General features: G+C 39.7%; 2 protein-coding genes across 2 annotated transcripts; one reads left to right on the forward strand and one right to left on the reverse strand.

Moving 5' to 3' along the window:
• Positions 1–28,989: 28,989 nt before the first annotated feature.
• Positions 28,990–41,153, reverse strand: LOC134617374 (toll-like receptor 2). Its single transcript, XM_063462597.1, has 12 exons — positions 41,126–41,153; positions 37,333–37,613; positions 36,281–36,437; positions 36,029–36,178; positions 35,288–35,494; positions 35,071–35,193; positions 34,796–34,946; positions 31,179–31,343; positions 30,891–31,070; positions 30,675–30,815; positions 30,090–30,598; positions 28,990–29,479 (listed from the first exon to the last, which is right to left on the reverse strand). Exons 2-12 carry the CDS (start codon positions 37,610–37,612, stop codon positions 29,077–29,079), a joined length of 2,466 nt encoding a protein of 821 aa, XP_063318667.1. The 5' UTR covers position 37,613; positions 41,126–41,153; the 3' UTR covers positions 28,990–29,076.
• A 13,257-nt stretch (positions 41,154–54,410) lies between these two features.
• On the forward strand, positions 54,411–56,221 carry LOC134623811 (putative nuclease HARBI1). Its single transcript, XM_063468827.1, has 3 exons — positions 54,411–54,563; positions 54,989–55,688; positions 55,860–56,221. The coding sequence occupies exons 1-3, from the start codon at positions 54,411–54,413 to the stop codon at positions 56,219–56,221; spliced, it is 1,215 nt and encodes a 404-aa protein (XP_063324897.1).
• The last annotated feature ends 15,868 nt before the right edge of the window (positions 56,222–72,089 follow it).

Here is a 72,089-nt window from a genome sequence, read left to right on the forward strand (position 1 = left end):
AAACATTTAGAAAGGCATGACCAAAAAACAGTTAAATAGTCCACCACAACAACCTGAAAGTCAGTCAAGGAGCATCAACTGAGGGTACCTTGTCCTATCTGATCTCCTTGTGTGAAGCTGAGGTAAGATGCTCATGTTTTTTCTTTATTAGGGAATAATCTGATGGAGGAGAATCTACATGTCTTCAAAAATGTTATCTAAAAACAGAACAAAAAAAGTTTGCTCCAACAAAAATAAACACTCCAGCAATACATTTTTCGAGATACTTTCTCTTTAAAAATGTTGTCAGCATTTTTCTTTTCATTTAAAACAAACAGTGATTTGTTATTTTGTATTACTGTGGGCCGAGTTGAACCTTATTCTCCACTGTTCCATATCTGTCTATGTCAGGAAGGCAAGTGAGCAGGCATTGTTATAATACTCAAAATTATTTGCTGTTAATAAAACTTTGTGTACTGTGCTCCTAACAGCTCTTCTATGCATCAAGTTAGATTTTCTTCCATACTGTACTGTAGTGGTGTGTTTAGCAATGAGAAGCCATTAAAATCAGAATGACTAATAAAAAGAGTTTGATGTGTTCCACAGTCTCGTAAACAGTGTACTTGTTACTAAAAGGGCTGAAATTTGGCTAGAAAGGAGCTGATTAAGTGTAAGTATTTCTTTTTTTTACCATGACTCATAACTCCTCATGTATGTTTTGCAGTTTAAAATGTGTTAGTACTTGAGACTATCCGCAGCTGTCCTCCTAACACGATCATTTCCTTTCAGAATAAATCTGAAAACACGGACGCATTAAGATGGCGGTAAGTGGCTGTATTTGCGAAATCATGTATTAGTAGCTTTTTATGGGCTGTGCTGAAATGTTTTGAAGTAAGTAAATAAATTTTTATGTATGTGATACTTTTCAAAACAAAGATTACAAAGTGGTAGCCTCCCTCCAAAAAGACAAAATGCTTATACTTTTTTGTAACAAGAAACACATACTACACACATGCAACATGAAAAAAAACATACTCAAACAAACATACTAACATACTTAGTAATCCTGTAATGCTTTGTCTTTGTGCTATGAAAGATGCTAAGAGAAAAAACTTTGCTGCTATTATTTAGGCAAATAGCTGTAAGCCTCATGCTTTATTTAAAACTGTTCAGATCTGGTGTCTAAAACTAAAATAAGCTCTTGGCCACTGCTGACATGGTCATCTCATTGGAGGACCAATTTAGTTTTCAAGTAGTACAAAAAACAACTACAAAAAGACCAACAAATATTCATAAAACTGGACTGTTTTTTTTTTTTTCTTTTCAGGTATTGTATAACAAGGCAAAACTGCAAATCTTTTTTGTTTTGTTTTTTTTTTTATCTTAACTAATTGAAGCCTTCCATTGAACTACCAAATGAACAAATTTGTGCTTTCTTCCTGGATAAACGCGTGGCACCACTTCTGCTATAATTTTGTTTGTATTTAAAAAAAAAAAATGCAGATATATGTGTACACATTCGTGTTTAACTGTGAAAATTGTTTTCTTTGCAAAAACTCACATTGAACTAACACAGCCAATCCCTCAACATGTTTGTACTCTCTGCTCATTTTGCCATCATATTAAATAAATATTTTGCTTTTAAAAGAACGTATTTTAACAAAAAACAATTCCTACCTAACAAAAAAAAGTAACGTGAAGGGCCAAATTGTATTATATTTCTTCACGTCAGTATACAGGCCACAAGTAGAGGTGATGTGGGCCGGAAATGGCCCCTGAGCCGTGAGTCTGAGAGCCCTGATTTAGATGGTCCTTTATGCTCCACAGACTGATGGTGTCAAGTCCTCTCAGGATGTTTGTGAAAACTTTCTACACTTTTTCATTGATAAAGTATCATCTATGATAGTTTTTGTAAACTCTGCGACCGCTTGTGGATAATGGAGAAGAAGAGAGCAGAGAGATGGGACAAAAGACAAACTATACCTGATCTTAATAAAGAATTTATATTGAAGAATATGGAAGATAGGAAAAAGTAAATTGTTTTTCATATGTATTCCTATATAATAAGTAGTTGCTGGTATTCTAGTCTTCTGCAATCCACCAGGGGGTGCTGCAGCAACCCTTTCTCTCTACAGCATTGCAGGTCACATATGGTGTGTGTTTTGTGTGTCATAGTGCAATTCATAATCATCCGTTTGAATGTTATATTAATGATGCTGCTGTTTATTGTTTATAAGAGCGGAGAAGACAGAGCTCCCACTATCGTTAGCAACAACACTGACCAGGCCCTGGAGGAAGGTTCAAGCCAAGAACAACTAGCTTCACAGGAACAGGTCAGTGTAAGCAAAATTGTTTCCATGTAGCACCTTTAATACAGCAATAACAAAGTGCTATGCTCCCCCCAGCAGTATTTAGAAAAGTGTTTACTGAAAGTCTAAAAAGATGAGTTTTTAGTTGTTTCTTAAAAGAGTGGACCACTGAACCATCATTAGAAGGCATGGCATACTTTTTACTGCTATGCAGATGACAAATTAAAGACCCCAAACTTTAATTTTTGCTAAAGCATATAGTTAGGCCTGGGTCATGTGACCATGAATCCTCCTTTAGTTATGCTGCAGTAGGTGTAGGCTACTTAGGGATTCCCATGATCCAGAGAGTGTTTCTTCTTCTGTCACCTTTTTACTCACTATGTGTTTATACACCTCTCTGTTTTTCCTTCCCTTGGTGACAGTGTAATTTTTTATTCAAATTAGTTTGAATCGGTTAATCATCTTTCAGTTGTCCTGTTTGTCACAACTTTAAACAGTAAATGTAAATCTTTTTCTCACTTTCTCACAACCTAGATAATAGAAAATTCCACATCTCTTTTCCACAGGAACCAAGAACAACAAGACCAGGCAGTGTTGACACAAACATGTATTTAGCACTGAATCTCAGAAAGGAAAACTTTGCAAAGATCCAAGAGTCGTTCAGTGAAGTTCCCAGAGTCAGGAAGCTGCTAGAACTGGGGAAGTCAGTTTGCAAAGTCATTGTTAATGATCGTTTTATGGGAACAGGCTTCGTGCTGTTTGGTAATGAGAATAGGAAAGAGAATACTTCCCCCAATCAGAACACTGGGAGAAATGATTTGAAAGTGCCCTATTTGATCCTGACTAGAGCGCATTTGTTTGATGGTTACGTTGAAGGAAAGGAGCTGAAGGATGTAGAAGTGCGTGTTGAGTTTGACCATAAGAATCCTGATTCAGAAACAAAATTCTACTACTTCATAGCAGAGAATACATTATTTGACTTTGATGTTGATCTAGATTATGCCGTTCTGAATCTCAAAGAACAAGCCTATAAACCAGACAACCAAATAGGAGCACATAAAATAAAGGTACCATCAGGGCTGCTCAGCAGGTTTGGGCCACTGCCTGCAAATGGTGAAGCCTGCATCATTGGACACCCAGCAGGGCGAGTGAAAAAAATGGATCCTACGTTTATCATTGAGATAGCGCAGAGAGGGCAGGCTGCCGATGAAAAATTAAGGGGCTTGTTCATCATAAAATCAATCAGTGATTATATGAGAAAGAAAGGCACTGAAAACTTATTGGAGCATAAAAAAGCAGGAAACACTTTCATGTATCACAGTGCCTCTGGCTCTCCAGTGTTTGATGATGATGGCAGAGTTTTTGGTTTGCACACTGGAGACTTTACTCGTGGTTATACAAAAGAAGTCGAGAGTATAATTGAGTATGGTTTTTCTCTGACTATGATATTGAAAAAGTTTGTGAATAACCTGAAGGAAAGAAGAAATATGGAACCGTGGAAAAAAGTTAAGGAGATGGCAGAGAAAAACGAGTTCCTTAAAGAGGAGCTCAAGACAGAGTTGGAGACTCCTGAGGAGCAAACAGAATCAGGGTTAGAAAATCCTTCAGCATAAAGAAAAAATATTTGGTGTGCTCTTATTTCTGGTTGATACAATTGTTATATCTTAATCAGGATTTCTGAAACTGAAACTAACATGTTTGTGATGTACTCAACTGTCAGTTTAACAGTTTTTGATTTTTGTTCATGTTTTTGAAAATCGAATTTAAATTAGATTTTAGGCTCTTGAACCTGTGCAATTTTAAACTTCAATCATGTTGTATTAAAAGTGTCTTGAGTTTCACTCAAGTTACCACATTTTTGAGCATACTGTAGTTGAAAAAGATGGGAATTTTTCCACTCTTTCATACAAACTGTGTCATGGTCCTGGATAACACACTGTTCCATGACAGACTGCATGCATTTAGTTTAATTTGCATTTATTTTTTTACTTTTTGCTATTGTATTTAGATATATATTCTTTTTTTGTTTCTTATTTTGATGTTGGGAAATACTGATTTCTTAAAAAAAAAAAAAAAAAAAAAAAAACTGATCAGAAAGTTATGTTCAAAAACGTTGAATTTTCTGGCAATTATTTCATGGTTCAGCTTTAACTGTAAAGCCGTAACTTTGTCTTGTCTCAATGTTGGCTGTATATCTATTACTATAATTACTATTGTTTACATTTACAGTGAACTACAGGAGGTTTGGGCTGGGGGGTGCTGCTTTATTGAGTTTGTCTTTTTGTGGAACCTGGTTGCATTTTGAGACAAAAGTGTGTCCATTTCAGTAATTCAGTGGGCACTAGTTAGCATTAGTCTTTTGTTATTGTGGGAAAAATAAAAATAAATCTTTCACTGACATATTTACGCTCCAGTTTCTGACCCTGTATATGTTATGTCGCTGTCCCCTGTAGAAGCAAAAACAAGCTCTCATAATTCAGAAACAGCACAGACTCTTTTAAACCTAGGTGTCATTTTGATTAATAAAGTAATCAGAGAGTTACCACTTTGCCCTTGGCTGCACATTTAGTCTTCACTTAAGTGCAGATATCTGTCTTGTAAAACAAATAAAAATGTATTTAACACACATGCATTTAATCTTCTCTAAAGGAACTTCTTAAAAACATGTGGTTATCCTAATTGGGCTTTCATCAAGTCAGCAAAAAGGCACAAAAAAAAAAAAGATAAGATACCAACTAGGGAGGATCAGAAAAACAAACGAAACTACATTGTCATCCCCTGTGTTGCCGGTTTATCAATTCAATTCAATTTTATTTTATTTATATAGTGCCAAATCACAACCACAGTCGCCTCAAGGCACTTTCAGACAAGAGTCTTCTCCAAGCACAACATCCCTGTATACTTCAGACCCAGCAACACACTCAGACAAAAACTGGTTCATCTCAAAGACAAAACTCCAAAACACAAACTTAACAATGTGGTGTATGCTGTACAGTGTAGCGAGGAATGCCCAGACCTCTACATTGGAGAGACCAAACAACCACTTCATAAACACATGGCACAACATAGAAGAGCCACCTCCACGGGACAAGACTCAGCAGTCCATCTGCATCTAAAGGACAAAGGTCACTCTTTCAAGGATGCCAACGTTCACATTTTGGACAGAGAGGACAGATGGTTTGAAAGAGGAGTGAAAGAAGCCATCTATGTCCACTGTGAACAACAATCTTTGAACAGAGGCGGTGGCTTAAAACACCAACTGTCTGCCATCTATAATCCTGTTTTGAGATCCCTTCCCAGACGCCTTAATGCCCACTCACATCCTGGGCCATCTGACCTCAGGAAATCAAATGATAGTGTTAGGTGTAGGCTGTGTGCGGGCAGGAGTGGTGGTAAGGAGGACCCAATGTGCAGACGCTCGGAGGCAAAAGTGTATTTCAAAAAACTCAGCTTTAATGCTGGATGGCAAAAAGTAACAAAAACCCCGAAAATACAAAAGAAACTTACATGAAACAGGCAGACGGAACACACAGCAAAATAAACAGTAGATCGCGACAATGACAAACTGAAACACAAGGCTTAAATACATAGAGGGAGCAATCAGGGAATGAGTAATAGGAGGGAAACACAGCTGGGGCAAATCAGAACTGACGAGACAAGGAAGCGTAAACTGAACACACTGAGATAAGACAGAGACCTTCAAAGTAAAACAGGAAGCACATAACACAGACCGAACAAAAGACACAGACTCACATGCAGGCACTACACCAGAGGGAACAGAGACGTGGGACCAGGGCAGACAGACACTGACTGGACGTGGGGAGACAGCAACTAAGGATCACACCGAGACATAAACCAAAAGGCAGAACTCAAGGAAAACCCAGAAATGATAAATAATATAATAAACTCAAAAGCCCTGGGTCAAATGACCCAGGCATCCTAACAGTACCCCCCCCCCCCAAAGGGCTGGCTCCCAGACAGCCCAAACCGAAACACCAAAACAAAAAACAACCCAACCAGGGTGGGCGGCGGGGGAACAGGACGGAGGGACAGAAACAAAAACACAAGGAGCCAAAAACCAAAACACAGGGAACAAAGTCCAAAACAGAACAAAACAACAGCACTGAGGCCCAGGAACAGTCCAAAAGAAAACAAACAAAAGGGCCCACGAAAGGCGCAGAGGCCCAGGCAACAGTCTCGAAAAGGTTCAGGGGGCCGGCCCGGAGTCCAGTAAACAGTTCAGGAGGCCGGCCGGGCGGGAGGCACCGGCGGCGACGGAGCAGGTCAGGAGGCCGGCCGTGCGGGAGGCAGCGGCGGCGAGGGAGCAGGTCAGGAAGCTGGCCGTGCGGGACGCAGCGGCGGCGACGGAGCAGGTCAGGAGGCCGGCCGTGCGGGAGGCAGCGGCGGCGACGTAGGTCAGGGGGCCATCCACGACGTCCAATCAGAGGCCCAGAAGGAGGCCGGACAGGACGAGCAGGCCGGGCAGGACGAGCAGGCCGGGCAGGACGGGCAGGACGAGCAGGACGAGCAGGATGGGCAGGACGAGCAGGCCGGGCAGGACGAGCAATCAAAGGCCTGGAAGGAGGCCGGCACTGTAGAGGCGCAGGATGTGGTCCAGGCCAAGGCGAAGACTCGGAGGCCGGACCGGGCGAAGGCGAAGACTCGGAGGCCGGACCGGGCGAAGGCGTTGGAGCCGGCGAAGGCGTGGGAGCCGGCGAAGGCGTGGGAGCCGGCGAAGGCGGCGCTGCAGGCGACGGCGTGGGAGCCGGAGATGGTGGCGCTGCAGGCGACGCTGAAGCTGATGAGGAGGCTGCTGCAGGTGGTGTGGATGAAGCTGCCGCAGGCGGGGATGCTGCAAGTGACGATGTGGGCGCAGCAGACGCCAATGTAGGTGGTGGCTGAACGGTCTCCCCGGAACCGTCAGTAGAGATGAGGATGTGTTGGCTGGGTCCTCCAAGACCCCCAGCTGACGAGGCAGGAGGCTGGACGGGCTCCTTGGGCCCTCCAGCGGAGACAGAAGGCCGGACGGGCCCCTCGGGCCCTCCAGCGGAGACAGATGGCCGGACGGGCCCCTCGGACCCTCCAGCGAAGACAGGTGGCTGTGGCTGGACGGGCCCCTCGGACCCTCCAGCGGAGACAGGTGGCTGTGGCTGGACGGGTCCCTCGGACCCTCCAGCGGAGGCAGGTGGCTGTGGCTGGACGGGCCCCTCTGACCCTCCAGCGGAGACGAACAAGGGCTGGCGCGGTTCTCCAGAACCCCCAGCGGGAACAGAAGGCTGGACGGGCCCCTCGGACCCTCCAGCGGGGACGGAAGGCTGGTGCGGTTCTCCAGAACCCCCAGCGGGAACAGAAGGCTGGACGGGCCCCTCGGACCCTCCAGCGGGGACGGAAGGCTGGTGCGGTTCTCCAGAACCCCCAGCGGGAACAGAAGGCTGGACAGGCACCTGGGACCCTCCAAGGACCCAATGTGCAGACGAGGAGGTGCTGAAGAGGTTGCATAGTTGTGTTGGGTGATGTGTTGGGCTTCCGTGGCAAAAGGAGTCGGTAGCTGGCCAGAGCATCATGATGGTTGCTAGTAGTGGGTTGGGTGGCAGATTGCAGAGTGGAGACTGTTTAGAAAAATGATTAAAAAATAAAAAATGTTCCTTTTCCCACACACAGATACATTATATACACACACACTAAACATTACATCATTACCTGGTACTTTCACTCAAGCAACAGCAATTTCAATAATATTTTTTCTTAGTATTTAACAAAATAAAAATGCAGACATAAGTGTACACATTGTTTTTTGACTGTTAGTGAAAATCGTTCTCTTTCCAAATAACTCTCTCACTGAACTAACACAGATGATCCCTCCACGTGTTTAAACTCTCCTGTTACTTCGGCCAGGACCGCAGCTCCGAACCGTGGTAAATAGACTTCTGGCTAATACGTTGGGGACCGTGTCTGACTAGTAACTAGCTTTACTGTCTGGGTCAACTTTGCTAGCGAGAGACAGAGAAAGGCACTGAAAGGCTGCTCCAACGCAATAAACAAAGGGACTGAAATATAAAATCATCATCATGATCATCATCAGGCTTGTAGACTCCTGGTGAAGCATAGGGCCACAACAACACCACTGTTCTGGGCCGTTCTCTTCAGCTGGGTCCACGTCATTCTGGCAGCCTTTACTTCACCCTCAACAGATCTTCTCTACGTCTGTTGGGTTTCCCCACTTTCCTTTTTCCATGTGGGTTCCAGTCCATTGCTTGCCTTGTGACGTTGTCGAATGGTTTTCGAAGTGTGTGGCCTGTTTTCTGTTCTCTGAAAAGTTTCATCATGGATTATTACATTTTGTTCAATATGACATTGCTCATTGCATTATGTGTTCATGTTATAAACAGTAGCTGCTGTCTGAGCATCGCTCACTTGTTAACCTATAGCTTACCCATAGCTGTCACAGGTAGGAGTCACCTTTTGTGGAGATTGCCTGTGGATTGTTATTTTCTCAGAAGTTTTCCCTCCTTAGATTACTGATATGTCATTTACTCTTTTGGGACTTTTGAGATTTCAACATCATCAGTTTGACCCTACCCCCAAAACCCCCCACAAAATAAGTTGCACAATATAATAATAAGCACTAAAATAATAGAATTAATATCCAAAGTTATTATTTGATGTCTTAAAAAAAAGAATTAATCAGAAGATTAAATAAACACTCCATTTTCAAAACCTTTGAGTGGGCACTTTTGTTATTGTGGTAAAAATAAAAATGAATCTCTCACAGACACATCCTTGCTTCAGTTTCTGACCCTGTACATGTTGTGCTGCTGTCCCCTGTGAAATCAAAAACAAACTGATAATTTAGAAACAGCACAGACTCTTTTAAAACTAGGTATTATTAAATAATAATAAAGTAATCATAGAGTTAAAACTTTGCACTTGGCCACACATGCAGTCTTCACTTAAGTGAAGTGCAGATATTTATGTTGAAAATTACATTAGTACAACAAACAATGATGTATTTAACGCATATGCACACTGAAGTTTTCTATGCTTCAATGAATTTAATAAGAGTAATTGCTCATTAAAAAGACATTAACCATAACCTGGACACTCATAACCAGCATAAAACTGATTAACCAAGCAAAAAAAAAAAGCATGTTAAAATAAAAACTTGATTTATGAAGAAAGAAAAGATAATAAAATAAGAGAGACAATAAAAACAGGGGGTGAGCCTTCTTCTGAAGTTGTTCCTTAAATCAGTGAATTGTCAGGTTGTGGTGTCAAAAATACAACACTAGCTCCATGAGGCTGAGGTGTGCAATGTTACACAAGAACTGGACTTAAAATTAGTGTTTACAGGTCTGATGGAGTGAATACTTAAACTCATCAGTAAAACATGGTGGAGGCTCTGTCATGGTTTGGAGCTGTATTTCATCCAGTGGTTTTGGAGATCTTATCAAAATTGATGGATTATGAACACAGAAACATGCCAGACCAGATTTTAATCCACCATGCAAAAACCATCTGATAAATGTCTGATCGGCAAGAGCTTCATTCTTTAGTATGAAAAACACACTGCCAATGCAGTAAAAGAAAATAAAAAGACCCACAGTGGAACACTAGCATAGCCAACATTGTTGAAGGAGTGTGGGATCTTCCTAACAGGGAACAGTAGAAAAAGCAGAACCATCTAAAGAAGGGCCCCCAAAAAGTTGATTCTGTTCATACGTAGTGTCCCTTCGATGAGTAACAAAACATTTCTCTCACTGAAAAAGCTATGTCCAGATGATAAGCATAAACTTTTTGGGATTTCCTTACCCAGCATGCACCGAGACATCCGAAGAAGAGTTTTGAATGTCCTTTAAGAAGCTCAGAGAAGTATTCCTGAAAATTACTTAAAGAAATTAAAAGAAAGCCGCATCACTATCCAAATATTGACTGTTAAACTTGTGAGAACTGTACAACCTTGGTTTGTGTGTTATATACTGCATTTGCATGTATGTTTGCACATGTTTTAGTAAATTACTGCATCTATTTCCCATTTTTCTACAAAATATAAATAATTGTGGACTTGAACAGTCTTTGGTTATAACTAAATGTGCAGATAGCAGAGCAACAGTATCTTGATTGTCTTTGTGAAGTTATTAAAAAAGTAAAGGTTTGAACACTATATTTAGCAAGAAACTCCACTCCAGCCAAAAAGGTGTTGCTGTAACTCTGCTTTACATGGTTTCAAAAGTTAAAATCTTCTTTTTTGTCTGCAGTTTTTATGGTCTTCAGTGAACCATGACTATCAGACCACATTTAAAGCTGGAGAAGCCTTGATTTTCAGTATTTCTGAACATAATATTTCAAACGTAACATCTACATACAAGATGCTTGCTTGGATTTAGTTTGAAACAGAAGCATGGACGTAACAAAGCATGGCAATACAGAGGAACAAACTAATATTTTAGGCATTTTTCAGTTATCATGCTATTTAAATAAAGACATTTTGCCCAGTTGTTAATTCAGCGCTTCCCTGGATGTGAATCACAGCGAGTCTTCATTTACCATATTCACCATATTTGGGCTTTAGCTTAAAATAGAAATTTGGCCTCTAAATAAGGAAAAGGATAAAATAAGAAAGTGATTCAGACTATAAAAACAGCAGTGACACTTTTGTGTTTTCTTCTTAGGTTGTTGCTGGAATGAACGCCTCCTCTGGCTGTAAATAATACACCACTGGCTCCCCCTAGTGACCATTTCTTCACACTACAAGCAACAACCCTCATAACAAAACAATAAAATCTGATCTTTTTGGGGTTCATTGCCATCAAAACTTAAACCCCAGATCTAAGCAGTGCCTACTGACCAATCTGTTCTCTTTTCTTTGATCTTGGATCATCTGTGGTTAATGAAAGGACTTAATGCTTTTGGATACTCACTAAAAAAAATTTTTCTCATTGTAACCAATCAAAAGCTATTTCGCTGCCCTCTGTGCCTTTATATTGTTACATAATACTAAAAGGGAAAGCACTAAAACATTGTACATTTATTTTTTAATATATATTTAGGTTTCACTTGAACCTATATCCATTAAACATCACCAAAGTGCTGAAGGAATGACACTAAAAGCGGGCTTAGTAAGTCTCCTTTTAAAATTTGCTGTCTCACTGATGAAATAGAAGAATTAGACAAAGAAAAAGTGACAGTGCAAACTTTCCTATGTTTACTACTTTTTCAACTATTTCAACACCTTCCTCTATACTATTTGAGAACTCCAAGTGTTGAGAGCGGTGAGACAAAGAGATTAAAGCCCCTTGGCTTCCTCCTGACATCACATCTGATGATCTTAACATCCATCCTTATGTGGTAAAAGTGCTAAAACAGAAATTTTCCTGTTAGTTGTAAATCATCTTTATTTTTAATCAAAGAAAAGTCAAACTATAAGTTTGGTGAATATGGGAAATAAGAAATCAGTTAGAGTAATGAAAACCACTGTTCTAATGTCTGAATTTGCATCTGTAGGAATGTGATGAAGATGAGAAATGTGTCACCAACCCATCATTATACATTATTTTAAATGAAAGAGTGATTAAACACAGAATCACACAAAACACAAAATCTGGAGCCATAAAACATAAAATCATCATATGTGATTTTGCCGATTGTTAATTATACTTAATGCTGATTAGAATAGAATGAGATATACTGATATACTTGTCTGACTTCTAAAACATTTGATATAGTAAAAATAATTTGTATTGGGCAAACGTTTCGTCAGACGTCCAAGTGACTTCAGTCTCATCTGGACCTGCAGGTTGGTGAAACCTGCAGGTCCAGATGAGACTGAAGTCACTTGGACATAGATTCCACAATATGTTTGTGAAGGTTCTCAGTCATCCAGCTCATCGTAGTCTAAGGAGCTTGGAAAGAAAAGCGTCTGGACTTCTTTAAGTTGCTTAAAGACGTTTCGCCTCTCATTCGAGAAGCTTCTTCAGTTCTAGGATCAAATAGTGGAAAGTCCCAGATTTAAGGCCTATGGGAGTATCATCCCAAGAGGGACAAAGGATCCCTTAATGATCCTATGTCATGGTCTCCGTGCCTGCCCGGCCAGCCCCACAAGGCTACATTTGCTGTTTTGGTTCTCTCTCTCTCTCTCTTTCTCTCTCTGCCTGGGCGGAGCTCATTGTGGGCTCCCGCCCTTGGCCCACACACCTGGCAACAATTACCTGTCATCACCGGGAGCACTATTTGAGGCTGGAACACAGATCCTCTCGTCGCTGGATGATTGTACTACTGACGTTAGTGTTTCTCCCAGCTCCTGTGAACCTGTGCTTTGTGAATTCGTGATTAGTGAGTGACTTCCCTTTCTTCTGCTACAGACTTTCCTCCCCGGACCTGTGACCTCCCTGCCGTGTGAACGTGTGTAAGTGTGGGCAAGAAGACGTGAGCGAGTGTGAGAGAGCTACCCCGTGATTCCCTGGAGTTTTGGATCCCCTTCACTGTATATACTGTGCACTGGTGTTGTAAATAAACTGTTCTTTGGAGACATCTACCGCTCTGCGCTTGAGTCCCTACAACCTGCTCGTGACATCCTAATCGCACGAGCCAAGGTGTGAAAACGGGTGTAGTTCACAATCAGCCAAGGTTTCAGGTAAACTCTCGAGATTTGAAAGTCTGCAATATTTTCCCTTGACAATTCTTAGCTTTTCTTTATGTGGTGGGTCAGTTAGTTCCCCCTTCAAACACTTTCTTAGCAAGGTGGACATCAATCATTGCCTTGATGTTACATTATAAGCTTTCCAAAAAGAACTGGACTCCCTTTCCCAGAATTAACCCCACTGAGGGCTGCAAAACAAAATATCACTTTTTTGTTTGTTTGTTTTTTGGTTTTTACAATAAATGTACCTGCAAAAAAAGCAGAGTCTCAGGACAGATGATAAGAAAGTGTCAAACAAAAGAAGAATGATACTTTATTGGAAATTTTTCTTCTGTTGCTTATCTGTAGTTATGATAGTTGTTATATTATTCTTTGTCTATTTATTCGTGCTCTGTCTGCTCTACTGCTCTAATAATGTGAATTTCCCAACTTTGGGACTAATAAAGGCCATCTTATTTTATCTTACAACTAAAATACATTTTTAAGGGACTGGTCTTTAAATATTTTGTAAGTATTCAACACGCATTTAAATAAGGATGTGGTTCATTTCTTTGCTGTGAGTGTAGCTGTGAAACCTGCTACACTGGAGCTGCTTTACTTTAGGTCAGGTTCATGTAATGTTATTTATTTATACCTTGTCACATGTTAAAACAAATGTAGGTTGTTGTTGCCCAAGGTGCTAATTAGAAGAGGCGTAAAGGAATCTTGCACTTCAACATCAACATGAGGTGTGAATGGAATATTCAAGTGATTTTCTGCCAATAGTAAACTTGAGACTAAAGAGAGTATCAACATATAACATGCATTAAAAGAGTCCTTTTGACCTTCAGTATTTGTCAAATGTAAATTAAAGCAGAACACTATAAACCAGATTATTTATAAATCATCATCATCATGTTGCTTAGCAATCTGCCTGCTAAACTGACCAATTTTTTGGACAATTTTATTTCTGTATGTCTTATATATTATGACATCATCGTGTTGCTTAGCAATAAACTGGAGGCCAAACAATACTGTAGCATGGGCATGTACTGATTGCCACCATAGGCAATTTTTCAGTTCAGTTCTTCCTTTGTGTGACTGTAATGCACATTCAGTTTCATTTTTAAGCATTTGGTCACTATAACTATTGTTGGCATGCTGAAAAACTTGTTGAAGTTGTGTGCAACGAAATATTCTTGGGTAAGTACAAAAGAACCTGCAAAACAAGTCAGGGCCACGCCATCAGCCGATAAACGGTAAAATAATCCACCACCACTACCTGAAAGTCAGTTAAGCGGTGTCAGCTGAGGTTGCCTTGTCCTGTCTGATCTCTTCAAGTAAAGCTGTGGTAAGACGCTCATGTTCTTTCTTTTTTAATGAATAATTGGATGGTGTAGAATCTAAATGTCTTCAAAAATGTGATCTAAAAATAGAACAAAAATGTTTGCTCCAGCGCAGTAAAAAGCCCTCCAGCTATATTTTTCTTGGACTTACTTTCGCTTTAAAAATGTTGTCAGCCTTCTTTTTTCATTTAACAAAAAGTATGACTTGTTTTTTGTGTTACTGTGTGCCGAGTTGAACCTCATTCTCTATTATTCCACATGTATCTATGTCAGGAAGGTAAAGTGAGCTAACATTAAATCGAAATGACTAATAACATAAGTGGGGTGGGTTCCACAGTCTATCTGTTAATAAAAGGGCTGACATTTGATCAGAAACGAGCTAATTGAGTCTGAAGAGGAGGATTTTTTTGTACTATAACATAAGTCCTCCTGTATATTTTATACTTGTGTTGTGTTAGTACATGAGAGTATCTACAGCTGTCCTCCTAACATGATTTTTCTCTTTCAGAATACATCTCAAAAGAGGAAAGCATCAAGATGGCGGTAAGTGGCTGTATATGCTAAATCATGTATTAGTAGCTTCTTATGGTTTTTGCTGAGTGTTTGATATTATTCCTCCTTCAGAAGAGGAATAATAGCAATTGTTTTAGCAAAATAGATACTGAGGATTATTACAGCAGTATTCAGCTCCTTCTAACCAAAAAGCTGTGATTAAACAGCATAATACTGCCAGATAGACTTTAGACAGGTGTTGAGGTTTGCGTAGCAGCAACAGGTAGTTCATTACATTACTATAAATCAAGTTTTAGGTGGTTTTCAATCAAGTGCCTGACCACATTTGCTGAAAAAAGACATTTTGAATTTCTCAATGAATCAATTACAATTATAATATAAACAATAAATAAGTTTTATGATCTCATATTTTCATGAAGAAACATCTAAATTCTATTTTTTTATGTGGCACCAATCCAGTCACCTGAAGGTGGTTTTTATTGTAAGGTAAAGTACGGACAATATTAGAAAGAAAACCTAACAATCTCTCAATCACATATGAATCAGCACTTAATCACAGAACCTATTAAAACCTCTTCCATCCTTTCTAATGGAAAAACAAAAGTAGGCTAAAGGAGGGGCAGGCATCAGTGCAACCAGTGGGGGACGAGGGAAGGGGAGAAAGCAGAGAGACAGGACAAAAGGCAAACCATGCCTGACCTAAAAAAAATAATTTATATAGCAGAATAAGATAAGAAAACTAAATTGCTTTTCCATATTTAGTCTTTATAGTAAGTAGTTATGGCTATGCTAATCCTCTGCAACCCAACAGGGGGTGCTGCAGCAACCCTTACTTACTACAGCCTTGTGGCACACACACATACTGTGTGTGTCATCCTGTACATAATTAGTAATTATCAATCTGCATGTTATATTAATGATGCTGTTGTATATTGTTTATAAGAGCGGTGAAGACACAGCTGCCCCTCCATTTAATGGCAATGCTGATCAGACCGATGAGGAAGACTCAAATGAAGAAGAAACAGAGGAACAAACTGTAGAAGCTTTACAAGAACAGCTTCGTGAAAAAGATAGAGATCCAGGTGTTGAGAGAGATCCTCTCAATGTCACACATAGGTCAAAACCATGACCCCTCACAACCAGAAGAGAGGGCCCAGAATGACATCGTCATCCTCATTGACTCCAATGGAAAATTTATACGTGAGAAGAAACTTTTCCCCAGGGACAAAGTGGCTAAATTTGATTGTCCAAACACTCAAAAAGCCATTGAGCTCTTGTCAGAGGAGCATCTGGGAACTCCAACTCACATCATCATCCACACGGGCTCCAGTCAGCTGAGGCAAGAGCAGGACAGACTGTCAGAATCTCTCACAGGAGTCATAGAGAAAGCTTCCAACACTTTCCCCGAGAGCAGAGTGGTCATGTCAGCCCTACTTCCAATGAAAAACATGCACTGTGACACCATCAACAAGATCAACAGCAGAGTAGAAAAAGAGTGTGAGAAGCTGCCCAATGTTCACTTCGCCAAACACCCTACCATAAACATAAATTGTCTCTATGATAAAGTCCATCTGTTAAAAGACAAAGTCCGCATTTTTGCCCGGACACTAAAAGATGTCACTCTCGACAGATATCCATCCACATACTAAACAACTGTACCAGGAAGCAGCTCAACATATATTCAAAAACAATAAACATGTAATTTTAATTGTAATTGTTCCCAAAACAAAGGTTGCTATAACAACCTTGGTACAGGTACAGAGTTATTCAAACCAACTTTGTCATCACAAGAAATTTTAATAGTGAACTTCTCAGTTTGTGAGTCTGTGTCTGTGGAGAAATAAATTGTATTTTTGTTCCATATTTAAGTTTATCTGCTTAAAATCTTGTTGTTGTTGTTTTTGTCTTACCATAGCTGTTTAATATGTGCTCAAAAATGGTGTTAATCTGATTGTGATGAGACTAAATATTGTACAGATTGTGAACTGACAGCATCCACACACCAGCCATAGGAGACAGACTTCTGTAAAAATCCACCAATAACAAAGTCCAGGGAAAAAAAGGAGATTCCTCCAGGAAGTTTAAAAAGGGGCACATGACAGATGCCACAACAACAACAACAACAGGTACATACTAAGGCTGTAAACACAACAACACGTGAGAGATGAGATTCAGACTAATTATCAGCAGCTGGAAACAATCAGGTGAATGACAGACATGAAGTAAAGTAACACAAGATGTCATAGAAAACTAACCTACATAGTAAAACAGGAAACAACCTGAGAAGAACACAAACCGGAATACTTGACACTTGATAATAAACCAAATTACAAGACTCAAAGAAAAGATTAAACATTATACAAAGCACATCTCAGAGGTTAAAAGTAACAGAAGCAAACACAAGAAACCAAATCCAATTAACAAACAACTAACTGGACTCCCAAAGAAAGAAGAATAAAGAAACACGACTGATGACTAAAAGCAATAAATAAATAAATAAATGCATTAAATAAAAAAAGAATCTTAGAAGCTCATAAACCCTGGCTCCAAGATCCAGGACCATGAAAACATGACTCATTTTAGTTCTTGTTGTTTTTAATATGACATTTTAGGCTCAGTTCTTGTTTCATTTTGGACTTTAGGTTTGAACACTGAGCTGTCCCACTTCCTTTAAAATATGTTTTTAATGTGACTTTTCCTCTTTTTCATAAAGGAAGGTTGCTTTCATTTGGTGTTAGAGCGAAATTTCCTAAAGTATATTTTGATTGATGTTCTGTTTTTAAATTATTGTACAGATGATGAAGGAACATGACGAATAAAAAGTCACTTGTACTTGTATTTTAAAAACAACACCAAGATAATGAAAATAGATGTATGTTTTTATAGGTTTCATTTTATTGTAATTTTTCATTATTCCAAATAATTTATTGTGATGTTTGGCAAAGCATCATGGTTAACACACCTATAGTTAAAAGCTTTACAGCTCCAAAAGGTTTAACTTTAAGTTTTTCTGGATGAAATATTTCAATATTACACATCTACAATCCAAGCATTTTATGTAGTTTGAAATTTAAGCACTGAATGAACAAAAAAAAACCTCTGCTTTTGACTCATTAGAATTTGTTGTTGATTAAAGTATTACAGAGGCACACGTTCATTCAGTGTTTAATGTTAAGTTGACAGCATCAGACTTTAATAGAAAATTGACTCAAGGATGCTTTAAGTTTTAAAATGAGGAAGAAAATGTGTTTTGCGGGAAGCAATTGCTAAGTAATAAGTAAGTAAGTAATTCCTAAGTAAATTCCATTCTTCACGAGCAAATATGTGCACTTTGAACTTCTTTTCAGAATAAAAATGATTGAAAACAATACTTAAATACATATGAAAAAGGTAGAAGAAGAAAGTATTGGTTTGGTAAAAAAAAAAAAAAAAAATAGGGCCTTTGTCACGGTCTGCGTCGGCAGACCATTGGGAGGTGGGGAAACAGGACCCAAACGCCGGACTCTTCAATGCAACAGTGTTTATTTACAGGGTGGTGAAGTAAGCAACAATAAATCAACCAGTGTCCCAGACTTCCGTGTTGTGTCTTCTTCCCAAAAAGTCCCAGTGTAGTGCTCTCTGCTCCAGTGTCTCTGCACTCCCCGTGCTCACTGCTCTCTCTCGTTCCACATTCCTCCTGAGGGAAAACAATAGAGGCAGCCGTTAACACACTTTATCTCAGCAGGCATACACTCACACTTTCTGACTATGCTAGAAGACTGACGTGAAGTCACACGCAATAATCCAGCGTCGGTGGAAGATCCATTGCTCTTCTAAATAGCTCCCCCGACGAGCCCAGATGAGGAGCAGGTGTGTGGCAAGGACTTCAGGTGTGGCTAGTCCTCAAGCCAGGCCATGCCCCCAGGGCTGAAGGTGCCTGTAACTTGGCCACAGAAAACAGCAACACACACACATACCTGCCTACATAAGGATGCAGACAGAGATAAGAGGCAGTGCAGACGACTCATCAAATGATAATAATAATGATAATAATAATGATAATAACAACAGTCATAGTCCCCACTGCCCACGGACCCCGAATCCCCCCAGAGCCAGGTCCGTGACAGCTTTCAAAAATGTACTGTATAAAAATAATAACAGATTACTTCACTGTAAAATGTAATTCTAGCTGTTTGTTATTTCAACATATTATTCTATATCAGTTTGACGATAGATGACTGAAGTTGTTGTTATAACATAGAATTACAAGTTAAAAACGTCCCAATTACACCAAAAAAAGCTAACTTGAAAACTCATGTCCAGCTAAATCAGAAACTTATGTGAACTTGACAATGCGGGTAAGTTGAGCACAGCAGGATTCAAAACTGCCTCACGTGACTGCTACCGAGGAGCATCATGGGGAATTGGCGGTTAACGACATGCTCACTTTACTTGGACGTTTTCTAATCGTCTTCTTTGGAATATGCTTTCAAGGTGAGTAACATTGGTTATAACTATAAGGAAAGAGAGCTACAAAAGTTGGAACATGTTTTGAATTTATGGCATGACGTGTGTTTTTCTCTTTTACCGAAATGTTTGCTTTAGCTAATGTAACTTTAGCCGACAAGGTCCAGCTTGTGTGTCATGACCAAACTTGACCTAATAAACTGACATATGGCCTTTTTTATGGGTTTAATGTGGCGCTGAGCAAATCACAAGTATTGTGCCGCTAGCTTTAAGGTTGTGCACTCAACCACTGTTGCGATATTAGCAAGCTAACTCAGCTAATTAATAAAGCTTATTTCATATTGTCTCTGTACTTGTAAATTTCTTTCAAGTTCACAGGCTGTTGTATTTTGGTGGAAGTTCATTTTGGCAATATTTCCAATAACTGGCTGGGTTCAAAAAGACCTTTTTGGCAGGACTCGGATGCTTGTTGTCATCTGTTTATCCCTATGTAATCACTTAAGGTGTTATTAACTGCTGCATGCTAAGCTGCAAGAGTGCACTGAGGACAGAGACAAAATATGGTCTACAAACCAGCATTATATTAGTTTTTATCAGATAGTCCTCCAGTGTGCTTATTTTTTGCTTTAATTATATTGTGCAGTTATTTGTTACCCTGAAATGCTTTATGCTTAACAACAGTTCACTATTTTGACTTATTTTTGAACTCTTGTGATCAGTATGACTAGATTGTGTGAGTTTCCATACTAAACGAGCTGTAGTGATAAAATAATTGGCATCAGAGACACTGATTTTTGGCATGATATACTGCAGAAGTTTTTTTTTTTTTTTGCATAATTTACCTTTTAATTAAACTGCATTCTCTGTATTGTAACAAAACTAACATTGTTTATATGTCAGAAAATTAGCAAACATGAATAAATGGCGAAAACAATATAATTATAACATATATTTTTATTTTACTTATTTTAGGTCTGTGAAGCCAAACTTGATGCTGGGGATTTATTTTTGTCAGTGGAGTCAAATGGTAAGTTACAATTTGTGCATTTTGTCATACTGGAAACACCTCAGATTATATTGTAATTTAATAGCTCTGTAGAACAAATGATATAAAGATTGTAGTGTCAGGGTACTTCTTAAGAAGTAATATGGCACTATTGATGATCACATGCAGGTGGCATAAACTAAATATTCAGACGTGTTACCAACAAATGATTCATTAACAAAAGCAATGGAGCAGACTGTTTAGGTTCTTGTGGTTGTAATAACATCCATAACTGCAAGTTTGTCATTAATTTATTTTCACAGGTCTAGATGATCACATTTGACTTTGTCATTTAAATGAGGTGGACTTGCAAACTTTGCGCTCTTTGGGGTAAATTGCTGTCCACTACATATACACAGAATCTGCACAGTATTTCAGATCTAAAAAGGGAGTATGTAATGGACTTGCTGGCTTTAATGTAAAAAGCCTGTTGTGTAACTTTAATGAGGCAGTTGGACTAAAACAGTATTGCTCATCAAGGTAAACATCTGAGGAATAAGGAAATTGTTACTTGTCCTTTTACTCAGTGTTCTTTTAATCGCACGTTTACTAAAGTTTTACATCACATAAGTCATTTTCACAATCATTCTACTTTAAAAGATTTCAAGACAGAGCTTATTGTTCTCTGAACTTCCTTGTTTGCTGAACGGCAGGTAAAGTGCATCTTTTTGTTTGTTTGCTTTTGTGTGTTTGTGTTTTCTCTAATGGGCCTCAGATGACTGTTTGCTTAAATTTGGGTCTCAAAGAATCTTTTTTTAATTCTGCCTGTACTCTCCACCCCTCTTCTTCTATTGCTCAGGTTGAAGCAGAATTTGCCCGTCTTACATCTGTTGACCTGAAAGGGTTCCTTTTTGCTGTGCTTGACCATTATGGAGAGGTTTGTGGAGCTGTACAAAATCAAGAGTGGCATAGAAAGGCTAACTAGGCTCATAAGATGCTTCGGAGATGATGTAAGTGTTCAACTGCGAAATCTAATCCTTTGTTTAAGTTTTAGGTTATCCAGTTCAACTGATGAACTCATTGAAAGAAAGCTGATAAGTAAAGTCTGTCATCATATTTCACAACTGGACATTTAGTGTGGTAACTTTTACAGAATCTATGTATATTGGTGGTAGGTTGGATATCATATTCTACTGGAATGTCCTGATAAGCCTGATTCAAAATCTCCAATGATAATCATATATTGATGGAATTATGCATCAAAAAGCTGTGAATTTGGAGCTGTCTACATGCTTCATAAACACTGTTTAAAAAGTGTTTTTGTTTTCTTTTTGACTTCTTTGACCAGAGCCCTACACAAAGGAAGAGGACAGAGGACCTCATTTTCTAAAGGAAGATCCCTCACACACTTTCAAGACTGTGAAGGTTAGCATTGTTTCTTTTAGTAAATTTAATAATGACAGCACCACAGTGGATTTTAAATTAAAAAGTACATGTGTAGACTGTGTAGACTGGGTAAGCAATTAAAAAGTACATGTGTACTTTTTCCTCACCAAATGTATTATTACAAGATCTTTGACACTGGATTTGGTCTGGGTTTCAGAGAAACTAACTGGCAAGCTAGCATTGATATTATTAGTGTCTTGTGTTTATTCATGTCTTCACCAGGGTCTTTGACATTTCGCTGCTGTACTGTTCACTTCAGCTTTACGTTTGATTTCTCACATTGTATATTGTAATGGCAGAGATATTAGGATATTTAAGGGGCTGCAGTGGCTGCTACAGCTGTGGGGGGCAATACTTTGGTGAAATGTCCTGGACCCTGGAAAAGAGACTGTGTAGACTGGGTAAGCAATTAAAGGTTACTGGCCGAGAGTCATTGGGCAGCTGGGTAAAGGTGGATGCTGATATTCAGTGCCAATTATGCAACCTGTTCAGCCATGTCTATATGCTCTTTTTTCATGCTGTTAATATAGGGGGAAAAAATAAACTTTAATCAATAAACTGATTAAAGAAGCATTGTCTATGGAGCCATAATCTGATCCTGTAGTGTAGCTGCAGTTTGCACATTTCATGTATTCTCAGCCAGATTTGGTTTAGAGCACAGCCAATATTTAGCATAAGTAGATTTAAATTCACACACTGGTGATGGCAAGCTACACTGTAGCCACAGCCACCCTGGGGCGCACTGACAGAGGCGAGGCTGCCGGACACTGGCACCACCGGGCCCTCTGACCACCACCAGTAGGCAACAGGTGAAGTGTCTTGCCCAAGGACACAACGACTGAAACTGTCGGAGCCAGGGCTCGAACCGGCAACCTTCCAATTATAAGACGAACTGTCAACTCTTGAGTCACGATTCAGTCATCCACCCATGTGTGTGAATGACTGAATGTGTAAAGCACTTTGGAGTCCTTAGGGGACTAGTAAAGCACTATACAAATACAGGCCATTTACCATTTAAATTGAAAATTTTGTTTGAATTCTGCAATTGAAGACATGCTCAGTTATTTATGAACATGGTCTTTGTTTAAAGCAAGAAATGGATTTGTAACATGGGGGTGCATATCTCATTCTGAAAAAACTTTAACAACTAATAAGTGTTACCCAAAGCCAATCACCATCATCCAAAGCATCAGTATGGCTCTTCTTTGGAAAGACATGAATTGTTAAGCACACGGGATATTGTGTAATTGTAATTGTGTAATTTTTTTTTTTTTTTTGTCTTTGAACCCTTTTATAGCCGACAGGTATTGAAGACACGTTTTCTAAGAGGATGAAAGTTGGCATTGCGATGGTGAAAGAAGAAGACATCGATGTGTTGGTTGTCCTTGAGGCAGCAGTAATCCTGTCTAATCTGAGGGATGTCTCAAGTGCCATTTCCATGCTGATGGGCCTTCTTTTTGCCCTCAACATACACTATCCAAAGGAACTTAAGGACATCTTTGAAGTCATTCAGAACATCCTAATGAACATTGGTGGAAGGCAGTGCATCTCACTAGTGCATGGTCTAAGAAACAGACTCTTGCAGAAAGCCATGCAGAACTGTAATTGTATGATCCTTAGTGTTAAGGACAGTTTTTATTTTACTGTTTGTTTTTTTTATTCTTGCAAGTTCTCATTCTCACCTTTGTATGTCACTAAATGACTACACTTTACATTCCAGATTAGACAATCACTCATTTGTTCATGGTTTAAGAAACTTATGTGAACAACAATATAATGCTGGACTCTGCAGATGCTTATCTCATGCAAGTCAGTAGTTTTTCCTTTGTTTTGCAATTGAGCAGACTCAAACTAATGTTTCTGAAATATCCATATTATCAAATGTTTCAGAAGCATGCAGTCATTTTCAGAGATATTGGTTCTGTGGAATTTGTTGCAATTGTAAACGAAGACAAATACAAGAGTTTGATGTCTTAGTTGTTATAAACTGATCTTTACTGTCACTTATCAAAGGTTTTGTACTATTTTAATATTTCAAGTTTTATGCTAACAGGTGTGACTGAGCACAATGAAGTTTAAAAATTTTGTAAATGTAAAGAATAACTTTTCTAAAATAGCAAGTGTCCCGTTGATACATTACATTAATGCAGACTTTATGTTGTTACTTCACAAGAATCACTACTGCTCCTAGAGTATTGGTCAGAATTTCATCTTCACCCAAACTGGGCTCAAGACCAAGTTCAAATTTATTGTTTCACAGGGAGCAGCCTTTGAGTTTTGATGGATTGTGAGCCTGATGAGCTACGTCACTGATTTTTCTGTTTCTCAGATGACTAAGATGGCACAATAAATGGTGAATGTTGGGTGCTCATGAGTAATTGTCTTGTCATGTTCTTAAAACAAACTTTCTGTATGAAATGATCAGATAGACTTTAATGGAATCTGTGGGGTTTTATTTTTTTTCTGTAAACAACAGAAAATTAATTTAAAGGAATGTAGATATTTAAACCTGAGATCTAAGATAAACCTAACAGGTAGTTTTGCTGAAATGGATGTTAGAAAGCCAAAAAAAACCAAAACAAAACTTAAGATGTTTAATACACATTTTTCTTTACATCCAGTCAATCAACTCTGATAATTAAAATGAAACTGATTTACAAGTTCACTCAGCTACCTTAAGGAGCTCAGTTAATTAATAAACTTAAATCAACTTAGCTAACAGATTATGTTAGTTAAGCTAAAATAGATTCCTAAGTTAAAAGAACTACTAAAGTATTTGAATTAACTAAAAAACCCAAGTCAACTGAACTAGGACAAGAGTTTAAACAATAGATTATTTTAATTTAGCTGAAAGGGTTTTCCCAAGTAAAGATGACAATTAAAGGAGTTGAACTGACTAATAAATCTCAGTCAACTAAACTAAGATGAAAGTTTAGACAACATGTGATTTTTCATTAAGATAACAATTGGTTGTGTTATAAGAACAAACTCTATTTCTTGACTTAACTTAAAATTTTAAGGCAGCCCTTTACCTCATATTTTTAAGTTGAAACAACAAGTTATATTTTACAGTGTTGGGACATTTGACCTAAATGGTTTATTCAACAAATATATTTGTTGACACCTTTATCTTTTTATCATTACATCCCTGAATTTAATAACAGTAAACTGGGTTTATAAATGAAAACAATATGATAAAAAATCGAATGAAATCAAAACTATAAAGACAGTGTGTGTACACTTTTCTTTGTTTGCTTCAGACGTTATTGCTGCAATCTGCAACTCATCCGGCTACAATAAACCACCTGCTCTCACAAGTGTCTATTTCAGGGGTAGGCAACCATTCTGATGGCGAGTGCCATTTAAAATTTCCTCAGAAGTCAGTGTGTCATATGATTGCATTAGCAATAAATTTAATAACGCTCTATATTAACAGTTACACACTATATAGAACCACTTTATAGGATCATATTTGTTTGCAGATGTTGGCAGCTATCAGCGAATAGTTATCAGCTATATTGAAACAAAAAAAAGACAGTTTTTATCCATAACAGCAAATGAACTGTCCAACAGAAAATACAAATGCTATTTAGGGTCTCCTCACAACAGTGATAAGAAAAATAAACTGGGCCAATATGGCATGTTTGTTAATACAGAGATACACATGTTAATGTGATCTCTGGTCTCCCACTCAGAGACACAGGTCTCCGAGTGTCCAACATTCAGACGGCTACCTGAGGACACTCATGTGAGAGAAAATCTGCTCACACAGATATGTAGAGCCAAATACTGTCAATAAGGCCTCTACAATGTTCTGAAGACAGTTAAACTTGTCAGGTAGTAATGTCCAGCAGGTGAACATGCAGCTCCATGAACACGCATAGCTGTGGATTCCAGCTGCTTCGATGTTGCATTAACTGGCATTAACTCAGCCAGTTAATGCGAGACAAATCCAGCTGCTCATTAAAGATTTCTGGTTTGATCAGAAAATAAAACATTGGTCCATATACCTGAAAGTCCCAAAAATGCATTGTGTCTCGAGTCTACGGATGTATCCGTGTATTTCCGTGGTGCTGATGCTGCGCTGAGCGGAAAGCTCCTGAAGCTTTTGAAGTGTCGGAATGTGGAAAGCTGACAACGTCCCTCTCACCAGTAAGTTATTTTTAACCAATTACAAGTTGAATCTGGTAGTTGGGTTTGTTAGCTAAGATACCGTCATTAAGAAGAGGCACAACTAATGTGTCTATGCGAGCTGATTTGCGATGTGCACTGCTGGCCCGGCCATTTACTTTTTTGATGCACCTTCTCAGATTAATTCACTGCATGTCGTGCCCAGGGCTGGACTGGGACAAAAAAACAGCCCGGGCATTTTGACTAAAGACCGGCCCCCCAGATATTAAAGCCATAAAGCATTTGAATGAAAACCAACGCTGTTGTGACAGTGATGTACACTGTCTTGTTGGTATATGTATGATTTCTATTTATTTTACGTCAGATAAAAACTTTGGTTGTAAGCTTCAGATAATTATTTAATAACAGCCAGACATTTTAAATCAGAATAAGAAAGTATTTCCTTGTCCCCCCCTTTCCCTGTTAATGCCCTACCTGGCCCCCTGGCAACACTTTGCTAGAACCGCCCCTGCACAGTTACCAGCTGTCAGCTACTTAGAAAAGGATCCTGGTGTTATTTGTCTCTCAGAAACAGTTCATAACTTCCCTTCAACTCATTCATGTCACCTAAAAGGTAAACCTGTTTCTCCATCACCTGTTCAGCTCTGATGATTCAGTAAAGACATCTCCTGGTTTCATCTTCATGTTTCCCTCTCACCAGATATACAAACCGACATCCTGACCAGCAGCTTTTACAGCTGTGGCTCCAGCAAACATCAGCTGATACTAGAAATTAATATTAAATAAATTCTAACAACAGCTGATCAAGCTTAAACATGCTGCTGTTGTTTAGCGCGACATCCGTCGGAATCCTCTTTCTGGCGCAAAGTGGGCGATAAATAAACAAGAGAGAAAAGCCGATCAGCTGATCATTGATTAGTTTCATGATTGAAGTAGAAACAGGAGAAAATGACAGGAGAAGAAGAGGCAGCTGTGCAGCGTAACGACAGAATAAATCCAGCTTTCTTTTGATTCTAGCTGAAGTCCGGGACAAACTGTGTTCCTTCTCAGCTCAACACGAAACGCGTAATAATTTCTCTGAATGCGGGACGATTCCGTTTGTACGGGACGGTTGGCAACTCTGCTAACTAACCTTATGAATAAAATAAAGTTTACTATCAGTAAAATCATAGCACCCACACAGCTGTATAGAAACTCCGTCATGCTAGCTAGTACGCAGTACGAGTTATTGTAACTGACTGTAAAAAGTCAGCATAACGAAAATAAACTCCACCTAAACTTGGTTTATATCTGACCCGGATAGACTGCAGGTCATAACTTCTTACCTGAAGTTCAGTTCACCTGACACTCGGACCGGCGGCTGCCTCAGGTCTCTGCTCCTCCTGCCTCCTTTATCCCTCATCCACCTGCTGGCCTCCACCACTTGTTAATTTTACTGAATCTGTGGAAGCTCCGCCATAGCCACCACCAAACAGCTGAGTTATTTTTACACACCGGCCAGCATCTGGCCAATCCACCATCTTTCATTATACCGTTACAAAAAAAAAAAAAAAAAAAAAAAAAATCATTGGGCCACCGAGCAAATGCCCAGTCCAGCTATGGTCGTGCGTGCCATCAGTTAACCCTTCGCGTGCCAACGGTGGCACGCGTGCCAAGGGTTGCCGACCCCTGGTCTATTTCATCACATTACAAGCAAAAGGTCCATGTTGATTCTTGACTTAAATAGGAACACATGGTACACATATAGATTATAGATCCAGTGTGTTTATCTTCATTGTTGTAATCTCATATTAGAGAAAACAAAACAATACAATACATGACCTAAACTTAACAGAGTACTTCTGTTGCCTTACAGTTGTAAAAACAAAAGAAACGTAATAAATGTTCAAAAATTTTAAAAGGCCAAGTATTCCACTCATGTTATTTGAGTCACTGAGACATCTCTTCACCACCTATTGGTGACCTTTTGCTATAATTTTGACTTTCAAACAGAATGCTGCTACCACTACTTCAGCAGGATGAAATGACAAATATTGTGGCAATTAGGGATGAGAACCAAGAACCGGTTCCTAGTAAATACCTTGGAATCATTAGTCTGCCTGCCTATCGATCCTGCTTATCTTGCACTCTCTCTACGATCAGCTGATTTCTGTTTGTATGTCAGAGGAGTTTGCAGTGTGAAAATTACTTACATTACTTTTATTTTTATAGCATTGAATGATGAGAGCACGATGGTAAATTGCAGACTTCTCCAGGAGAGAAACAACAGCATTATACTGTTAACACAACTTTGGCTCATCCTAAACACCTGCACAGACAGTATGCTACCTCTAAGATAGCAAGAACCCAGAGTGACGTTAAAGCTGAGTGAATGCTGACCCACGCCCAGGACCATGCTAAAGTGAGGTGTCATTTGCAGTGAAGCCAGCTGCTGCTGAACTTCAACAGGTAAAAAAACCTCTGTTTCTACCTGTTAAAGTTTCTAAAATATAATGATTGAGGCGATCACTTTAAGTCTCTTTGTGGTTGTTTTCATCTTTGATTTGTGCTGTTTGCTTTGTGTTCATACCTAAATACTAAGAGAAAGCTTACATGTGTCACCAGGATAGGGATTTGTGTTGGTGTTTAGGGCTGTAGCCTCAGGTTTATATTGTGAATGGTGATAATATGAAAGTGTTTTTCAGATCATTTTGAATAGTAAAATTAAAGTAATGAGTAGTATAACGAACATCTTTATCCTGGTTGTAATTAAGTAATGTACTGCATTACTTTAAAGAAGAGTGTTCTTTGCAATATGTGCAATAATTACTTTTTTTGAGTAATAATCCCAAAACTGATCACAACAAAAAGGGAAAATGCCTCTGACATGTACAAACATTTGAGCATACAGCATGTAATTAATTTGTATGATTTTAATGTCTTTGATATGGTGCTTAGAGATGGTGGTGACTCTCAAATTGGAGACAATGAGAATCGATAAGTGAAACAAGAATTGGGATTGCTAAATTGTTATCAATTCCCATCCCTAGTGACAATGATGTCCTAGTTGGTGGAGGAGGCCACCTCCTTGGACTGACAGAAACTGATAACAACCACAACCCCGTCCTTTTTGCTTTTCTCCAAAACACAAGAATAAATCTGGGGTTTCGGGCTAGGGTTGTGATTTTCAGTAATGAAAAATGAAAAAATGGATCTCAGTGAATTAAAATGCTACAGCTTTACTTTGACTTTATTTATCCCTCTCTTGTATCCATCTTTGTCGAACTCTTTTCTTTTTCTTCTCATTCTTTATCATATTCTGCTCTTTTAGTTATCGTTTCCTCTCAAAGCATTACGCAGACTCCTCCAGAACTCCTCCCTCTTCTCTTCCTCCTGTGGCCACTCTAGGTAGGTGGTGGAACTCATCAGTTTGCGCAGTTTGTAGAAGCGTTTGGGGACGTCATCTTTGGACAACGGCTCTAGTAGGATCAAAATGGCCGCCTCACCAGTGGCATGACCATCAAAAAGCCAGAAGTGAGAGAAGTCAAGCTCATAACGGCACCAGTCAGACTGCACAAAATTCTCAGAGAGGATGAAGACAGTTCTCCGACTGCGTTCGATAGCATTCATGATGTTGTCCACGATCCATTGTCCAGGAAGGAAATCCCTCTTGTGAAGGCAGAGAGTCAATGGCTGGTGGGATGTCGACCTAGTGCCAGAGCTGCTTTCACTGTTGAAGTGAAGAAAAAAGCAGCTTTCAGTCTTTCTACTTTCTAATTTGGTATACAGTGTATAAGCCAGAGACTGCACAATCAAAATAATTAATATACTTTAAAAGTTTTGCAATCATTTCATGAGTTTAAATCTGTATGATTTAAAAATGGTTAACGCAAGAATTTTAAAAACTGTATTAAACTTGCTTTAATAACACATTGTTTTTGACTCAGATCTTGATCAAAGATCTTCCATGTCAAGTGGTCTACATCACCCCAAAATTTAGGTTATTAAAAAATGGAAGCTTTTTAAAGAGGTTTATATACCCAGTTTGGAAGTGTTTCAGTTTATTTAGGTTAAATTATGTTTGAAACCCAATTTTGTCTTCTTAACCGTCATTAACAATAGCCAGCTACAAACCAAAGCTCTAGTTACCTATATCATGCAGCATTTACACAGAGACCAGTTTCATTGTCAGATGTCAGAACTACCCTTTTAAAAATGCCAGATAGTTGTACTTGTTCAGAAAAACTACACTGAAACCGTTATTCACTGATGAACACAGTAATGACAATGTGGACACTGAAATTATGTCAAACAATATCACAAAAAACGGTTCAACTTACCTTGGCTCCTCTAGCTCAGGTACCAAAAAATTTTCCACCCAGCCAGCATCTCTTTCACTGTAGGAAACAAAGGCATCGAATGATATCAGGGCTTCTGTGTCTGCCTTATCTCTGCGTTGCTGCCGTTGTCGAGAATTACGCTTGGTCTTGAGCCATGCCCAGATCATCTTGAGGTACCAAAAGGCATGGATGCGCCACAGCACCACAGATAGCAGAATGGCTACAAACAACGCCAAGCCACAGCTCACTGACACAAACAAAACCTGATGGCACATGACAACTGAGAGTCGGACTTGATCCACTGGCTGTCCATGTAGATAGAAAGGGGAGTCGCAGATGTAGCTGTCCACTCCATCTGTCAGTTGTATACCTTCACCTCCTCGGAGTTCCAACTGGACAAAGCTGACAAAGTCACAGGAGCAGACAAACTTATTCTGACCAGCCTGGAGGTTCTCGAGTCGCTGGTATGACTGGAGGTCTGTTTTGCCAAACATGTTCAGGGTATTTGACTGTGGAAATAAAATGTGTATCATAATGAAAACACTAAGAGGATCAGAAGCATAAACCTATGATCTGACTTATTACCTGCATGGTCAGGGTTTGTAGATTGGGGAAGGATAGCCCAGAGGGCATCCTCAGAAACTTGTTGCCAGAGAGATACAGTTCCCTGAGTACAGGCAGAAGTAGAGTGAAATCTTTAAGGTTGTTGTTGCTCAAATCCAGCACCTGTAAAGAATAAAGCATAAGGGAAAAAAATAGGTTGCCAGGTCAATCTGCCAGGTCAATACATGGTCTTCATACCTCCAGGGTTTGGGGTAGACAGGGGGTAATGGCTGTGAACTTTGCCCCGGAGATGTTTAGGAATCGCAGGGTGGAAGGCCAAGGACAGCTTGAGGGCATGAAGCTGTAACCGGTCCTACTAATGTCCAGGTGTGTCAGTTTAGAGAACTTTGTGACCAGTCGGCTCACGGTGGACAAAGACTGGACAGAAATGGGGAATGAAAGTTGGAAAGTACTTGTCGTCATCAATCCTCAGAATTCTTGAATACTTGTAGGTAATGCAGATTTTATTAAAGTTTCATACTTCACCTTCAGAGCGTTTCCACTGAAGTTTAAAACTCGGATGTCCTTCAAAGTTTGTGTTGTACCACAAAGTGTCTCCACCAGAGTCAGGTCCGTTAGAAGGTTGTCGGACAGGTCCAGATACTGCAGATTCTTCAGCAGATGGGACGTAAGACAAGGCATTACAAACACCTGAAGGAAAAAGCCAAAACTCATCAATAAGACTGCAAAGTGGGAAGCTGTAAGGTAAGGGGAGACACTAGTTCCATTAGTGTCTCCCCTAGTATTTTCCTCCAGTTTGCATTACAACTCCAACATCCGTCCACAAGACAGACATGTTAGGTAAACCGTTGATTCTTATTTGGGCACAGGTGTGATTGTGAAAACGAATAGTTATCTGTCTCTCTTTGTTAGTCTTGCAACAGACTGGATACCTGTCCGAGGTATACCCTGCTACCCTATGACAGGTGGGATAGTCTCCGGTCCCCTGCATGACCCTGGATTAGCCAAATTAAAGAAAATGGGTGGACGGATGTAAATATTGCATGCACAGGAAAATGGGTCATCTGTAGCAATCATTTCCATTTCCATGTACAATGCAGAAAACAGTCTATGAACAAAGTATATTGTAGCAACTATCAGGTAAAAAAGTTTCATGTAGAAACTTGAAAGAACATCCAACTACCATGCAGGCCATTATAAACATGTTTGCAAGTATCCTTAGTTTGATTTTATGTCTCCTGAAGAGGTTAACTCTGTAAGGAAAACTTAAAATGAAAGGGTTGTGTTGATACAATCTATAATATCAGTAAATAGTTCAACAAATCTCTGGCTTTGATTTCAACTGCACTAGGATCAGAGAAAATAAAAACAAGAGTTTTTAGATGAAATGGCCATCTTCATCTATGGTATGTATAAATAGTATATACAAGTAAAACTTGTAAGCTAAAACCTTTCTCTTGAATACATGCTGATCTGAAAATTATCCACATCTTCACACAAACTCCACAAAAGCCAAACTCACAGATGACCTAAAGATACGTAACAAAATAAACAGACCATCTAGGTGTCTGTTTATGTTCCGCTAGACAGATTTGTTTTAATTTCATCTGCCTAGTTTTCTTTTTTGTCAGCTTAAAAAATCCATCTTCAGCTGAAAACAGTGAACTCAAGGCTTTCAAAATCATAGTTGATCACTGTATGGATTTCCTGAAAAAATGTCTCTAGAGAGTAAACTAATCAATATTTTCCATAGAGTTGTTCTCCAAAATGTTACACAAGCAGCATACATTACAGAACTGGTCCCTTTAGAGACTGGCACAGCATACTACAGTGGGATGCAAAAGTTTGGGCAACCTTGTTAATAGTCATTATTTTCCTGTATAAATTGTTGGTTGTTACAATAAAAAATGTCAGTTAACCTCCTAAGACCCAAACTCTTTCATGGCATGCATTTTAAATTTTTCTTTGCCATTTGGGTTGATTGGGACCTGAGGAATGTAAAAACAAAGAATTACCAGATTCTTTTTTTTAACCAAATTTTTGTTTCTGAGACAAATGAGATCCACGTATGAGGACATTGGTTTTAAATTTTGATAGAACAGTGGCAGTATAATGTCCTCGTAAGTGGATATCAGGTCCTTGTAGAGAAAAATAAAGTATTTTCGTCTAGACATCCCAAAATGTGATGTCCACATATGTGGATGCCAGGTCCTAGGAGGATAAATATATCGTATAGGAGACACACACAGTGATATTTGAGAAGTGAAGTGAAGTCGATTGGATTTACAGAAAGTGTGCAATAATTGTTTAAACAAAATCAGGCAGGTGCATAAATTTGGGCACTCTTGTCATTTTATTGATTCCAAAACCTTTAGAACTAATTATTTGAACTCAAATTGGCTTGGTAAGCTCAGTGACCCCTGACCTACATACACAGGTGAATCCAATAAAGAAAGAGTATTTAAGAGGGTCAATCTTCAATGTTCCCTCTAATTTTCCATGTGTCTGAGCGAACACACAAACTCCCTGAGCGGTCTCTTGGATCACTGTGAGCGACATCAGAAGTGTGCACTGTGGTCACACCAGCATCAAATCCATCCAAGTTACAGCATTTACATTTATGTTAGACTACTTTTAATTAACTGCTTTAGCCCACTTACAATGAAAATATAAAACAAAAATGTAGTCATTGACCTGTGTAGTATGTTAACACTATTGGAAGTAAAAATAACTTGCACTCCAATTTTGAAAACACAACTTTCTTTTTTTCTTTTTTTTTTATAAAGCTCTGACTTGTATTATGAGTCTGTGGTCTGGGAGAGAGTCCTGTAACTCTCTGTCTGCAAAATACAGTATATAAAGACCAATGTTGGGCAGTTAATTATATAGTTACTTCTTCAAAAAAGTAACTCAGTAATGCAAACAACAAAGTTTTTTACAGCTATTTTTTTTAATGCAGCCAAGGCGTTTTTTTTAAACAAACATTTCAAACTATTTACAGAACAATCAGCTGTTCTGCATTAAATTTGATGCCACACAAATTATTTGTGCCACTCCAAAAGTAATTTCTGTCCACTATGAGATAAAGGAGAACAACAGCCTGATACCTGCAGGCCTGACAGCAGCAGATGTATCACTCCTGTAACACCTGTAACATTCAGCAGTCGCCTCATTGTTCTGACACACACAACAAAACTATTGACTACACCACACACTAACTACACAAGATTTGCGCTAAACGTCGCAAATCTCTCACATATCAAAACACCGCCATCACTCCTAAAACTTCCCCCCATTTCTTAACAACTTGCCATATATTTTTTGATTGGTCGACATGGTACTTTTTTCGACCAATAGGAAAGGGTGGGGGTGTTTTTGGTTTTGTTTTTGCTCACAGGTGGAGAGCGCTTTTGAGCCTTTTTTCTTATAAAACGTTTCTTCCCGCAGTAAATATAAACAACGATAGTATTCAGGAAGAAAACCAAGCACTGAATATATTTTTGTCATAACTCTGGTTTTATGTGGCCTATCAACACAATTTAAAAACTGGTATAAAGTCCACACTTTTTCCGTCAATTGTTCGTCTGTCCTGCTCACATCTCCAATGGTTGTACACGTTGTCATTAACGTGGCTTCACTCCACATCAGCCACGCTACTTTGCTAGCTAAAACACCGGTGTCAGCACATAAGGACGCTGTCATAGCCTGTGATTAGCTGCGTATATACGAATGTGAATCGCATCATTGGCTGGACTATGGGATAAGGTGGCATTGTTCTAATCCCATACGGGAGCAGCCAGTCACTTACTAACACTGCAAAACAGAATTGTTGAAGTTTTAATTTTAATTTCAATTCAGGTTAGATTTTTTTCTTTGTGCGCAACGCAGATTTTCCGTGCGCAGAGACCGTGCGCAATTGCGCACGTGCGCAGCTTAGAGGGAACATTGTCAATCGTAAGTTTCCCTCCTCTTTTAATTTTCTCTGAAGAGTAGCAACATGTGGGTCTCAAAACAACTCCCAAATGACCTGAAGACAAAGATTGTTCACCATCATGGTTTAGGGGAAGGATACAGAAAGCTGTCTCAGAGATTTAAGCTGTCTGTTTCCACAGTTATGAACATATTGAGAAAATGATTTTTACCTTGGCGTTTATGACAGACACCCTTCTTGGATACTCCAGCAGAAAACCCAATTGTAGAAGTGAGGTGAATTTGTAGACATCCAGAATTACAACGTTACGGATGTAGAACTCATCTATGCTTCTGTGATCAGTTTGGCTAGCTTTCCCCCACCTAACCCCAACCAAAAAAGACAAGTTCGTTGTTTTCAATGTCCTGTATAATACACAAACATTTCTTCTGAACAAAGTTGCTAACTGGGACATATGCCAAAAAGATAGTGTGCTTTTTTTCCTACCAGCCTTCGCCCATCAGTGTGACATCTTCTATGGTAAGTTTGGTCAGTGGAACTCCATCTAATACCACCAGGAAGTCAACAATAGCCTCGTCAGACACAGAAACATTATGTAGGGTCAAATACCTGAAGAGTTACAACACAGACGAAGAATAGGTTGGTTTGTTTCCCAGTTTGTTAGAATATTAGTTTTACCCAAGTAGAAGTGAAATGTCCATACCTGATCCTCCTTTTGGCTGCCTTACTAAAGGGCTGAACAGACTGAACTCCAATCAAATTGATGTCTTTCAGAATGATGGGTGTCTCAGGATATGACACATCATCAATCATAGACCCAGCCAAGGTCACATTTGTTAGAAAAGGACCATGTAGACTCAAAGTGACATGACCTAGCGGCCAAATGTGTGCTAATGTACCAGCGTCATAGCTGCAGAAGCAAGATACAGAAGCTAAAAGTTGAGGATATGTGAAAAGGAAGACAGTATACACAATAATAAAAGCATCAGATATTGATTTATATATTTTGTAAAAGCACATAGAGAAGTGTTGCGTTGTTAGCCCAAATAAGGATAAAAAATCCATAAAAATAGACCTAACCAACACATTTTAAAGAACTGTTTTAAAAAAGTAATTTTTAGATATAACTGAAATTATATATAAAAGAGTTATGCCATAAATAGGAGTCTTTAAAGATGTCTCTTAGTTATTCTTCATTAATTTGACACACATTTCTGAAGTTGCGATGGAAACGGTTAAATTTTGCAATAGCAAAGAAAATTCATAAAGCGTGTAACTTACTTCAAGCCATCTATAGCCACCTATAAAAAATGTATTCATAGCCTCACTACAGTTAACCATAAACAAAAAAGACTCAAGGCAGTTAGAATAAAGGATACCAATTTGAAGCTACGACCACTAGTAAAGACAGTAACTTAACACCACTATCAAAACCCGTGCAAACCTGGTCAGGTTGTTTGCATGAACAGTTAACTCCTCCAGCTGGGTGACTCCAGACAGATCTCCTCTCCTGAGCTCCTTGAGAGAAGGACCTCCAAGGGCCAGCTTCCTTAGTCTGACTAGGGCCCCAAATACTGGAGGAGAACCAAGGTAACTAGATGAGAGCAGAGGAAAAGAACCATAATGTAATAATAATAATAATAACTTACAGGGTTTTTTTTGTCTTGTCACAATTTTGGTACCTTTAGCTTCTTACCTGTATGGGTTGTTGAGTAGGTTGAGCTGCTGCAGAGCTTCCAGCTTGCTGAACCATTTGTGGTTGAGCATAGTCAGCTGGTTGTAAGAGAGATCCAGCTGTTCCAGGCTCCACAGAGAGTCAAAAGCTGATGGATGGATCTCGGCTAAGCCATTGCCTGGAGGATAGTAACATCTATCTTAAAACAAATTGTAAACACATTTTATTGATGAAAATCAAACACTGAATTGAAATCCCACAGCTCTGCCAAGTCTGTTTTGTAGCAACTGGAAAACAAACAAGTAAAAAATAACTGTAGCAGATAAAGGTTTTGTAATGACATGTTACAAAACATCATAATGTCATAATGACATCATAATGTCATTGGGAGCCCTTGTTCATGGCACACTTTGTTGTAAAGTAAATATTTAAATAGATAACAAGACTTTGGATTTATCTTCAATTATGAGGGTTTGATGTCTTTTGCAAGTTTTTCACAATCATAGTTCACATTTTATGCATGACTGCCTTCCCCCCCCAGAGTCTTCAAGTAAGAGTGTGATGATGCCATGCACTTAACCTGAAATCACCTTTTCAATGTTTTAAAGTAAATTTCAGGACAAGGTTTCATGGCCATAGTGTCCCTTGACGTGCATAATTTACACATCCAAATGTATATACTTTGGTAGACTTTCACCCAGTCGGACTATCACTACAACATGACTTCTGGCTTCAAATTACATCCCTTATGACTAAAACGTGCAACCACAAATCCAACTGACTCCCATCATTTAAAAAGAAAAGATTTTTCTCAAACTTTAACTTGCAACAATACCTGCACAATACAGAGTACAAAGTAGACAAAACCAGTATTTTGTCCACTGGGATATGCTGATAATCCTGCTAGTTTCAGAAAAAGCAGATAAAAAGGCTGAAATAGTCTCACTTTTCAAAATAAAATGCAATCAAACAAAACTTTTCTATAGTTAGCTGTTGGTATTCTTCTCACTTTTTTTTATCACCACAGCTTGCCCCTCCACCAACACCCACTCAATCAATACTTTATGTGTTACCGTGGAGATCAAGAACCTTCAGTTGCATGTGGCCTGTCAGGTCATCATTCGTCACAGCTGTTATTTTATTAAAAGAAAGATCAAGACTCAAGGCACTGCCCGTTACACTGGGAACACTGGTGAATCCACTGTGGGAGCAGTTACAGAGGAGCCCGTGGTTGCAGTGATCGCAGGATGGTTTCTTGTTGTCTGTGTTCAACCTCTGGCCCCAGCTCTCAGAGAGGAAGAGGAGGACGAGGATGAAGAGGAGAGCGGAGGAGCAGCTGGTTGGATGTCTCATACTGCATGAAATCAGTGAAGGACATGAAGCTGTGTTTGAGAGGATTTATAAATCAAGGAGAAAGTGAGTCATACTTCTCTGACTGCAGAGGACCCACACACAGAAGTGAAAGAACAACAGGGAAGAAGCACAATTTCAAAGAGGAAGCCTAAAAAGTTTCATTCACAACACAATTCTGTAAAAGTGAAAGGCGTTATCAGAAAACAAAGATGTCTTCAGCTTGTCACACACCCTACACCAAATGCTTTCATCTGTTAAAGCATAAGCACATGACATTTTCAGTCATGTTGAAAATAACAGCCTCCATTCTTATGGCTCCAGGGTATTCATCTTCTTTGAACAAAGCCAGTGCATTGAAATCAGAGCAGAAAGCAACAAATATCATCTCAAACCATTGACTTCTCAGCATTTGATATTTATACATTTATAGAGCAGTTCATCCCATGGGAAAAAGAAATGAAAGAACCTTTGCACCTTTCACTCCAGAAATAGCAAATGCTTGTCTAATATTTGTGCATTTTTTATACATTAATCACAACTCAATTCATACATTTTTACATATTATGTAAAATGTAATGTAAAATGAAAATTGTATAAAATATAACACAGATATTTGTAATTGTTTTTTAAAGTTATTTTTCCATATGGAAATTTTCAGAATGTTAAAATAGAAATACGTAGTATGTAAATTGATGTAAAAGTGGGTCCAAAAAGCCAAATACACCACTGCAAATTTTAAACCAGGCTGCATATCCCATTAGGATCAATTTTTTGTTCTGCAAATTAACGCGGACACACACAGACAGGGATCAACACCTTCGCCAAGCCTAAAAGCTAGCTTAAACAAGAAGGTGAGGTTATAAAGAAAGGCCTGCCAGTCTATTTAAGGAATATGATTTGTATCAAGATTTTGCATCCACGGATGAGCACAGATAAGAAGCTGTGGACAGGAAACCGGGGCTAAATGTGATCTGAACAGATGTACATAAATATGGCAAAAATCTGTTTCACATCCTGCAGTGAAGGTCATGTTTCATCACAGCAAAACAAATATCATAGCCGGGGATTTTTGCAGAAATTCGAGGTTTCTTTGAATTCTGTCCCGGGGCCGGAATTATTTACTATTTATGTTAATGGCTTGTGACATAATTTTAATGCATTTGTACATTTTTATGCAGATGATACAATTATTTATTGTGCTCAAACCATCAAGATGATTTTTAAACAATTACAGCTGGCTTTTGATTTTATACAGTCACAGCTGTGTCAGCTCAGACTGATTTTAATTGCTGAAAAAAACAAGATCATGTTGTTTTCAAATAGAAACAGCATACCTGCAGTACTTACCTCTCTTGTATTTGCTCAAGGCAATTTGTGTTGAAACTGTGGCTTCATACAGATACTTAGAGTAGGTATTGTGATTGATAATAATTTTTCCTTAAAGCTACATATTGACCGCCTGATAAAGAAACTGAGGCTTAAGTTGAAGTTCTTTTTCTGAAATCTTTCACCGCAAGTCAAAGGCTTGTTGCTGCCAACTTTTTACCCCTCCTGGATTATGGTGATATAATTTACATATATCTACTTATTCTCTCCATCTGTTGGATTGTGTTTATAATGGGGCATTAAAATCTATAACCAGATGTAAACCTTTAATACACCACTGTTGACTTGTCCCCACTTGCCTTATTCAGGATGGTTCATTTATATCTTTATATATTAATCTGCTTCTGGTTTACTGCCCTCTTATTTGTCAGATTACATGTTACAGAAACAGTTTAGTCATGACTCAGGACTTTATTAGATTCACAGTTCCACCTGTTCATACAGAGCTCAGACAAAAAGCATTCTCCTCATCTGCCCCGTCTTCATGGAATTCATCACAGAAGCACTTGCAGCGCTCTCAATTCATTTCACTTGCAGCGCTCTCAATTCATTTCACTTGCAGACTTTAAAAATGACCTTGTGATATCATCACAGGGAACTTTTTCCTGTTTTTGATACTGTGAAAAGGTCATGCCAAATACTATTTTTTTTTTATTTCTTTGCCTAATATACTGTATTTCCAGTTGTATTTGAACATTTCAACAAGAGCACTCAGGTAGACCATAACTCCCCCTGAAGGGGAAACATAGAACAGCTTTATGCTAATGTCAGCATTGCTAACACTGACATTAGCAATCCGCAATGCTGACATCAGTGATGTCAGCATTGTTAATATGGAAATCTACTCTAGTTTATTGATCTTTTCTTTTCATTGTAAAGTCATATAATTTTGTTTTTAAAGATAATGTTTTAAAGAACTTAAAAAAGAGCTCTTTAAAACAGATTAAAACAGCTTAAAGTTGGAAAATGATTTTTTTCTAATTCAAGTGACCCTAAGCTTTCACCTATGACATTAAAGTATTAGATCCTAAATCAGTCTGTTTTATAATGTTTACCTAGAAACAGACGTGGCTCAAACCGCTGGCTCCTTTGAGCTGTAAAAACTTGGGATTTTAGGATATATTTATGAATAACTTAGAAACTTTAACTGAGAAACTTTATGGCATCATTGTGATGTCATAGGGGATCGTATTGAGAAAATAAAAAGGTGTGTTGTACAGATCTCCCCATGCTCCTACACATGATGTATTTCTCAATGTCATTTGTTGAAAATGTTTTTTCCAAGTTTAACTTTGACTTTGGGTGCTAAAAATGAAGGTTATGGTCAAATGCTTAGTCAACCCAGGGACTCATGTCCCCTAGGACTAAACATGTGCTTGTGAACTTTGAAGACGATCCATAAAATGTTGTGGGTATTATAACGTTTATACTGATTTTCACATTTGGTGTGACCTTTATCCGATTTTCACCAAAGTTCAGTTAGCTTGAGCTGTTGTTGGTATCTACCATCTACCATACTAAATTTGTGAGCGATATCTTGAAAACTCTGGATGCTAGACTGCTAAAAAACAGACAGACAGACAAACACACAAACAAACAGAAGTGATTTTATACAGTATTTCTTCCCTGAACCTGTTTCTTCTTCTTTTTTTCTTCTTGTTTTTTAAAATGAGGTGACTCAGAAACCATTGCATAGGATTGAATATTGACAATGAAGTCCTACTTAATTTCTAATTTTTTATTATTCTTATTCTTTTTCAATCCCAGTGATAGAAATGCACTTTCGGAACCTCAACTTTCACATTAAATGCAGCTACTCTGCAGTATGTCACCATAAAACTATTTTTAATATTTATCTTTTGGTGGAAAGTGGTGGGTGAGACATTAAACAATCCTTAGTTTGGTGTGCAAACAGCTTTTACTGAGCCTTTTACAGGACTCAGCCTAAGCTCTTCCCCTTTTTTCTTTATCTGTGACAGAGCCAATCAGTGTATGGTACCATCACTGCTGCTGCAAAATTAAAAATAAAAACTGAAACAATCTTGTAAAAATCAGCAAAACTTTACAGCATAAAGTTTTTTTCATGGTTTGTCTTAGGATTCTGTCAGAAGTTTGTAAAAGTCTTACCTTATATTTTTGCCGAGCTGACTGCCTAAACTCGTTAAAGACAACAGGATGAGTTAAAGTGTTTTATGACTTCATAAAGAGGAAGTATAAATCTCAGGGGTGACAGCTGGAACCAAGTGTGAAAAGAGGTAGTGAGCGTGACGTGAACTTTGGGAGGAAACCTTGTGAGTGCAAAAGTTTAAAAATATATTTCAAATGTACTATTTAACTGTTTTCAGACTTTCTGAACTAAAATTGGAAAATCATAGTAGGCTAAGTTGTATCAAGAGAGAGAAAAATAAACTGTGTTAAATTTTGTTAAATTTAATCAAATATGCTATTTGTTATCAGGAAAAAAAACTGGCTGGAAAAGTACCAGCATTATAAAATTATTATCATGCACATGGTTTCAGTTCCAGAACATGCTTCAACCGCTGTGTGCACAGTACCATGACCACAATGATTTCCTGTTTCCTTTTGGCACACATTAACAACTACCACGCCGAGTTTGTAGGCGAGCATATATATTTATATATACATAAAAATGCAGTTGTCTATGTTTTAATATAATGTTACTAAATAAAGGTAATTGTAATCATATAAATAATAAATAACATTTTATATTTATAGTGTACAGTGTCCTGTCTTCCTCCCCTCAACAGCTCGCTGCTAAAATGGCCAGACGAGCATAAATACTTTTTGATTGCACACAGTGCTGATGATAGTTAAACTGACTAAAACTGAAAAACGGGATACAGGCAGCTCTGTTGTACATCATCATCAGTCAGCAGTAAGGGTGTACTTAGTTTTTCACACAGACTTCTTCTGATTACTTATTAATAAATAACCTAGGACACTGTGTCATATTTGTTGGGAAACAGACATAGCTATCTGTTTCAACGTTTTTATTAAGTCTGCACCGGGTGTTCTCTATGGTGACAGTGCAGTGTTGTAAGATAGAGGTCAGAAGCTTCTCTGTTCTCAGTCTGGAGGAGCGGACACTTATTGACCTTTGTAGAGGGCAGCAGAGTAAAAACGTGATGGACAGGAAGTGTTTAATCCAGCAGACAGAGGTCGAAGTCCAAACCCAGTGCAGCTTGCCTGAGCTGATGGTATTGAAGACAGCGCTGAAGTCAGCAGACAGTATTTTCACATAAGTGTTAGGGTTTTCCAGCTGTGTGTGGGCAATGTGGAGCATGAGTGAAATAGTATCCTCAGTGCATCTGTTGGTTTTATGAGCAAACTGACACCAGTCCAGGTCAACAGGGATGGGGGATCATCAGTCTCTCAAAACATTTGAGAGACTGATGATGACAGTACACAGGGTCATTCACCATTCATTTATATCTTTTTTTTTCCTCTTATGGCTCTGGAGTTGATGCATTTATCACTTCTTGGCTGAACTACTGTGAAAGACTTTAGTTAATCCAAACTGCTGCAGCAAGAATGCTAACAGGGACTAATATATATTTAGTCCCTGTTAGTCTCCTATAGTGGCTTTTCTTCACTGGCTCCCTGCTAAATCCAGAGATGAATTTATACTCCTCCTCTTGAATAATCATGTACTACAAGGTCATCCTTAATGACCTTTTAGTACCATATCACCCTATTAGAGCACTTCGCCCTCAGACTGCAGGCTTACTTGTTCCTAGATTATTTAAAAGTAGAATGGGAGGCAGAGTCTTCAGCTTTCATGCCTGCTTTCAACCAGCTTCCAGTTTGAGACAGACACCATCTCTACTTTTAAGATTAGGTTCAAAACTTTCTTTTTTGTTGGCATGATTTCTACAACATTTTTTAGTGAAATGCTCCATGTTGTTTTGCAGAATTACAGGAAACAACCTGTTATTTTAAACCAGAGTGATGTAAATGGTCGCTTAACACATTTAAATGAAAAATCATAATGTACAAGTACATTATGTACATAATGTACATAATGTACAAGAATTCCAGTACAGTAACTCCAATTACTGGAAGTGAGGATTAGCTACAGTTGCCCATGTCAGCACATGTGTCAATCACAATGCCATGAAACAACTGTGTGGCAGGGAGGATTAGGACCAGGACTCATAAGTCAAGAAATGAACTCAAAGCAGCTTCAATGCTGGAGTCTTTCATAATACGAAACTAAGAATCCAGGGAAACAGAGCAATGGAGCACACAGAACTGAGGGAGACTGCAACAAAGGACAAGTGGAGACAATAAATATACACCAGGTAATGAGGGCAGAGGGAAAAGGTGAGAAATGCAATGGGAACACGTCAGAAATAACAAGACAAGGAAAGTTAAATTCACTACAAAGTACATAAAGAATAAAACAGGAAACAACATTGAGACAGAAACTAAAAAAATAAGAATTTGACACAGAATCAACATTTGAGGAACCATGACACACACCCCTAAATTTTCCTAAAAACATACAAATTGTGACTATAGCTGCATGGTAGTTTGCAATACAGGTATCTTACCACATGATGGGACTGTAGTCTGGTTTGCCTCACACTTCACAGTTTCTCTAATGCTGGATCTCGTGGTTGTAGTTGCAGTGTTTTCAAGTCAGTGGACATATTTTATACAAACAACAAGTAACTGCAACAATCTAGTGACCAAAGCAAAGCAAATACCTATTTCCAACCTAAAGCCTACAGCTTTATGTCATTGGCAGTTGCCAGGGTGCAAAATTAAGATGAAAGATTTTCATTCTCGAGTTTTGATCTTATTTGGAAAAAAACAAACAAACAAAAAACAAACAAACCCACTGACAGCTAAGGGTTTAGTAGAGGTGAGAGCATTTCCTACCAGATTTGTCTTAAGTGTGGATTCCTCCCTCTGCTAGCTGAGTTTATTGACTCTGAGATTAATTTAAGGATCATTCTGTGTCTAATTAACAAAGCCCTCTGTTCTGCTGTCTGTAATTAAAAAAAAAAACAACAACAACAACCCTTTATGGTAGAAAATTGGAACATTTATGATTATTAAGAATTTCTTTTTTAAAACTATTCTGTGTGCTTTATTTTTCAGTACTGTGAAATTAACCAATTTATCATCCAGAAATTGTTATTAGTCTTTTGAACTTTGTTGTCATTGCAGTTTGTTTTATTAAGAGAGATAAGATAAGATAAAACTTTATTAATCCCTCGGGTGGGTTCCTCTGGGAAATTCGGTTTCCAAAAGCACAGCACCGACAGAAATTACAGAGCATGAGCAGAAAATTACAGAGCGTGAGCAGAATATTATGTACACACATATAAATACTGAGACATATATAAATAAAATATACGAAGGGGATAAATAGAATAAATAGGAATAAAAAATAAAAATAAAATACAACTGAAAATACAAGTAAATTGCACATTTCAAGTATTGAATTCTATTGCACCGTTGACTATTAACAAAAGTATTGCACAGTGAAGTGAAGAGGCACTACAGCTTAGTTGTTCCCCCCTCCTTTGTCCTCCTGTTTCCCCTCCCTCTCCCCTCCAGAGAGGAGTTAAACAGTTTGATGGCGTGTGGGACAAAGGAGTTTTTAAGTCTGTTGGTTCTTGTCTTTGGGAGAAGCAACCTGTCACTGAACAGACTCCTCTGGTTGTTTATGGCCGTGTGCAGAGGATGCCCAGCATTGTCCATAATGTCCAGCAGTTTCTTTAGTGTCCTTTTCTCTGCCACTGTCACCAGAGTGTCCAGCTTCATGCCGACCACAAAGCCAGCCTTCCTGATCAGTTTCTCCAGCCTGGATGGGTCCTTCTTTGCTGTGCTGCTCCCCCAGCACACTACAGCATAGAAAAGTACTCCAGCAACCACTGACTGGTAAAACATCCTCAGGAGCTTCCTGCAGATGTTAAAAGACCTCAGCCTCCTGAGGAAGTACAGTCGGCTTTGGGCTTTTTTATACAGGTGCTCTGTGTTGCATGACCAGTCCAGTTTGTTGTCCACCCACAGCCCGAGGTACTTGTACTTGTTGACCACCTCCACCTCCTCCCCCTCTATCTGAACCGGCAGTGGACCTTCTCTGGACCTCCCGAAGTCCACAACCAGTTCCTTGGTCTTTGAGGTGTTGAGTTGCAGGTGGTTTGTGTGACTCCATGCGACAAAGTTCCTCACCAGACTTCTGTACTCCTCTTCCTGATCATCCCAGATACACCCCATGATGGCTGTGTCATCTGCAAACTTCTGAATGTGGCATAATTCAGAGTTGTAGCAGAAGTCAGAGGTGTACAGGGTGAAGAGAAGAGGGGACAGCACAGTTCCCTGTGGTGCTCCTGTGCTGCTGACCACAGTGTCAGACGTGATGTCCTTCAGCCTGACGTACTGTGGTCTGTCAGTGAGGTAGTCGGAGATCCAAGCGACCAGGCAGGGGTCCACCTCCATCCTGTTCAGTTTTTCCTGAAGCATACAGGGCCGGATGGTATTAAAGGCACTGGAAAAGTCAAGAAACAGGATCCTGACCGTGCCTTTTCCCCCATCCAGGTGTGAGTGGGCTCTATGCAGGAGGTACAGGATGGCATCCTCCACTCCGACACCCGCCTTGTATGCGAACTGTAGTGGGTCCTGGGCATGTTGTACCTGTGGTCGGAGGAGGTTGAGGAAGAGCCGCTCTAGAGTCTTCATAAGATGTGACGTCAGTGCCACCAGTCGGAAGTCATTCAGCTCATTGGGCCGGTTCCTTTTGGGGACCGGGACGATGCAGGATGTCTTCCATAGGGCGGGCACTCTCCCCAGTCGCAGACTGAGATTGAAGACTCGTTGTAGCGGCTCCCCATGTTCATCAGCACATGCCTTTAGCACCTGGGACACACCTTGTCTGGGCCTGCTGCCTTTCTGGGGCGAAGCTTCCTCAATTGTCTCCTGACCTGATCCACTGTGACACTGGGAGATGATTGGGAGGAGGGGAGGGAAGAAGACATCTTGCTGCTGAGAGAGGGATTGGAGGAGGGGGGTGTCATGTCAGGAAGGGGGGAAAGCGAGGGAGGTAGGAGAGTGGGGAGAGGGCTCTGTAGTAAAGGTGAGGGTGATTGTGGGGGGGTTGTGGGCTGGTCAGACCTGTTGAAGAAGTTGTTGAGTTCGTTTGCCTTCTCCACAGTCCCCCCCACTGTGCTGTTCTTGGTGTTGTGGCCTGTGATGGTTTTCACACCATTCCAGACCTCCCTCATATTGTTCCTCTCCAGCTTCTGCTCCACCTTCCTCCTGTAGGTGTCCTTTGCTTCCCTCAGGCAGCGTTTCACCTCCTGCTGTGCTGCTTTCATCTCCTCCTTCACTTTGCTCCTGAAAGCCTTCTTCTTCATGTTGAGGACAGCTTTGACTTCCTGTGTTACCCACGGTTTGTTATTAGGATAACTCCGTACCCTCTTAGCAGGGGCGACCGTGTCCACACAAAAGTTGAGGTAGTCTGTCAGACAGTGTGTCGCCCCCTCTATGTCCTCACCATGTGGGCTCAGAAGCACATCCCAGTCTGTGGTGTCATAGCAGTCTCTCAGAGCATCCTCCTTTTCTGGGGTCCATCTCCTGATGGAGCGTGTTGTGACAGGCTGCCTTTGGACGAGGGGTGTGTATTGTGGCTGTAGGTAAACCAGGTTGTGGTCTGACTTCCCTAGTGGGGGGAGGGGGGTGGCTCTGTATGCATCTCTCACATTAGCATACAGTAGGTCAATTGTCCTGTTGCTCCTTGTGGGACAATTCACAAACTGGTGAAAAGCAGCCAGAGTAGAATCCAGTGTGGCATGATTAAAGTCTCCAGATATAATAAGGAAAGCCTCTGGGTTTTGTGTCTGAAGTTTTGCTGTGACTGTGTGTATTTTCTCACAGGCAGCTGCTGCGTCGGCCCTCAGAGGGATGTAAACACACACAGATCACATGACTGAACTCCCGAGGTAGATAATATGGCCGCAAGCTAACAGCTAGCAGCTCCAGGTCCGGATGGCATACCGAAACTTTAACGGAGACGTGTCCAGGGTTGCAGTATCTGTTGTTAACGTAGACAATGAGTCCCCCACCTCTGCTTTTCCCGCTGGCCCAAACTTTGCACCATAAAAAAATTTGAGCAAAGTCGGAGATGGTCGACCAGGGAATAATTTACAAATTGGTTGATTTGAGGTAGAAGGACCCTTAAGTTAATGTCAGCCTTTCTTGTGCATCCAGCTCTTCAACATTGACAATTTATATATTTCATATTATTTTCACACCATTGGATGGTGTTATGTTTTGGATTTTTTTTCTTTTTTCTTTTTTTTGCATATTCTTCAACAATAGATTTATATTTTCAACTGAAATTATTTCACAATTCAGCTTAGGTGATCCAAGTGATTGTAACATGCAAATGCATGCAACTATTTTGAAATTTCTGTTCACAAAATGACTGACGATAGAAAACAAACAAAATGTTATAGTATTAGCAATAAAGAGTTTTTGGTCAACCAGCAAACATTTAGGCCAAAGATTTTTGGATCAGCTGTGGCTAAGGTGGTAGAGCAGGTCATCTGCCAACCGGAAAGTTGGTGGACTGATCCGCTTTACGTATCCACAGGCAAGATACTGAACCCAAAGTTGCCCCTGATGCATACATCAGAGCATGTGTGAATGCTAGACTGCACTTAGACATAGATAAAAGCGCTGCATGAATGTGTGTGCTTTTGGGACGAGACCTATAGTAGAAAACCAGCAACACCACCAAAACAACAACCACAACCAAATCCCACTTCTAAGTATTGTTTTAATCTCAGGTAGCAGACAATAAATTGTTCCTAATGTGTGTAACCACTGTCCCTTACAGTGGGGAAAATAATTCAACTCTCTAATTTTATGGTAGTTTCAGTTCTCTCTTCTTTTTTTTTAAGATAGAACCAGAATATGAACAAAAATCCAGTTCCTTAAAATGGAGGAAATAATTATAGTCTCTAATTTTATGGTAGATTCATTTCTCTCTCTTATTTTAAGATAGACGCAGAATATCAAAAATCCTGTGGTCAGATGAAGACAAAAATGCAGGTTTGAATTCATGCCAAACAGCTTTGGAGGAAACGTAATGTGGACTGTGACCCAAAGAAGACCATCCCCACAGTCACACAGAGATGGAAACAGCTTAACAGCACAACAATGACGCAAAACATACTGGCAAGGTAAGCAGTAGCTAAAAAGTGAACCACATTAAGTTATAGCTAATCTTTAGACTTGGTAGAACTTCTGCTGAGGGAGCTGAAGCTTGGAGTTTCCAAGCGGCAGCAAAGAAACCTAAAAGATTTAGAGAGTTTCTGTAAAGAGGACTGAGCCAAAATGCCTCAAGACATGTGCACAGACCTGGTGACCAGCTACAAAAAATGCTTATCATGGTGGAGTTTGGGTCAATTCAGCACAAGGCATCACATTTCATGATAAAATACTGTAATAATAAATATGGTAATTTTTTATGCTATCAAAATATGAAACAGGTCAAATATCATTCAACACGTATGTAAAAGTTGACTGTGACGGGTTGTGGTTTGTGGCTCAGCCGAAGGGGAGGGGTGGAGCAGTGGATTGAAGGAACAGTGCTGGGGAAGGCTGGCTGGTACAGCTGATTTTCATCATGCTAACCACATCTTCCCTCTTTCCAGCAGCAGCTGGGGCCTGGAGTGGCAGTGTCAGATGAGGGCTGAACCTGAGCTGGTCTGAGTCGGAGAAACAGATTCTAAAGAGCCTTCAGTTCCAAATACTGTAACTATAGTTCGCTAAAATGCATCTAGAGGTCTCTCTGTGTTAAACGCCAGGGTCCGCGTAACATTGACATAGAATTCATACAAATAGCCAAGAAAAGCATGTAAGTCTTTTACTTGCAAATAACCTCACTGTCATAGTATCGTCAATTAGCCAACAGCTGCGGTTGTATTCTTAAGAAATATCCTTCAAAATTGAAGTACAAACATTATGTCACAAGAGTTGTGGCTTCATGTCTAACATATCATCTTTAAAAGAGTCAACCACAGGAAATAAATGTTTGTAAAAACACTTCCAGGGTGTGAAAGGTGAAAAGTTTATTTGTTGTTGTTTTTTTTATAAGGCTCACACAACGTAAAGTTTATCAAATGTTTGCAGAGGTGCTGAGGAAGCTACAATGTCCTTTGTCTTTCCAACCATGTGATTTTGATGACTGATCAACCAAAAATTGTTCAGAAATTTGTCATTATAAAAAATGCTTCTATATCATCTTTCTACTCAGTTGAACCTTGTTTTGTGCATCAAAACCATCAAGGGGACAGAACAGCAGTAACTTCTCATATTAGCTGCCATCCAAAACCCAACAATGTATGTGAGGAAAGGTATTTTTATTCAAAGTCTGGAATAAAAAATCTTGGTAAAACTTACAGTTGGAGCTTGATTGTGGGATCATAGTTCAATCCTTAGTTATGCTACTATAGGTTGCTGATGGGCTTACCATGATTAGTTATTATTAAACTCTGGTGCTTTGCAATATTGTGTCTTGCGTCCCTTCTCTTTCTTCTGTTCTCCTTCTCTTTTGGTAAGTGCTTGTGCATCAACCAGAATGCAGTCTGTGTCAGTTGCTCCCACTTTTTCTTCTTTTTTTTTCTCCCCACTTCATTACTTCCTTATGTGTATGTGCTTTAGATATTTCCCTTATGGATATACTCCCAACGCTGCCACCTACAGAAGTTCTCTGACGACTCTGCCATAGTCGGCCTCATCAGAGGTGAGGATGACTCAGAATACAGACAGTGTATGGACTGGTGTCAGCAGAACCAGCTGCTGATCAATGCCGGGAAATAAAAGGAGTTGGTGGTGGACTTCCAGAGACGCAGACCCACCACACTGACACCGGTGAACATCCAGGAAGTGGACATTGAGATAGTGGACTCGTATAGGTACCTGGGTGTTCACCTGAATAATAAACTGGACTGGGGCCACAACACTGATGCTCTTTACAGGAAGGGTCAGAGCAGACTCTACCTGCTGAGGCGGCTGAGGTCATTTGGAGTACAGGGAGCGCTTTTAAAGACCTTCTATGACTCTGTGGTGGCATCCGTCATTTTTTACAGTGTGGTATGTTGGAGCAGCGGTTTATCGGCAGCTGAAAGGAAGAGGTTGGATAAACTCATCAGGAAGGCCAGCTCTGTTCTGGGATGCACCCTGGACCCAGTGCAGGTGGTAGGAGACAGAAGGACTCTGGCCAAAATAACATCTCTGATGGACATAGTCTCCCACCCCATGCATGTAAATGTTGCTGAACTGCAGAGCTGCTTCAGTGACAGACTGCTGCATCCTAGATGCATGAAGGAGCGTTTCCGCAGGTCCTTCCTTCCTGCAGCTGTCAGGCTGTACAATCAGAACTGCTCCCAACAAACATAGATGTTTACATCAGCACTGTAACAACTTCTACTGTTATAACTGCACATTACTTTTCTCAGCTTATATATACACTAACTTATTGGAAGTTACATGTCTACCTTTTAATGCACAGGTACAATACACAATCTGCACTTTTCTAATTATTCTAAATATTCTTAACTATTTAAATGTCATTCAGTATCCTGCTCTGTTTGCACACTATCTGTACGCTAATTTTAACAACTGTACTGTACTCTGCTCTGGTAACTATTGTCCATGATGTAAATATGTAAAAATTGTGTTTTTTGTTTTCCGTTCTGTGTCCTGTTCTTTTTGTATATGTGTGGGATTTTTTTTGCTGCTGATACAACCAAATTTCCCCTTGTGGGACAATTAAATGATTATTCTATTCTATTCTATTCTATTATTTTTGTACTGCAAGCTTGTGGGTTCATAAAATAGTGATGTGCCATTCTGTTGTTGTTGCAGCGTGTGAGAAGAGCCGACTCCCGTTGAGGTGAGCCAGCTCTGTGGAGAATCCATGCAGGTAGTGTAATGGTAGAGGCCAGGTAAGCACAGATAGAGAGCTGGGGACCTGGATTTAAATTCAGGCACGTTAGGAGAAAGTGAAGAGAATAGAAAGGAGAATCAACTGGCTGCAATTCAATAACATTGTCCTTCTGTTGTTGCAGAAAAGGACAAAGACTGCAAAGCTGAGTGCAAAATGTATAAACTGAAGATATCCATCAGAGCAGGGTCAACAATAAACATACACACTCACTCGTCCATGCAGCTGGAGGAGATCTGCCCTTTTCCTCCAGCCACTGACCCCAGAGCAGTTTCCCATTTTGAGTACTTCTATAGCATCCATTGTCTTGCCGAAAACTGCAGGTATACACTTGCCTTCAGCAATTCAATAAGAATTGTACATTTAGGAAAATAAGTACATCTATTCCAAAACAAATGACCCAAGGCAAACAGAGAAGTGTTAATGAGAAGCTGGGTAAGGAGCCATTGACTCTTGTCCTCCAAAATGGCTAACAACATTTGTCCCATCTTTAAACACCATATCTATTCTTACCAGCAGTAGCAAATGCAAATAAGTAAGACATTTGTGAAAACACTGAATAAACATGTCACACATATCTCCCTTGTATTTGAAGGCGCTGAGTGATACTAAATGAAGAGCCATTTGAGAGCTGTGCCAGCTGGCTCTTCTAAGGGAGCTGAGCAAAAAGAGCCAAATCTTTGAAAAGAACCAAAACCTCTCGGATGGACATTAAAGTACTTTAGGGAGGCACCTGGCTACCCAAAGTACTTAGCTGGGCAATATTTGAAAGTATTATATGGGTGCTTTTTGTCATACAAAACTAGAAAAATTGATTTTTTGTTGTTGATTCTTTTTCAACATAAATGCAAAAGCGTCCTAAAAGTAGCCGCGATGCCTAAATGCATGATAACTGAGGCTAAAGCCACATGTCAGATGTAGAAATTCACCAAGTCATTCTTAAAGAGGAAGTGGAAGTTAAGGCTCACCACTTCCTTTGTCCCTGTGTTCTGCCAAGGCTTCTGCCTTCAACCAGCACACAGTTCACAAAGCACTGGATCTGGTATGCCAGATTAGGAGTGCATGTGACAAGATTTTGGTCTTACTTTATTACTGTTTTGTGCATTTCCACAAACATTATTTGAATAGATGTCAGTCTTGTCTCGAACCATGATTTTAATACAGTTTTCTCAATGAGGGTGCACCTCTAAGTAAATTCTAGGTTAAGCTTAAAGGCATAAAAAAAACATTTACATCGCCTGCCTACTTTATGTAATTGCTCTTCTCAATTGTTGTGAATCCCGTTTGATCTGTAAATGTAATAAATATTTTGCCAGGTGAGTAAACAGAAGTTGTTACAGTTACATACTCTTTTCCTGTAAAATTAATATCAGAAAACAGAATTAATACATTTTTGCACAGTTTCTTCCATCTGATCTACAGATAGAAAGCTGTTGCCCGGACCTGGGGCTGGTTTCACCAACCATAGTGCTGTGCATTTTGGCCAGACACCTGCATTTTTTTTCTTGTCTATCCAATGGACATTGTTCCAGAAATCTTATTGTTCATTTAGATACAACTTTGCAAATCTAAGGCACGATGCTATATCCTTTGTAGAGAGGGAGTGTTCTCCTGCCAACTCTGCCAAACAATCCATTCAGTGTTTTTGCCAACTGAGGCCTGTAGTGTCAAAGATGAAGCTTTCAAGTTATTTGTTTTGTTCTATTTTGTAGTGTCTCTGATCTTTGCAGGGTCTAATAATGGATGAATTTATCTGTCTTGAATTTTTTCTTTCTCAGTTTAGAATTCTGTACTTTAGGTTGTTTGGAAATAGCCTTATAACTCTTCCCCGATTGATGAGCAGCAAAGCTGCTTCTCTAAAATCATTGCTCATGTCTTTCGCTCCTGGATGCTCTAGACCAGGGGTCTCAAACTCAAAATGAGCCGGTGGCCACTGCTGGCACCGTCATCTCATTGGAGGGCCACTTTAGTGTTCAAGTAGTACAGGAAAAAACAAAACAAAACAGAAAACACCCACTAATATTTCCTAAAATCAGTTTTGTTTGCTTTTTCAAATTTCAAATATTGCTAGGGTGCCTGGGTCGTTGATCCAGTGTTTTGGGTTTTTGGTTCTTTGATTTTGTTTATTTCAGTATATTCTAGCTTTGCCTTATGGGTTATAGGATTATTCTTAGTTTAGGTTCTCTGTGTGGGTTTTGTTAGAGTTTTAGTGTTCTGGTTTTCTGTCTGTGATCCATAGTTGCTCTCTCCCCTGTCTGCTGTATCCCCATGTCAAGTCCGTATCTCTGTGTTATGTTTCCTGTTTTACTTTGAAAGTCCATGTTTTATGTTAATGTATTTGGTTTTGCTTCCCCCGTCTGGTTAGGCCTGATTTGCCCCAGCTATGTTTCCCTCCTGTTACCCATTCCCTGATTGCTCCCTCTGTGTATTTTAGCCCTGTGTTTCTCTGTGTCAGTGTCGCAATCTACCATCATCTTTTACTGTGTGTTCTGTCTGTCTGCCAGCCTGCCGAATTAGTTTATTTTTGTATTGTAATGCAGCCAGTTTTCTGTTTTGCCGTCCAGCATTAAAGCTGTATTTAAGTTCTCCTTTTGTTGAGTCTGCACTTTGGGTCTGCCACTCCTGCCTGCACACAACGTTAATATGACAATAACAAGACAAAACTGCAAACGTTAACGCAATTTTTTTCTCACTCTTAACTAACTGAAGCCTTTCATTGAACTGCCAAATAAACAAATTGGTCCTGTCTTTCTGGCCAGACACGTGGCAGCACTTCTGCTATGATTTTGTTTGTATTTAATAAAATAAAAATAAAATAAATTTTTTTTTTGTTTGTACTCTCTTGTTACCTCGGCCAGGTCCGTGGCTCTGAACCGTAGTAAAAGGACCTCTGGCTAATATGTTGGGTTCCTTGTTGGGCTTGTAGCTGAAAACTAGCTTTACTGTCTGGGTCAACTTTGCTAGCGAGAGACAGAGAGAGGCGTTGAAAGGCTGCTCCAACTGAACTTGTTGTTTCAGAGGAAAACACAAACACAGGCAGTTTCTCAATTCTCAAGTACGCGAGTACATACTCGCCGAGAACGCACGGGAGTACGTACCCGCCGAGAACGCGAGCACGGACTCGCGATATGTACAATTGGAACACCTGCGTACCTGATGATGTCACAGGTCAGGCTAACATCACCAGGCTGGATCAGCTGCTCCACGATCAAAAAAGAATGAAATAAAATTACATATAAACGTTACTCTGTGTGTTTTCATTGAATAAATAATACAGCAAAAATATCTGTATTAAGTACTTTACCTGTACTATAGCAAGAGTGCGCCTATATAAAGAGCCACCGGTGGGAAATAATCGCGGGAATAGTTTGTGGTATCAGTGGTTGAACTGGTCAGTAAGGAAAGGAAAAGAGAAAGAAGGAAAAAATGGATCGGGTGGTTGTCGCAGTTGCTGCCGGCATTCTGTACCTTCAGGCTGAAACCCAAGCAGCGCAACTGAGAAGACGGATCCGGGAGAGAAGAGCCAGGATGAAGATGAGGGAGAGGAGACGTGCCTTGATGGCGTGCCTACTTCACTGGGTACATTTTTAGAAAATAAGTAATAGCCTGGTGTTTCTATGCATGTACCCCTATACCTAGAGAAAAGGTCGCATCTGCTGTGTATAATATCATATGGTGGTAGAGCAATACTACATAAAGCCTATACAGTGTAACAAAAATATCACTGTGGAGTACTGAAACAAACTTTACTCTCCAAAGACAAGTGAATTGTCAAGTAACTTAACAACACAAACTGGACATTTGTATGTCATGCAAATGGTCAGAAATACACGCTTAAGAAAGCCATTGAAATACATATTGTGTTTTAATCACAAATCTCAGTAAACATGACATATCGTATACTAAAAATAACAATAAATAATTCAGTAACTGTTCAATAAATATATGAGAAACCTGAATCAGATCTGTATAAACACTGTAAGTACCTTTTTTTCCTCTTTCAGAAACAGGGGAAAAGCGCAGCAAAAATATATACACAAATTGATTACATCCTTTCAATCTACTTTACTGGAGCTGACCTACAACAAGCCTTCAGACTGTCAAGAGCAAGCGTTAACATGCTGTTGCAAATGCTCCCCCGGGAAAAACAACACGGATGGAACCACGAAATTGAGGTGCTAGTGACCATTTGCTGGCTGGCCTGTGGAGCCTCATACCGAGTGACAGCAGACATCTTTAGCATGCCAGTAGCAACAGTGTGCAGGATTGTCCACAATGTCATAGAGGAAATGATGGGAATTCTGCATCACGTCATTCATTTCCCAAAGGCAGAAGAGATGGATGAGGTTGGGGCAGGCTTTGCACGCCTTGCTGGCAATGAGGCATTCCGTTGCACAGCTGGTGCAATTGATGGATGCCACATCTGCATTCTTCCACCTAGGGAACCACATAGGAGGTCATACATCAATAGGAAACTGTTTCCCTCTATCGTGCTGCAGGGTATCTGTGACTCCAGAGGTGCGTTCCTAGATGTGTACATTGGTCATTGCGGATCTGTGGATGATGCACTGGTATTGCGAAGATCCCCAATGTACAAACAGGCCCTGTATCCACCAGCAGGCTACTACCTCCTGGGAGATGGAGGATACCCTTGCCTTAGGCACCCAGTGGCAATAATGACCCCATATCACCAGCCTGTGTCAAGTAAGAAAACCATTCCCCTTTTCTTTACACCTACACACACGTGTAGTGCTACATCTGTTACAGTGAAGCATGCAGAGCTATAAGAAAACAAATGCAACATTATAATTCTATCACACTAATTGAAAGTGTACTAAGCACTAAATAAAAGTGTGTACTGCCTTTCTTTTAAAGCTCCAGTTGAAGAAAGGTTCAATCGGCACCACGCCAAGGCCAGAAACATCATAGAGCGTACCTTTGGCATCCTCAAAACACGCTGGCGCTCCATTTTCTTGCGAGCCCTTGTGATCCGGCCTCTGTTTGCTCCCAAAGTTGTGGGAGCTTGCTGCATCCTCCACAACATCTGTGTGGCAACAGATGACGTCTGCCAAGAAGAAGGAGATGAGGAGGGAGCACAAGCAGGACCAGAAGCCGAAACAGAAGGCACAGGCGTGGACAGGGAGCTTTCAGGAGCTTGTATCCGAGCCAGGCTTGCTGCACGACTGTCTGCTCCTGAACAGCTGCCTGCATGTCTGTTTGAACATGACTACATCTAGGTAAAGGTGTCATTTGTAAGATGTAGTCATGCTCAAACAGATATGTAGGCAGCTAAGGCCAAAAGAAAAAGCCTCCTGTTGGTTAAAAAAAAGAGTAAATGCAAATGATAGTTTTCCTCCAAATTAGTGTGTTACTTAAGTTAATCATTTAAAATACATCTTTATTTGTACAGCTTGTAAATAGTGTACATTAGTGTTCTCTTTTGTATATTTGCTTGTGTGCTCACGGTTGTATAGGTTGAATTCAGTGTAAACAGTTATTGTAACTGTTACACTTGTTTGAATGATGTTTTACTTTGACTAAAGAGATTCTCTGTTACACATGCAGCAAAAACCACACTTCAGTATTGAGAATTAAATTGCTTTATTTACATTTTATCAACAAGTTTTTCAAACAGTGATAGGAATTTGTCTGCCCTTTGAGTAGCTGCCCTCTCCCTCTCTTCCTCCCTAGCCAGCGCCTCTCTCTCTCCTCCTCTCTTTCCGCCTGGTCTTTCAGGAATTGAAGTACAGCCTGGCTGTCCCTGGGCCTCTTCCTCTGGCTCTTCCTCGACACTCCGGTAGAAGGGGATGAGGCTGGAGTGCTGACTGCACCACCTGCAGTGGATGTGAGGTTTGCTGCAACTACCAGGGGTGGACTTATTGAGTGCTGCCCCTGGAGCACAGCATCCATCATGTTGTACCACTGCCAGGTGCCGGCAGTCGGGCTACCTTCCTCTACTCCCTTGCCTGTGGGTGGGTCCCTAAGCTCCTGGAAATATGAATTGCTTGCTATATTATCACAGATGCAATTACTCTATTATTGAATGGCAAAGTACATTTAATTACCATAAACAAACACACGTTCTTACATTTCAGGAATGGTAGACAGGTATTTTCTCTGAACCTGTCTAAGAAATCAGATAGGAACAGGAACATTACCTTGTATTTGGCCTTGAGATTGTTCCATTTTTTTTGCGCCTGTTTAGGTGTTACTGCAAGGCCTGAAGAGCTAACAAAGTCCCTGAGAGAAAAGAATGTTGCACTGTCACTTCGATAGCTAGTTATCATGAGATGTGCTCCTCTGCTCCTTCCCTAGTAGACAGGGAGCAGCAAAAGCAGTCAGTACTTACTCCCATCCAGTCTTGCAGGAATTTCTTTTTCCTGTAAAAAGGCTCTCATTTCCCGCCCGCCACTCAATGAGAGCCTGCGTTTCCTCACTTGTCCCTTGATTTAAATATAAAATATCACATATTGCATTAATATATTAACAATCTAAGCAAATAAAAGTAGGGAACAATGACAGCAAAACAATCAGCTTTATTAGAACTTTCTGTTGATGCAAACGTAAACATTACTTGAGGTTTTTGAACATTATACAGGGTAGTATATACAGGATGGTGATAGTGCAAGATTTGCCATAATGGCACCGGATACCGGTACCCATCCCTACTCATGGTATTTGGATCTTCTAACTAAAGTACGAAAATAGGAACATAAATAGTGCCATCATTGCCAGAACAGGCCCACAGCTGGTTGGCATACATCCTGCCATGACACCAGTCAGTCAGAAGTGCCAGCTTGATGCCGGATCCAGGCCAGACCTGTTTTCTATTAGCCTGGGCCATAAAAAAAACAAACCACAATTGGGCCAGATGTGGCATGCCATCACATGAACAGTGCCATCTATGCCAGGTCTGGCCCACTTCTGGATGACAAACCACTTACCATGCCAGAAGTCAGCCAGCAGTGCCGGCTTGATACCAGATCCCCCTGTCTGCCATGTGGGTGTTAAAGCAAATGTATTTGGCTTTGCGTTGTGTCTGCCAAAACCTCTGCCTTTATAGAGGTACTCACACTTACTAATGATCAATTAACCAAGTGCACATGATTAATAATTTTCATAATTTTGTTGTACATTTACAGTGACAATAAATGGCTATTCTATTCTAAGTAGTAAGGGTGCATTTTGTTTTTCACACATTGCTCATGCATTTTAACTCTGGTTTTGTTTTATTTAATATGCATCGCACATAACTAATCAAGAAGCTGTATGTGAGACAAGTCTGTGACCGACAGATAAACTCATTATCGTGGTATCATCAGTTAGCCTCGGTTAGACTCTGAAGAAGTAGCAGGTCTCAAAACGTGCTTCAAAACTGAAGTCCAGACATTATTTCACAAGAATCATGGTTTCATCTTTAACTCACCTTCCACAGTTTCTGCTGTAGGAACATAAATGACTGTTCAATATTCAGCCTTGTTTTGTTGTGCATAATGAAACCAAAAACAGCAGTAACTGTGCTCTAGAATGGCAATAGCAATTTTACGCATAGAACATTTCACTATATGTAAACTCAACAGAAAATAAAAACTAGTCAGAGAAAAATAAATAGTTATCTTGCATGAGAACCAACTGTTGAAAAATTAAGATAATCAATGTTACCATGGCATCTCTGCTCTGTGACCTGTAGGCATACTGCGAAAGGTCAAGGAGATGCACAGTTTCCCTTACATTTAGTGATATTAGCAATCTCATTGTGACTAATACGACTAAAAGATGCTGTGTATAGAAAGACCTAATGAAAAACTAAAGTCATCAAATGTCAACTTAGTTACTGGGCACAAAATTTGACAAGATTAGCACAGATATTGTGAGACTTTATTTATTTAGTCCCAGCTCACAAAAAAAGTAGCCTCAATGCACTTTATAGGGTAAGGTAATGACCCTATGATAATACGAGAAAACCCCAACAATTAGATGACCCCATGGCAAAGCACTTTGGCAGCTTGAAAATGTTTTCTCTGGCAGAGCAGAAGGCATTTTCCACATCCTTTTAGTCGATGTCAACATGCTGAGGGCAAGTCTGTCACTGATAAACCTTCATGGGACATCGTTTCCTGAAAGCATTATTTAAAACTGTCATAATGGAGTAAATTCGCTGACTTTGTGTCTTTTAGGAAAACAAGAGGACCAAAGTTGTCATGAAACGCCATGTGGCAGGCAGGAGATGAGGACTCAAAGTGCAGGACTCACAGACACAGGGGATGAACTCAAAATCACAGCTTTATTTGCTGGTCACAGAAAAACTAGCATACAAAGTAAACTAAGCTAAACTGGGAAACAACAAACTAAAACTCACATGGAGATCCACACAGCAAGAGGGAGAACGCAACACTGACTCAGAGAAACACAGGGTTTAAATACACTGGGAAGTAACGAGGGGAATGAGACACAGAAGGAGAGCACAGCTGGGAGAAATCAGGACTGACGAGACAAGGAAGCAAAGCAGGACACATTCACATAAGACACGGACCTACAAAGTAAAACAGGAAGTATGACACAGAGACATGAACTTGGCACAGTGGAGACAGCAACTAAGAAACACGGAGACATAAACCATAAGGCAGAGGTCTAAGAACCAAAATACACAGAGGGAAATACTAAGCTTGGAACACAAGAAACTAAACTCGAGGGAGTAACCAAAGACCAACTATGAGAACATAATTCACAATACAGAGTGACAGAAAACAAGAAACTCAAACATGCAAAGACACAGACTTACACAGAACCGGGGGGGGACACAGAAACATGAAGGACAAATGATCAAAACTAGAAACCATAGAATAACTCACAAGTACGATAATACAAAAATCACAAAGAACTAAACACGCTGGGTCAGGAGACCCAGGACCCTGACAAAAGTAGTCATACTGATGGTTTCTTGGCTTTCTTGGAGGGATATTTCTTTATATAATATCATTACTTTCCAAACACTGGTAACAACAATAATTATAATATATTTTAATCTCGCTGAACACAGCTTTTTATTTAACAGTGTCTTTTTCTACAAGACACAGTAAACCTTTATCAGAAGTTCTGTGGTTGTACCCTGTGGGAACTTTTTGTTAACCAGTGCATGTAAAATTAAGTCAGCATGAGGCAGTTATTTTGGTTTTGGTGAGGAAACAAAGAAGTGCAATGAGTCACATGACGTACATGTCAAAAATTATGAAATGCACTTGCAGAGCTACCTGTTGTGGCGACACCTTGTGGCAAGGGAGCAGATAAAAGTAGTTCCTGATTTAAACTAAGGGAACAGTATAAAAGCACTGATGTCAAAGCTGTTAAGCATCTTCTCCCTGGAAACCTGAACCTACTGGGTGGTGCTGTCAAGAAATAAGACAAGACATTCAACAAAAGGTTTGCTGCAAAAACAGTTTATCTTCTTTTCTTTTCTTTAATAAAAAGTCAATCACTTTGGGTCTTCTGTTTTTTAAAGAGATTCTGAATATCACCATGAAGCTGCTGACTGTGTCTGTACTTCTTTGTGCAGTGATGGTTGTAACCACTGTTGCTGGTGAGAATTGCAGTATTATTTATCAAAGTCATCATCTGCTGTTTTAATCTGCCCTGCTTTTCCAGATGGAAGATGCAGAGGGATCAATTCAGTCACGTCAGTCAAAATATTACTGATTTTCCCCCAAACTCGTCTCATTTCTGCCATGCTAAACAGGAGAATGATATGTCAATATTATATTTTTTTAGCTACATTTGTAGGAGAAAGAGTGTGTTTTTTTTAAGAGTCAGAGTCACTAGTCATTCATAAAATTAGTTTCATGTACATATAAATACATTTATACAAAAAACCCTTGTAATTACAAGAAAAACACAAATTGCTTTTACTAAAGTATTCTTTGCTCATCTTCAGGACAGCATCTTGTCATTAAGAGATTTCGGCACTGGTATTTTGGTTGGAGTAGGTACGGAAACCGATACTTCCGCTACTTTCCCTTTCACTATACTTGGGCGGAAGCTCAGGTAAACAGTTATTTGGATTAACTATTTACTCTTTCTCTGTTTGCTAAATTCTTTCTGAAGTCTTGCTTTGTTAAATCCCAAATCTTGAAATTTCTGGTGCCTGTTGATCTCCACTACAGAGACACTGTCAGTCCATGCATGCAAACCTGGCATCTGTACACAGCCTTGGCGAGTACCACAAGATTCAGAGGGTCATATACCGTTCCACTCACAGTTACCCAGTTACATGGATTGGAGGCTCTGATGCTCAACAGGTATACTACTCATAATTATGCATGGTCTGACAGTTAGAAAGATTATTCTAGCCATAGAGAATTGGGCTTTGAAAAACAATCTCTCTAAAAACAAGCTACATGCTATGAATATTCAATAATGTTTTATTGTCGATTTTATTGTTTTTTCTAGGAGCGTTATTGGTTTTGGATTGATGGAACTCCTTTTACATACGCATACTGGTGTCGTGGAGAGCCTAACAACATTGGGCGCAGAGAGCACTGCCTACAGATGAACTGGACAGGTGAATCCTCAAATAAAAGTATAATTCTATGAATGTTGAGGGGAAAAAGCTGTCAAAGTATCCACGATTTCCCAAATAATTCTCATTTATTCTCATTCATGTAACTATTATTACTAGTTACATGACAACTAGTAACAAGACAGCTGATGTATTATTTTTTTTTATCAAATCAAACTTGTTTTTTAAACAACAATTACACAGTGTTGTGTTTTCCACAAATTTTATTTTTTTATTTAAATTTTTTTTAGTATAGATTTGTATGTGTGTAAATAATTATGGTTTCAATTAATGTCAATGTTTGCTGCTTGCAGGACTGAAGTGTATGAATGACAAATCCTGTAACTACCGATACCCATTTGTCTGCGTCAGGAAAAGAAGATAACTCCTTATCTGACATGAAGCTATAGTTCACCAAATAAAGAAGCAAATAATCTCAGTTACCCCAGAAGAATCTGTTTTATATCTTTTCTCCTTTTATTTTGCTGTAACGCTACATAAGGAATGAATCGGCAAACGACGTAACCTGGAGCTGGATTGTCTCTTTTAATAGCATCAAACTGAATGTGTAATGGAAAGAATGCTTTTAGCAAAACTTCATCTGACTGCATGAACTCTTCTTTCTCGCCTCCATTATTAAACTCTTAAGCATTGAATCAAATTGGTCTGTGAGTCATTGTTTTATGTTATATTTTCATTGGTCTACTGCCAAACATGAAAGAAATCCATGTGTAAACATCCCAATTTTCAAATAAATGCATGTTTTTATGTGCATATTTCATTAAATGGAACAACATTCACCATTTTTTCAGATTTAGGTGACTTTCTTTGCAGCTTACCCACACAACCTATTTACACAATCAAACAACACAAAACCTATTTCCGTCTGTTCTCTTATTAGCTATCCTTATCAGGGGCATGGGTGGCCTGAAGCCTATCCCAACTACCAGAGGCAGGGTGCACCCTGGATAGATTGCTAGTCTGTCGCAAGGCTAACACATAGAGACAGACTACCATTCACACTCACATTCACACCTATTGGCAATTTAGAATCACCACCACCACCAACAACAAACTTCATTTATATAGCACATTTAAAACCAGTGCTGTACAAAAGTGCTTAACATACAAGAGGGTGAGATGAAGTAACAGGGAAGGATGAAGGCTATGGCAAAGTACCAACATGCTAGCATGTTAGATGGCATTAAAAACACAGAACAAAAGTGACTGGGAAGATGATCTTAGTGCTCTAGTAGAGGTGTATAATCTAAGTAGCTCAATGAGGTAGCTTGGAGATATATTGTTAATAATTCGGAAGGTGAGCAGCAGGATTTTGAATTGAATGTGATACTAACCAATCAACCTGATCTCACTAACTATGGTGGTGCAGTGCTTAGCACTGTTGCCTCACCACTTTCAAATCCACCACCTGGCACAGAAAACGTGTGTGGTGTTTGCATGTTCTGTCTGGGTACTCCAGCTTCCTCCCAAAGTTCACAAACATGCAGTTAGAGGGGGTAACTCATACAACCTGCAATTTTTAAACACCAATCAAAAACACTGCTGCCTGTCAAAGCACAGATCAAGAAACAATAGTCGAGGGAATAAAGGATTTTACTCTAATTCTGTGCATAAAATAGTGGCAACTAGAAGCAAGTAAGCTTGTCTAAGGTGACTCCATTCCTTCCATACGATCATGTGAAACAGAATGTACTCCTTATTTCAATTCTAAGGTTTTACCCATGAGGACATAAAGAATCATCCCACAGTTTTGAGGTTAGCGTTAGCATGGGGGATGATATTGAGTAATTACTCTGCACACAGAGAACAATCAATATAAAATCCCCATTTCTGTAAACTCCCTAGTCAATAAAAATACTGGCGGCTGCCAGTGCTACCCCTCATCCTCCTAGTACCACAACTGTGGTATTATTTTGAATCCTAGGTGTCATCATTTGCAGAGCCATTGCAGGGGGGGGGGGGCATGGTATGAAAAGGGTGAAAAAAAACAAAACAAAAAAACCGCTTGGACACTGCTAGCATGGGGCGCCCACACAAATGCAAAGCAGGAGATGAAGCATCTCTGAATATGTTTCCAAACCAACTTCATTCATAGAAATAAACCGCAATGGAGCAAAATATGGGCGTGTGTGGTTGGAGGATGTGTTCGTGTGTGCGCGGGGGGGGGGGGGTGCGCGAACATTTTTCTTGTAAAACAAACGGGGGCCTAACAAAAAAAGTTTGGGAACCACTGCCCTAACTCATCTTTATCTAAAAGTGAAATTAAAGTATGCCATCCATACTTTTTATGGGTAAAGTCATGCTGAGTGTTAAAACAGAGTTTATCTACATGTGTTTTTGCTCATAATTAAATTATCTCTGATTTTATTCAAAAGTATAATTAAATATGATGTGTAATAATAATACTAATCACACTCAATACTTTAATTAGTATATCAGTCTAACCGATATGATGAATACTAAAATATATTCTGAATAATGAAATGATCTGCATGTAGTTGTCTGTTTGTGCTAAAAATAACTGTGGGTGAGGAGAAATTGAAAAAAAAAATGATATTGAATATATGTTGCAAACACAGGAAAAACGTACTGCTATGTAACAGAGTTAAAAAGAAATCATGCTGGAGTCATAATATGGAGGGTGCTGAGTGCCAAAATGTTGGCAGCAGGAACCAACAATTCAATTCAATTCAATTCAATTCAATTTTATTTATATAGCGCCAAATCACAACAAAAGTCGCCTCAAGGCGCTTTATATTGTACAGTAGATAGCACAATAATAAATACAGAGAAAAACCCAACAATCATATCATATGACCCCCTATGAGCAAGCACTTTGGCGACAGTGGGAAGGAAAAACTCCCTTTTTACAGGAAGAAACCTCCGGCAGAACCAGGCTCAGGGAGGGGCGGCCATCTGCTGCGACCGGTTGGGGTGAAAGAAGGAAAACAGGATAAAGACATGCTGTGGACGAGAGACAGAGATTAATAACAGATATGATTCGATGCAGAGAGGTCTATTAACACATAGTGAGTGAGAAGGTGACTGGAAAGGAAAAACTCAATGCATCATGGGAATCCCCGGCAGCCTACGTCTATTGCAGCATAACTAAGGGAGGATTCAGGGTCACCTGGTCCAGCCCTAACTATATGCTTTAGCAAAAAGGAAAGTTTTAAGCCTAACCTTGAAAGTAGAGATAGTGTCTGTCTCCTGAATCCAAACTGGAAGCTGGTTCCACAGAAGAGGGGCCTGAAAACTGAAGGCTCTCCCTCCCATTCTACTTTTAAATACTCTAGGAACAACAAGTAAGCCTGCAGAGCGAGAGCGAAGTGCTCTAATAGGGTGATATGGTACTACAAGGTCATTAAGATAAGATGGGGCCTGATTATTTAAGACCTTGTATGTGAGGAGCAGGATTTTGAATTCAATTCTGGATTTAACAGGAAGCCAATGAAGGGAAGCCAAAACAGGAGAAATATGCTCTCTCTTTCTAGGCTCCTGACCAGATATTTACAGTTTTCTATTTAAAGTTTACCTACAGGCCATACAGAGAGTCACAGTAACTTTGTTTAAGATAAACAGTTGGTTTTTATACACCACAGCGATGAAACAGTTTAACCTCAGATTTGAACACATTTAGATAATTTTGCGGTCTTGGAATTTATGTAACTATGATGAACTTTCATTTCTTTAATTTTCTCTTAGGTTTTCCACACACACCGTTCTGTCCTCAATGTTTTCAAAGACCTTAGCATCAATTGGACGAACCTGGCCACGACCAGCCTCTTTCCTAAGGTACAGTTTGGTGTTACTGTTTGGAACATTATCAAGGACAGTCGTCATTAACCCCTGAAATGTTGCAGGGGCATTTTTTCATTCCAAATACCAGTATACTGCAAGACAGCTCCTTGTGAGCCCCTGTTTCTAAAATATATATTTTAACTATCCAGGCACGTGTAATATCATGGCTCCAGTTCCTGGCTCCTATCTAGACTGGCAACATAATCACTATTTCTGGGTCCTCCCAAAAGAGCACTGAAGTAAGGCCAATTAGTGTTAATTCAAATTATGAATTAAATTAGTCAAGATCACTAGTCTTTGGCTTAATGCTTAACTGCATATTTACCTATCACCATGAATAGACATGTCTGCAACTACATAGTTCATATCCATATGGAAAAGATATATATAAATCTTATAAAGTTTGTATCTGTCTTATGTGAAACTTGTATGAAAAGCATACAAGGATGAAAACAGATATAAAATCCCTTGAAAAATTATATAATGAAACTTGTATGTTTTGGACACTTACTAAAACAATATATGATTTACTCATGAAAGTGGCCACTTTCTCATTACTTTCATATAAGTTTTTACTATTTCTTTTCCATATGGGTACTGTCTTGAACCTGGCTGTTTGATTGGCTCATTGGCAACACTGTTTCTACTACATTATTTTCACTTAGATTTCTGTTCCATTAAGTAGAAGGTATACAGTTTGTTACTTTACCTGCATGATAACTTGCAGTATCAGTATTTGGGCACATGATGGGGCCGTTGATGTTGCATGACTTTTTAATTTTGGGGGAAAAAAATATTTCACCCTATTTTAGGGGAGCTTTAGGGTACCTAATAATATATCAATCATAAAATCTGACACCAGTGCAGTTTTCTTCAGAAAAGGTTTAAGTATTGCATTTTTAAAACACTGAGACAGAGGCAGTAGGCAATGAAAATTTTACAATATAGGGGAACTGCAGACCAACAATCAGAGGTACATCTTTCACAAATTAGTGGAAGTTATGTTGATTTGACAGGTGGAGATATTCAGGTGGTATGCTATCTTATGTAATTCTTTAATTGTGATCTCTTAAAATAAAAAATAAAAAAACATAGACAGCTCAGGGTTCAGTACAGGTGAAGGAATTTGTTGTTCTTTTTTTTTTATTTCTTCCATTTTTCCACTTTCAAGAAATAGAAAGAAAGAAATTCACATTTGTCAGTGGATGTTTCCTTTGGATTTCTGAAGGACTGATCACCAAGATTTTTAGGCCAATATCAGTTTTTTTTCAAATCACCATAAGAGTTTTTATCATTAGAATAGAATAGAATAATCCTTTATTATCCCATGGATGAGAAATTTCGGTGTTACAGAGCTCTTACAGCAAGGGAAAATAAAATATAAAAGGAAGACACAAGGTGGTCCTATAAAAATAAGCAACCAAAGTTCGTATATACAGGTATATACAGGTATATACAGGTAACAATTTACAGAAGCCACATTAAGCCACAGGATGTCATTAAGTTCCTTTTTTTAGGCAGAAACAGTTTAGAAATTTTCAAAGACGTTGTTAGTAGATTCTGAGATAGTTTCTGAATAGGAAATTAAAACAAGTTATGGAAGTTCAGCAGTTCACAGTTGTTTTGAATCAGGGTGACTGGTACAGTCATTTGTGTTACGTACAGCTGAATCGAATTAAATTGGTTTGAATTTAATTTATATAGGAAAGGACATATAATGATACTTATTGTGACACTAAAGCATTAAATACCATCTAAAAGCTGACAGTGTTTGACACACAAATGGACATGCATTAAATCTGACACCAGTGTAACGTTCGCATAGACTGTCAAAGACCAGACATTTTACTCTTACCACAGTGTATTGTGGTGGTACAATTTATTGAGGGCAGTTAATGCTGGGGAGAATCCTCCCAAACAACTAACTAACTCTCCCCCCATTCAGCCCACACTCAATGTTTTTTCATGCAGTGGAGACAGTGCAACAGAAATAGTGGACACATCATAATAAAATCACCTTAAGGATCATTACACTGCCTCGCCAACAATAAGTTCTTGTCCTCGAGTGAAAAACACACTCTCTGAGCTGGGGGTGTAGTCTGCGTTGGCTCTTAGGTCTCCTGAGTCTCTGAGAGGTAGAAATAGCTATACGGATTAGAGGGGAAAACCTGAAGGAGGGGAAGGCAGCTCCTGCTGGAAGTCCATCTGTGGAGGGGTATGGGGGCTTTGCACACATGCCTTAAGGAAAGGAGGAAGAGAATGTCCTCTATAAGGGGCCATTCGGTCTCTGTGCAACACCACTTTCCACCTCTAGGAGGCAACTGCACCCTGTAAACCACTTCCCCAACTCATTCCAGGATACTGCAGGGCCCCATTGAGCGGCTATCCAGTTTAAAAAAACATCCTTTTCCTCTCTTTGGACGCACACCAGCTCTCCATCATGGACGTGCCTCCCCTTAGTAGTGTTGTTGGAATTTCTATTTTGGCGCAGTCCTGCCTTTGCCAGCTGCAGCTTTCTCGAGTAGTCCAGGCCTGGTGGTGCCTCCAGTGTGTCAGGGGGCTTGACGAAAGCCAGCCTGGCAGGGATACTCAGCTCTCTCCCTAAACAGGGCAGGTGTGCATTGGGTGGAGTCTTAGACTGCTGACCTGTAGGCCATGAGGGTGAGGGAAAGATGGAAGCCCCACTGGTGTTCTGAGGTAAGGATGGCTAGCTGCTTGGCCAGTGTCCTATTAAACCTCTCCACCAGGTGGTGTGCGTTACGTCCCGGTCTAGGAATACAGGAGCCCAACATAAGGGTTAAAAGGAAGGTGACCATACCCCAGTCCCCAAAGCCATACCCAGAAGCCAGTTTACAAGTTAAGGTGATTTTATTGTTACCAAACTGAAAGCTTTAGCTCCAAGGGTGAACAAAGGCCAAAATAACAAACAAATCAAGCTATTCCAATATATATATATATATATATATATATATATATATATATATATATATATATATATATATATATATATATATATATATAGATAACTTAGCATTTCTCGGAAAGCACACACACAAATTTATAATAAAGGGTTTGGGCCTCACTCTTTAGCCACTGCAGGACTGGCAGCATGTTGGTGTCTTGCTCCTGATGTGCCATCCACTCTGCCACATTGTTTTTAGATAGCTGCTTTAAATTAGAGAAGCAAGTGTCCACAGTTGTGAACACAAGTTTTTATTAGCTACGTGAAATTGCCAAAGCTAAGACTTATCTTCTTCCAAGAGACCTAGAAACACTTATTCATGCCTTCATCACCTCTAGACTGGACTACTGCAATTCTCTCTATTTGGGTCTTCAACACTCATCTCTTCATCGCTTGCAGTTAGTCCAAAATGCCGCTGCGCGTCTTTTAACAGGTGTTAGAATGTATGAACACATCACTCCAGTTTTAGCAAATTTACACTGGCTCCCTGTAAAATATCGTATTGATTTTAAGATTCTTTTACTTACTTTTAAAGTTTTAAATAATATGGCGCCTAGTTATTTAAACAAACTCCTCAACATGTATTGCCCCAAAAGAGACTGAGATCTTCTACCCAGATGCTCTTAGCACAACCAAGGTCTCGATTGAAGCATAGAGGAGATCGGGCCTTTGCAGTAGCAGCAGTCTTTTAAATTGCGTCTTAAAACTCACTTTTTTACTTTGGCTTTTAATTCGAGTCCAGTATGAGTACCATCAGGCCTGTTTTATGTTTTTATTGTTAATTCACTTTCTTCTTATTTATCTGTATTTGTTTCTAATTTATCTATATTTGTTTCTCTATTGTTTTCTCTTGTTTTTAACGGATTGTGAAGCACTTTGGTCAACTCTGTTGTTTTCAAATCTGCTATACAAATACATGTTGAATTGGATTGAATTGAATTCACCAGTAGGAGCACCCTACATGAGAGGTTTGTCTGTCGCCATGAGTTCCCACTCCATCTCTTCTCACTTATCACAGTAACGGCAGCCCAGCACATGGGCATGGAGAGCATCCACGTTGGACCAGTGTGCCCCTGCTCTGTGCGCCACAGCGAAATTACAGACCTGAAGCTCCTCCAGCAGCAAGCCATCTGCCCCTCTGGCTCCCTGAAAGACATATGTCACTGGAGGGCTGCATGGTCAATGTCTTACCTCCATCATCACAGCCAGGAGCCCTCATCATGTGGAACAGTAGTGATGCTCACCCTTATTCAGGACCCAGCCGAAGTACACCACCACCTTCTCACCATCGAGCTCAACCTGTGACAACAGAACTTGCAGTCCCATATTACTCGGGTCAGTTTCCAGGATAAAAGTCAGGGTGGGCCCAGGAGGGGCAAGGACTGGAGACTGTCAGTGATCTGCGAAAGATGTTGAATGCTTGCTGAAAGTCCTGGGTCCGGATGAAATCACAAGCTCCCGTGCACCAGAAGGTCATCTAGGTAGACCAGACACTGCTGTCATGGGACACCATCCAGCACACTGTCCATAAGCCTCTCGAAGTTGTCGGGGGCGTTGCACAGGCCAAAGCTCAGGACTTTGACCTGCCATAGTCCCGTGTTGGTGCAGAAGGCTGTCTTTGGTCTGGACTCGAGAGACTTGTCAATTCTTGAGAGGGGGTAAAAGTCACTGTATTGAGTGTAGTCCATGCAAAAACGCATCCTTGAGCTGTTTTTCTTGGACACCAGCAGAGGCCTACGGGCTGTCAAATGGCTCTATGATGCCTGCCTACATCATTTCACACAGCTCTCTGTCATCAGCCCCCTGATGAGCCAAGGGAAGGCGGTTGAGGCGCACTTTAAAAGGCTGAGCATCCCTGGTGTAAAAGTTGTGCTCCGTCAAGTGTATCATGCCCTTACCATTGTCTTTAACCCTTTAAGACCTACCATAGAACCAAGTCCGCCAGAGTTATCTTTATATTTTTACATGCTGTAGTGCCATTTTTAGGAGCATTTCAAGTTGCTATACATCAATACAACCGTTATAGCCCAAATGTTAATAATATGTATGCATTAAGTCCATAATAACTACATAAATTGCAAAAAAGTGCAATAAACTACAAAAAATTAAAAATCATTTTTGTTTTGTTTTTTACATATATTTCTAGTTAGAAACTATTTTGTGCAACTTTTTTGTATTTACAGTTTTGAGGGATAAGCCTCTTAAATTTCTCTAACAACAGAGAATTTATTTTGAGTGTCTTCATAGTTTTATTTTTGAGATATACAAATTTTTATATACTGCTGGAAAAACGAAAATAAACATTATAATGGAAATTTGCAAAAAAACAGCATGTGAATCAAAATAAACCATTTCCAGCAGTGCAATTTGAGTTCTAATCGTCCCAGAAACTATTCAGAAAAGCATAAAGTCAAACATGACTTTTAAAAACAAGAGTATAGGCTTATAAGGCCCCGGAGGTAAAAAAAAAACTAAAAAAACAACAACAACGTAAAATGACGTCACTTCCGGTTTCAGCCAGGTAATGGCGGACACGCGATAGTTCGCGCTGACGTCTATTCCAACGTAGGATGTGTTATGAACAGCTGATCGGATCGGCAAAGCGTGTTTCTGGAATATTACCTTTTTGTTGCTGCAAGCGCTTTTTATGCAGTTTTTGCAAAGCTATATGTGGAAGGAAACCATGACTTAGGACAAGGTGATGGCATAAGATGTAAGTACAACTCCTCCGGTTTCATGTGCAAAAAAAAATTTTGTGCTAGCTTATGTGGTTCCGGTTCTACAGGGATTTAAAAATAGTTACACAAAATGGAGCGTGCCCGCTCCGACCGGTTTTATTAAGGGCAATTTTTTTGTTTAAACTCCCATTAGTACCTGCCATTGACTCTCTTGCCACTGTGGAGGCAGTCCCTCACAGTTCTTTGACCAGATGCTCCTCACTGCTAAGAGCCTCTCCTCCTCTTCAGTTTGTTGCTCAACTGGTGGGTATGCAGGGGTCTATGAGGTATATGCAGACACTGCAGCAGAGGCTGGGCAGACCTGAGGGGGAATAAGCTGGACCCTCTTCCCATTCAGTATTAGAAAGCCTTTGCCCAGGTCTAGAACACCACCAATGGCCTGCAAAAAGTCAGTCCAAGGATGCAAGCATCCTGCACACCAGCCACAGAAGCAGCAAAAATTCACACTGAGGTCTACCACCTTAAACTGGAACAGTCCCCTCCCTCTTATGGGGACCAGGTCACCAGTCACTGTCTTAAGTTGCACATTAGTTTATTGAACAGCAACTTCAGTTGGGATAATGTCGGGTCGATACGTGATGCATTGGACCCAGTGTCCAGGAGAGCCATACAGGACACCTGCGTTGATGATCGCAGGTGCACCGGGACAGCAAGCTGCCCAGTGCACTGCCATGTTTGTTTACATCATGTGATAGGGTGCCATGTGACGTCAACTCCGTCCCGCTGGAAGTTCTAACATCTAGTCAAACCTGGAGAGAATTCAGAGAGACAGCTGCAGCGCCATTTCCTTCATTCTATGGGTAGGTGAACGTGGCTGACCGTCCATCTCCTGAACCCTCTCTCTTAATCTTGTCCAGCAACATCATTGGGTTTTGTGTCTCCAACCAGCAAGTAATGTCACTAGCAGTAGCTCTCTCTCTTTTTTAAAAATCTGACACCAGTGTAACATTCGCATAGACTCTTAAGCGCCAGACGTTTTGCTCTTACCACGGTTTATTGAGAAGGTATTGTAATAGGGCAGTTAATGCCAT

This window comes from Pelmatolapia mariae, linkage group LG3_W (assembly GCF_036321145.2).
Source record: "Pelmatolapia mariae isolate MD_Pm_ZW linkage group LG3_W, Pm_UMD_F_2, whole genome shotgun sequence".
In the NCBI taxonomy this organism is placed as follows: Eukaryota; Metazoa; Chordata; class Actinopteri; order Cichliformes; family Cichlidae; genus Pelmatolapia; species Pelmatolapia mariae.

Coding starts and splice junctions, on each gene's coding strand:
- LOC134617374 (XM_063462597.1), bottom strand. CDS start 37,612: ATGAGACATCCAACCAGCTGCTCCTCCGCTCTCCTCTTCATCCTCGTC. Junction 35,194..35,287: donor GCAGCCAAAAGGAGGATCAG/GTATGGACATTT, acceptor GTAACTCTTCAG/GTATTTGACCCTACATAATG. Junction 29,480..30,089: donor CCTGAGCTAGAGGAGCCAAG/GTAAGTTGAACC, acceptor TCACTTCAACAG/TGAAAGCAGCTCTGGCACTA.
- LOC134623811 (XM_063468827.1), top strand. CDS start 54,411: ATGGATCGGGTGGTTGTCGCAGTTGCTGCCGGCATTCTGTACCTTCAG. Junction 54,564..54,988: donor TGGCGTGCCTACTTCACTGG/GTACATTTTTAG, acceptor TTCCTCTTTCAG/AAACAGGGGAAAAGCGCAGC. Junction 55,689..55,859: donor ATATCACCAGCCTGTGTCAA/GTAAGAAAACCA, acceptor TTTCTTTTAAAG/CTCCAGTTGAAGAAAGGTTC.